Below are 72,089 nucleotides of genomic sequence, written 5' to 3'. Positions count from 1 at the left end.
ATAATACCAACACCCTTTTGAATTTATACTAGTTCATTAATCTGAGAATATCCATATAATTGAATACAGGTATTGATAGTGCTTTTACAGTAAAGTAAAAAAAAAAAGAAAAAGTTATTGTGTGCCTTCCACAGGTAAATGAAACATACATAGAACTGGGGCTGACAGTGTTTAGAGGTACAGGTGAATAAATATAGAACAGGGTTGTATTTCTCTTATGTTTTCATCCTTTCTCACTCAAGACTAGGGGGATTGCAGCCATTTGATTGAGATTTATTTGCAACACAGGAACACGAGGGAAATAAAAAGTTTGTTTGGAATGACCTTTTAGTTTCACAGTTTAATCTATTGCTGTTTAAAAGGTGCGTTTTCTCTAGCTCATGACATGCCCTTCCAGGTCCTAAAGTAGGACTCCCAGGGAAAATCAAAGTTAAAGAAGACAGATATCCATGTTCATATTTGCAAATGGGTTAAATTCCCCCAGGGAGAAAGGAAGATATACCAATTTTCAACAGTCTAGAGCAGTGTGCTAACATTATAGTGCGACAGTCGTACTGATACTACACTTTGAAAGCTAATAGCCACTAGAATTCTATTCATTTTAAGGATAAGCTTTCTCCCATAATACAACATAATGTAACATAACATAGCATCGCATAGCATAGTATACCAGTCTATGACCCTGTAATAGCCAAAGGAAGTAAAAGGTATATATGTATATATAGCTTTATGTAATATATGTATATAACATCTTTTTCCTAGAATTATTAAATAATTCAGCATTACTGAAAATTTCAAATAGTTCCTTCTGGTTTACAGCAGTTATTTTAAATATTATATTTAAGTCTGATTAAAAGTATACTTTATTTTCTTCTTGGCCATCACTCTAAAACCTACTTTTAAGCTCAAACTATGAAAAAAGATACTTAGAATATGAGAATAAAGATACTCAGAGGGCAGAGTAAAAAAATAAAGTTTCTTATATTCATATTTTTCCACATCTAGTTAATGTTTTGAGGTTAGAAACTGAAATATAATTTGTTATGAATTCTAAATTTAAATCATATATTTGTAGGAATAGATTATTAAACATTGTTTTCTTTCAATTCATTTGAGAGGGTTTTTGTTTTTTGTTTTGTCTTATTTTTTAGTACGTGATATGCCAGAATGTCCTGAGGCATGAATTTCTTTCAACGAACCTACAGTTTAGTGGGAAGATAAGCCACACACATAAACTCAAGTATAATGTGCAAAGCGAGAAATATCATGAAAGAGATACAGAGCACTTTGGAGTTCCGGGCAGGAGGGTGGAGTGGTGGGAGAGGGACTTGAAACCTTTGGTGGTGACAAGATAGGCTTGTCCAGTTCGATCAAGTGCATTTTCAAGTAACAAAGTTAGTTGAAATAGGGAGTATACAGGAAGAATATATGAAATAGGAAAATAGCGTAAAAAGCTATTTCTTGGTAAAACCAATCACTAGTAACTTTTAATTTCTAAAAATCCTTCTTATTTGCTTGAGAAAAAAGATTTAGATAATATGCATAATAAAAGATAGAAAAAATTATGTTGATAGGTGTAGAAATGTCTGTATCTTGAAGACCTTAAAATAGTTTTGTAAACTATCACATCCTTATTGTTTAATATACAGACATATTTTGAAAACTTAAAAACTCAGTATTCAAGATGATGACAATTAGACTGGCAAAACTTGAAACCTGTACTTTCCTTGTCCCTCCAAAGTGTCATTTAACTTCCTCTCTGATTAAGCTTGTGGCATCAGTATTCAGGTTTATCACCTGTGCCTCGTAAAAACAAACAGGAATTCTTAGAAAGGAACAGTTTGGTAGATGGTAATGTTCAGTCAGAGTAACACAAAGGAGGAGCGGAAATATATAATTAGGTGTCCTGAAACTCCATGGTTGACTGCTTAGCAAGGTTTTTTGTCCTCGGTAGAGTTAACTAATTAGAGAAAACTACAGATTTAGCAACAAACAAATGTGTGTGGCTTGCAAGGCAGGCTCTCCTCTGGCACTTGCCTCATCCCTCCCACTGCTTTTCCCTTTGTTGCTACCCTGATCTACACAGGCTCCCAGGAACAGCCCGTGCTGTTTCCCTCCATCCATCTTTGCTCCAATTGTTCCCCGTCCCTGGAAGATCCTCACTTACCCTCCACCTCCTTTGCACATTGAACTTCCCCTCAAGAGCCAGCTCCACTTGTTTCTTGTCCCCAACCCTACTCCCCTCCCGCTCTTTAATTAAACAAATAATTACATACTGAGTAGCAGCTAGATTCCAGGTAGTGTGCCCGGTGTGAGGCTCCAATTGCTAATAAGACGGGATTGCTCTCGGGAACCCAGGATCTAGCGGGGCATCCCTACGGTGGCCCACACCACCGTGAACTAACTCACCTGTTTCCAGGCATTCTTCTAGGAGATCTGACGTAAATTCACCTGTTCAATCCTCACAGCCACCACGAGGTGGGTCCCATTCTCCTCCACCTAGGATGCAGAAGATGTCATTGCAGACACAGCTCTGCCTGCCCCTTAAGAAGCCTGGCTTCTTCCATCTCCTAGGGACTTGACTCACATTTGCTGATTATCAGGTCCCTTGGATTCTTCTGTTTTTGCCTCTTGCCAAGCTTCTCCCTTCTGTTACTGTGAGCCTGTGAATTTGCTGCTCTGCTCCAGCTACCCTGCGCCTGTCCCAGTCAATGCAGGCTCTCAGGACTCTGGCCTTGGGCCTGAGACATCACTCTCCCTGCTGCACTTCACTTCAAGTAGGGGCCCGGCTGTTGCCTGTCTCCCTGTGGTGCTACTGAAACTAGGCAGTGATTTTTAATTAACTCTTCAAGGAGTATTTATGGAGTCCCTGCTTAAGGCCGGACATCATTCTCGGTGTCAGAGACGTAGTGGTGAAAAAGGCAAACAAGTCTTATTCCCTAGAATATATACTGGCGGGAGGATTAAAGTCAAACCCTTTTGTACCTTATTGCTCCAGGTGAAGTTTTGATTCCTGAGCCCAAAACAGAAGTTGCCTGGATTGTATCTATTATAGTAATACAAACTAGCATTTCTTTTATGTTTACCATGAACCAGTCTCTATGTCAAGATATTCATTTCATTAATTTAGTTGTCTAATAATCCCATAAGGTCGGCACTGTTGTTATCCTCTTTTATTATTATTTTTTCTTTTATTTGTCATCCCATTTTAAAGATGAGAGAACTGGGGTTCGGAGTGGTGTAAGGCCATGTGGCTAGTAGGAAGGGCAGGATTCAGTACTTTCTCTCAGGTATCTTCCCAGATCTGCTTGGTAAATATCTTCAAGGGCAACAAGAGAAGAGGTGAGATGTGGAGAATAAAGAGGAGGCCAGAATGATACCTTTCACAATGGGAAGAGGAGATAAGTTTGTTAGCAGAGAAGACCTATCCCTTGCTCTCTGGTGGTGCCCTGGGAAGTTGACAGGACCTCAGAAAGAATGTATGCCGAAGGAAATCAAACCCTGGACAGCTTTTCAGCATTGACTAAAATTCTCATTTGCCACACGTGGTACAGAGACAGAGACAGGCATCAGACTAGAAGGGTCCTTATGATCTTGAACCATGCCGTTACCAGCAGTGAACAATGAGGCTTAAGAATAAAGACCCCCTTCCCAATTTGGGGGTCACCACTGGGTTTGATCCTTTGAGGGAGTGAGATTCCTAATAATATTTGTACTTAAATTTCCTACCAGCCCAATAAAATGGAAGCTCAGAATGAGATTCACTTTTATTAAAGGAAATAAAGGCATGGCCATATCTTACACATCTGAGTTTATGGTTTGAGATTCATCACTACTACACACAGATCTTGATGGAGTACAGATCTTGTGTCAAAAGCTATGCTACGTGTAGGATGCACAGAGGTGAATAAAAAGTAATGATGTCTACAGTTAAGTGGACAAAACATATTAAATAAACAAATATGCAATTAAAAATACAAATTTTGAGAAGTGTAATAAATATCTAGGATGCTATGAGAGAGGATAACAGGGACGATCCACCAGAATTAGGGGTCAGTGACAGCCCCTCCTGAGGAGTTAGCCCCCAGACAATGAAGATGAGTTACTTGGGAGCATGGGGTGGGGAGGAAAAGATTCCGGGCACAGAGAATAACACAAGTAAAGAGTAGGAAATAGGGGACCAAAAGGTGACCTGGATGCCTGACCATAGCAAGGGAGGAGGAAGGTGCTGCATGAGTTTTAGAAGAAGGGGTAGCCAGTAGCCAGAAATGAAGAATCTCTTGTGTCACATTATAGATTGGCAGCTTAACCTCATCTGAAATGAGGAAACACTGATGACTTTGCAGAATGGGAAGAACACATTTAGATTTACTTTTTAAAAAGATCATTGGAATAAAGGGTAGAAATGGTGAGACTGATTGAGAAGCTGTTGCCGTAAGGATGGAAGGAGATGCGGGTGGCTTCACTGTGAGCAGTGTGGGTGGGGGTGGTAATGGAAAGAGCTGGATGTCCTTGAAATTTACTTAGGAGGTATACTTGATAGGACTCAGCAAGTGTAGGGTATAGGAGATGATGGAGAAGAAGGTATGAAAGAGATCCCGAGATGTGTGCTATAAACACCTGGAATGATGGGGATGGCTTTTACAAGGTGTAGTAGAGAAACAGGTTTCAGAAAAAGAGACAGAATTCAGAAGCGGGCATGCTAAGTTTAAAAATGTGTGAGGAATCCAAGAAGCATTTCATCATACTGAATATCTGGGTATTTTTCATTTGTCATGTAAAACCCACAGTTAACTTATATACATACTATAGCTCTTTTGCTCTTTGTCTAAAGCAGGAGGAATCTGAAGACCACGTCTGCTGATTCTATCTTGAGGTATTAATGTAAGCAACTGGGATAAATGCAAATCAAATCCACAAAGCATTTGGAAAATCCTATAAGGGCAGATCTGCATTTGCGGAGTCATGTTTATATTAGTCAGCAGAGTTTTAATTGTTTAATTGCCCTACTCATTAGCCCAAGATAGATTTTAAGTCTAAGTCTTAAAATAATTTACAATTGTGTATCGAGAAAGAAATAAAATAATCCACCATTTGATTATCTGCCCCTAATCTGCCTTATCTTCAAAGTCATAAAATAAAAGTGAAAGTGCGTAAATTAAGGAGGTTTTCAAATAAATATTCACAGAATGGTGATGTCTGCATAAATTTATTTGAACAGTAAAGCTACAAGCTGGTTTCATTTACAATATTTAAGGGCTAATGTTAGGAGCTAGGCAGTTCTCTTGTTCATAGCCAGTAATGTTTTTTTCCTATACTACAGTCTCAGATACCATCTTCATTTTGGTTGTAAGGACTCCCCTTCTTCTGTTTTATGTATTTGCTCTCCGGTTTCTATCTCCTAGATCTTAGACTGAATGTTGTGACCAGACGAGAACTCTAGTTTCCTGTCTTTTACTGTCCCACACCATTTCCGTAACCTAATCAAAATGTGGTATTTTTTCCCAAGGCATTGCCGTATTTTTCTCTCATCATGACACTTAATTTGAAGGTGGCAGACTGGAAGATGCACTGTTTTGTGACAAATTTGTAAGCCATGAATTGATGAATTGATCTCTGCTTTACACACAGCAATATGCAAGCGTGGTATCTTGCATCTTACCATAAGTCATGCTTTACTTCTTTGCTCATAGAGACTTTCTGAGAGCTGAGTGGAGATGGATGGCGGTCAGTTCTTCACTGTCATCCATTGCTGCTGGTAATTTATGGATAAGATATAACACCTGTGAGTTATGATGCCTCTTGTTTGCTTGAGTTGTCCTGTGCTGAGGAGTGCAATGCCTACATCACAACGTTTGAGTGTTTACGATCATGTACTGCAAAAAAAAAAGTCAGAGAAGCATGGCATCATATTCATGAACCATAAGATTCATCCAGTACAAAGCCACTTCCTCTTGGTACGATGCCGTACGGCTGATGCACAAGGATGCTGCAGGTGTAAGAATACAAGTAAGGCTGATTAAGTCAGTTTCTTCATTTCATGGTCATTAAGAAAACTGAGAAGGATTTCATCACAATGTCTTCCATAGATGGACTAGTTCCCCCTCTGCCCCCATCATCCCCCCAAAAATTAGAGAAAATATTGACAGGAGGTATTGTGTCCATGTTGTTATGATAATCCACTTTTTTAAAAAGTAACCATAAGCAATCTGTTAAAAGGGATGGAAGGAAAAAGTACCTTTGCTCTTTGAAAAATCTCAAGTGCAGTTTTATTCTCATCACATCATTTTAATTTGCAGAAGAAAGTACAATCTTAAGTGCACTGGCATTATTATCATTAATTAATATTAATTGGGCATACACACTCTCCCAAGTTTTCAAATTACACTCTGATCATAAGTTCAGCACTTCCTACGCTCTTTACAGTCATTAATGGTAACATGGCAATGTGTTATCACTGATCTAAGAAACTAAACACAAATCTGCAACATCAATTATGAAATGATAGATTATGTAGTAGTAGAGAGATCAGTTGTTCATGAATGACAAACATAAAGGAGCAGAGATAGGCCGTAAGCAAATGTTAGTCATTCTTCTTCCCACCCATCCAATCATCCCATCCTGGCAAATATAGCTAGTTTGGAAAGTGTTTTTTTTTTTTTTCAATCTTAGATTCTTTAGACTTTTCACAGAGTAGGCAGTCAATTTTTAAGAAAATAAATGAACAGATAAATGAATGCAATGGGAAAAAAAGGATAACAGAAATATATACTTCATAGGTCAAAGCATAGGTCTTTGAATATGATCATCAGTTTTCCCAGTTTAGTATCTAATATATTTGAAATAGAAACCACACAAGCTGGTACATGAATTATAAATATATATATATTTAGTATATATATTCTGTCTTCAAAGTCTGTATGTTACAAGCTATCAATGTTAAATAGGCTTTTAAAGTATAATCTCAAATAGGTGAATGTGCTAAAATGTGGGAAGAAAATGTACACAGTATTAATGCACATCTCATTGGAAACCCTTTATTGAAAAAAGGCCAAGTAATCCAACTATCCAAAATAAAATATTGTAAGTTCCCTGGAGAGGGGTTTATTTTTAGAAAAAGGCTTTCATAGCCTATGTAGAGTAAATATTGATGAGCCATATTTATATTTGTTTTTAATTCCTATATACTGTGATATCCAGGAAGACGTGTGGAGCATAAGTATACTAACTCTAACATTGCTTTCTTTCAACAGGTTTTTTCTCAATTACAATTACAACCGTGATAACAAAAAACTGTAAACAAGACTCTTTCTTCAGTCTTTAACTCACTTCACAATAGCTTGATATTTTAATTCCGTTATATAACTTATTATTCCAGTGTATATAATGGAAAATAAATGGGGGTGTGTAGATGGGATAGATTAGGCTAATATAAACTTTCAGGCTGTAAATCTTTGGAAATGTAGGCATTGTGATACTGTCTAAATCAGGGATCCCCAACTCCCAGGCCGTGGACTGACACCGGTCTGTGGCCTGTTAGGAACAGGGCCTCACAACAGGAGGTGAGTGGCGGGCTAGCGAAGCGAAGCTTCATCTGAGGCTCCCTATTGCTCACATTACTGCCTGAACCATCCCCCGACCCCGTCCGTGGAAAAATTGTCTTCCACGAAACCGGGCCCTGGTGCCAAAAAGGTTGAGGACCGCTGCTCTAAATGAATTCAATTAAAGTCTTAAAAGTAGCTTACAGAGCTGACTATATCTACCATAAAAATGTCAATACTTGGCAACCTTCTATTTCTTCTTTCTGTTTCTGGTCTGTTCAGGCCACTTCCCATTTTGGGAATTTCTGGGTCCCAAGATATAAACTTAGTAATTTCATTGAACTTTACCTATTGTAGTATATTTTCCTTTTTTTTTTTTCCCCCATAAAATCATGGAATTGGGGGAAATAAGAATTAGAATAAGAGAGGGCAGTAATTTTAAAAAGTAATGATAAATTCTACAAAATACAATAATGTTTCATGGAGTTGGAAGTTATGACAGAATCCTAAAGTGGATTTTTATAATATGGCTTATGAGCTTTTAGAAAGCCAATGGTAACCGTTAGGAAGTAGGATGAATGAACTAAGATTAAGTGATACCAAATTAATACTATTTTTTAATAGTGCTTTTGAACAGGAAGATTTGTAAAATGCTATAAGCATAGTATATCTGAAATTCAATAAACAATTTGACAAAGACTTGTATTGAATAAATGGTATGTTACTGTATAAATTTAAGGTATACAGTATGTTGTTTTGATACATTTATATATTGTAAGATAATTGCCATTTTAGTGATATTTGTCACATTATGTTATTACAGTATATTTTCTTAAATTGAAGTATAGTTGATTTACAATGTTGTGTTAGTTTCTGGTGTACAGCAAAGTGATTCAGTTTATATATATATATATATATATATATATACACACACATACATATACATACTCTTTTTCATATTTTTTCCATTATGGTTTATTACAGGATATTGAATATAGTTTCCTGTGCTATACAGTAGGACCAATAGTTGTTTACCTATTTTATATATAGTAGTTGTATCTGATAATCCCAAACTCCTAATTTATCCCTCCCCTGTCCCCTTTCCCCCTTGGTAACCACAAGTCTATTCTCTATGTCTGTGAGTCTGTTTTGTAAATAAGTTCATTTGTGTCATATTTTAGATTCCACATATAAGTGGTATCATATGGTATTTGTGTTTCTCTTTCTGGCTTACTTCACTTAGTATGATAATCTTTAGGTCCATCCATGTTGTTGCAAATGGCGTTATTTCATTCCTTTCTATGACCTAGTAATATTCCATTGTGTATATATACCACATCTTCTTTATCCATTCATCTGTCCATGTAATTACAGTATACTCTTATTGTCTATAGTCATCATACGTGCATTAGTTCGACATCTGTGGCTTATTTACTACTCATTACTAGTTTGTACACTTAAACACTATCAATCTTATCCCCTCACCACCCCACCATCCCTTGATGACCACCATTTTACTCTGTTTTTTACAGGTTTGATTTTTTTAGATTCCACAGATAAGTGATATCATACTGTTCTTGTCTTTGTCTGGCTTATCTCATTTAGTGTGCTCAGGGTCCATCCATGTTGTTGAAAATGACAGAAAATCCTCTTTTCTCATGGCTGGGTGATATTCCACTGTGTACCACATCTTTTTTTTTTTTTTGCGGTACGTGGGCCTCTCCCTGTTGTGGCCTCTCCCGTTGCGGAGCACAGGCTCCAGACGCGCAGGCTCAGCGGCCATGGCTCACGGGCCCAGCCACTCCGTGGCACGTGGGATCTTCCCGGACTGGGGCACGAACCCGTGTCCCCTGCATCGGCAGGCGGACTCTCAGCCACTGCGCCACCAGGGAAGCCCATGCAGCGAACCGTTTTTAATGGATGCTCATAGTTAATTTTATAGGAAGAAAATACTACCACATCTTAAATATATCTATCACAATTTAATGAGAAAGAGTAATATTTAAGAAAACTATAAAAGCAATGATGTGTAAAAACCAGGGTGTATAAAATTCTAAAACAGATTTTAAACTCCTTTTGGTGAAATGTAGTTAAAGAACCACCATATTAAATTGGTTTGACATTGTCTGCAGACTCTTCTTTCCTGAGTCCATGGTTAAGTAAAGAAATGTCTGGAGAATTTAAAGTGGAATCTAAAGACAAAAAGCTAATATCTCCCATTAGTATTGACATAGTTTGGTCGTGTGGACTGGCTGTAAGTGGATTTGACAAAAAGTAGTTGTCACTGTCCCAAAGCTTCTTGAATAATGCAGTAGAAGGTAATGCATAGGTTCCCAAACACTTCTGATGAATGAAGTTAGAAATGGGCAGAGTGTCTCAAAGTCTACATTTAAATGAATATGAAGTAAACATTGAATGTCTGTAGTGTGCCTGTATGTCCGTTAACTTTAATATAAAGTGAAAAGTTACACCATTAGTTATTCCTTTTGAAGGAACTGGTAGATCTTGGGCTGGCTCTAAAATAGAGCCATGGAGACTGACAGAGGCACTTAAATTAAAATAGAATTTGATTATACAATTGTTTAAAACCTTCAGAAATATATATCAAAGACAAAATGTTGAATGCTTAAATCAGACATCCTTTATTGTAAGTGAAATCTCTGTTCTTGCTACATTTCATTAACACAGTTATTATGGAAATTTGATTAAATGTGGATGGAAAAGGACAGTTGCATTTTAATAGGGCTAATTCCAGCTGCAGTATTTTAGATGAAGAATTGTGTAGAATCGAAATCTAAGTTTGTACACACTATGGGTGTACCTTCTTTCTCATCTCACGTGTGCTTGCTTAGCTTTTGTGAATTTAAAGCACATTTCTAATAAAAGCTCATAAATATTATCTATAAGTATATTTTCTTCCCTCCAAGACATTCTTGACAATGGATAATTTATTACCCAGCTTTGACACATTTTTAGCCATCTTTTTGACTATACTCCTGTGGATGGCATCCTTTAACCTCCTTTTAGTAAATTTGAACTAGGCCATTAGAAAACAGAAAAGAAAAACAAAAACAAAAAAACACTAAAGACTTGTATTAGAATTGGATATAGTCAAAAAAAATCTGTGGATTAACTTGTATGTTAACTTTACCTTTTATGTTGAATTAATTTTCTATTTCTGAATAATTCAATAAATTTGTATAAATTTCTTGAACCACTAAAACACAAGGTAAATACAAACACATTGGGGATTTAAGAAATAATTCAAAATTTGAATTGTAAATTAACTTTGTTGAATAGATTTATATAGAAAGAAATTTGATAAACACAGTGAAATAAGTCACCCAGATCAGAAGGTGAGAAGAAGCTGTAGGTGATCTAAGTGGTACATGAACACTTTGGCAGGAGATGTGCTTCTTTGTTTGCTCTGAGCTGTGCCTTATATACTTGCCTTGTATGTTTATGGACAGTTTCAGAGTTAGAATCACTTTTATAACAAGAATATTGAATGTTTATATGTTTCATCTCTGTAATTTCTTTACTCTCCAACCAGCTTGCACCTACAGACATAACTGTAGTGAAGGTGATCTCTCCAGGATGCCTGGAGCCAACATGGCAGGAGGGAGGGTCGTAACTGCTGAGAGAGACCCAAAGAACTGGTCTCATTAGGCTCTTGTAGTAGATCTCTAGAACTTATTCATCTTGCATTACTGAAACTTTATACCAGTTGATTAGCAACTCCCCATGTCCCCCTCTCCCTGACTCCTGGCAACTATTATTCTGCTATCTGCTTCTGTGAGTTTGACTGTTTTAGATACCTCATAGCAATCAAATCATGCAGTATTTGTCCTTCCTTGTCTGGCTTATTTCACTTAGCATAATGTCCTCAGGATTCATCTATGTTGTAGAATATTGCAGAATTTTCTTTTTTAAGGCTAAATAATATTCCATGTATATACTACGTTTTCTTTATCCATTCATCCATTGATGGATATTTAAGTTTTTTCTGTATCTTCTAGAATTTCCTAAGACTTGTTTTGTGACCTAACAATCTCTCTTTAGACCAAATGAACCTAACAGACCCATACAAAACATTCCACCCAACAACAAAATATACATTCTTCTTAATTGCACAGGGAACATTCTTTTTCCTGGGCCATAGGAAAGAAAGCCTTAAAGTGTAAAAGAGAGTGAAAACAATTCTAGGGGCTGTGATCATGAGGACACATTTCTTTCCATACTCTTATAGGAATCATGACTTCACTCATCTGAAGTGCCAAATACAACTGATTCCATATTGGGCTACTAGTTCCTATGATTAAACTTTACAAAATTAATCCATGTGTTTATGTATAGCTTTAACTCAGACACAGAATTGCTTTAGAATGTTGAAATTAATTTCTATAAAAAGCAATCTACTTGCTGAAGCTAGGAAAACAATGGTTGGAACCCATGATGTGCTACATAAAAGGGAGCTGCTGAAAATAGCCATCTCTAAATGAGGCTGGAAATTTGTTGATTGGTTTGTTGGAGTCTTTTTCTCTTTCATTTTCCAAAAGAAGGAGCAGACGCATATCTGGCAATTTTCTATTTTCTTCTTCCCAGATTTAGTTCATTGATTGCTTGATTTTCTCAGTGTTCATCTTTCAGGAAAGTTTATAGCAAGCAGGTATTCTCTGCCAGTCTGTATCAGAAGGCAGTGGTTAATGGGGGATGTGTCTCTTCCCCAGGGGCCAATCAAATCAACTTAGTTACATGGGCAAGTCAATTGAAAGAAGATAGTGCGATATACAGACATGAATTGATTCCCCACCCCCGGCCCCCCTTGTCCCATAGTGCTCAGGAAGCACCAAGGAATTCTAAACAGTCATCTGATTAGTCATTAGAGAGGTTCCACTCTGCAGACTTTCATACCACACTTCAAATGAAACTATTGAGTTATCTTAATGGAACATGGTTTAAACACTTATCATGCTTTATAGTAATGGCCTCTTTGTTCCAAGCACACCATTTGAAAATTAGTGCTAATGTTTAGTCATGCTGGTACCTAAGACATTCATGCATCAAGCATTTAGTTGTTTCCTAATGTGGACACTGAATTTTTTTGCCTCCAAAAAGAGACGTGTTTTCTGGAACCCTAATCTAGAAATGTGATCAGACGCACCATTTGGCCATGGATGAGAACTTGATATTTAATTTTTGGCAAGTAATAGAGAATGTATATGTGCCACACTTACATAACAAATCAAGTACACCTAAGTCAGGGACCACACAATCTAATGTTTGAGAGCTTAAAAATCTGAAATTCCCAAGGGATATTTCTAGGAAATCATGCAAGTTAAATGCAGTGGTAAAAATGTTAAGGTGGCAACCTTACAAGTCTTAACACTAGCATCATAAATTTCACTCTCTTTCCTGCCTTAAGATTTTTATCCTAGTTGCTAGAATTAGAAGTAAGAATGAAAAAATTGAAGGCAAATAAATGATAGTGTGTTTATTTATGACAGTTCCCAAATTTCAAAAAAATGAGTTGGTTACCTTTGAAACCATTACCAATCTGAAGGCAGCTGCTTTCTGATTTCCCTCAGAACTCTATGGAAGAGACTGACTTAGAGAAACACTTATATATCAATAGAATAAGTTTTCCTCTCACCTGTCACCTTCTTTTCATTTTTACAGCATTTATATTTGTTCATGCCTGTGTTCTTTCTCAAGTGGCTTTTCTGGATTCTAGAGCCTCCTCCTTCAATCCAGTTTTTTATGCAACCGCCAAATATAACCTTCTGGGGGCAAAGCTATAATCTTATTCTTGTTTTGCTCAAAAACCTTTAAACAAGTGAAACTATATGCATATGTATAATACAGATGTAAAAACAAACACATAATTGTAGGATAGTTAGGAGAAGAATTTATTAACTAGCAACTGAGATTAGGTGATGTGACTATTTGACTATCCTTTTTTATTTTTTGTATTTATCAAATATTCTGCAATGAACAATCATTAATTTAGTAATCTGATAGAGAATATTTAAAACATATTTATATCTATAATATAATTATGTGTTTTCTTTTTGGGGTTCTCTTTTATTTTGTATAATTGGTGCAGTAAGATGTAACTGTGGATTTCTTTTATGCCCTGGTCTTTGAAAGATAAAACAGGATATGAGAGGGAATGGGGGAAGGAAACCTGCACAGAGTAGTTTAGAAACTTAGCATAGAGTAAGTGAGGTGCTTATGGTTTCTGTATTATTCATTCCAACTCATGACATAAGCACCTACATAAAAAAAAGTTAGAACAGAAGGACATACTAGTAAGGACAGGTATTCTTTTGCCTGGAATGTCCTTTGGGGACAGATCCTTAGAGAACCCGTGTTGTGCTGGTGATAGGGAGCTGGTCAGAGATTGGAGCTCTTGGCCATTTCTTCATAAGAACCACTGCTAACAAGAGTGGTTGATCAGCCATAGGGAAGAGAAACTCATTCCAGGGGAAAAGGGCATGAAAAAGAACTAGGAGCAAGTGAGGGTCCAAAATGATGGATCAACATCCAAGAAAATAATTTCAGTCCTTAAGGTGGAGTGGATGGAGGGCTAGGACAGTAAGCAGGGAACTCAACTGTGATTAACAAAGGGTCTTGTAAGGTAAACCTAGTCCCAGGGCTACTATGTTGTACAGCCCTGGTGGTGCCATTCACATTGTAGTTTATGTGACTGGTGCCTCCAAAGTTGTGGAGTGCAGTGGCCATATAGAGGGTCCTGTCAGGTGTCATAAACAGGGTCCCTGCTTAGCAGAGTGACTTGAAGGGAGCATAGAAATTAGTAATAACTGGTGAATAGTGTAGGCACAAGGACTTTGCAGTGATGGCAGAGGCAGTAGATCCTGGGTCTGTAAGAATGGTTTAATTCAATGTAGAGAAAGAAACATAGATATAATATGGTTGAAAAGAATGTTGGCTCTGGTCCCAAATTGCTTGGGATGGTTTTCTGGCTCCATGACATGCCAGACCTTGTGCAATTTACTTAACATTTCAGTGCCTCATTTTTCTCATAGGGTTGTTCTTAAATGAATAAATGCGTACAAAGCACTTAGAGCAAAGCCTGGTCCAAGGTAAGCAATCAATAAATGTTGGCAACTGCCTTTAGTACTGCCCATCTCTCAGAGCAGAGTTATGAACCTGTGACCGGGCAGTCTTAGGAAATCCAGCTTGGAGGCAAAAGGGTGAGGAAATAAACCAGGATTAAAATATGAAAACCCTGCTTTAACACTTCCCCAGGTTCCTGAAGCAGGTTGTTGGGTCCATTTTCAGGTTTAGAAAGGAATCTTTTTCCAATGGTCCTCCTCTACTACCTAATGCCTTTCTGTGAAGAGAGTAGAACCTATCTTAAAACTTGACCCATTCCCTCTTCTTTAGATCTGGTAGGTTGATGTTCCCATTTTATCAGTTTGCTGAAAGCAAAAAGAACTATCACAATCACCTTTTACTTCAAGGTAGTTTTGATAGTTAATCAGTGATGGTTTGTAGTTAATTGAAAGAATGGAATATTGGGAACAAAATCATCATATGAACCAGGCATTTATTGGGATACTATGGATTCTGCCCCAAGGACTCCCTCTTCAATCACTGATCAGCAAGCTTTCTGGGTCTGGCACCTGACTTCTGGAATGCAGGTACACTAGAGATGGGTTCTCTGCTATTGATGGGTCACTATGCATTGTGACCTAGCACCCCCAAATGATGACTGCTCAATTGCCAAATGGCACTTGGCCCCTTAACGATTGGTGTATTAAAACATGTAATCCCCTTGTTGCTAGCCTTCCAGAGGGAGGTAACCTAGTCCTCTGCTGGCTAGATTTCAGGTGCTAGAAAAGCCTGTGATTGACTGCTACAATTGCAGTATTAGATGATATTCAGTTAGTGGGAATTAGAAAGATACCACATAGTTAGAATTACATTCATTACCTTACAAGCAGAAGGGCTAGAGGAATAATATATTTTAGTACTTACTATTTTGTTGAAGCATATTGCCTGTAGTTCTTTTGTTTGAGAATCAATTCATTTTCCTAGTTCAAAAGGTCAGCACCATGGCAAAGGACATGTAGACAAGGGAAATAAAGTTAGTTTGTCTGTGTATCTGTGTATTATGTAAGTGAATGAGAAAAGAATTATAAGCTATATGTCTCTTGGAGTCTCCCTTTGCTCTTAATATCTAGAGAAGATGAATTTAAAACTCCATTTCTGTATCTTCTGAAAAGTTCAATGCCCTCTCCAATAATTCTGTGAATTTGTGGTAATAATTGTGTGTGGGTGTGTGTGCACGTGCACATGTATGAGGTGATTATAATTAGTGTAATTTTCTGGATCCCAATTCTTGTCTCTGTTAGATTCTATGCTGCTGTTCTTTTACCTCCAACCTAGCATTCACACAAATGTTAAACTCATTCCTAACCTTGGTTTTCCAGCCGAAAACAATAAAACAAAGCAAAAAATAAAAACAAAAACAAAAAGAGCTTTCTTTATATACAGCTATAAGCTTTTTTGGAAGATCCGGTGAGACATAGGAAGATTTCTTTCACTGCAGTGTGAACAACTCAAAGCCTAGCAATAAGCATCCCTGTTCATAGAATAGAAGTTCTACCAATTTTTCATAGTGTGCTGTGCTCTCCTCCCTGTCCTGGTATATGTTAGGGCAATTAAATGTTTGTTTTTCTGGGAGAGACTGGCTACCTATTTACCAAATCTGTTTCTTCTTCTTGGAAATACATTTTCTAGATGACATTTCCCAGCTTTTTTGAAATTAAAGCATCACTGTCTTGTGCTGTTGTCCAGTGTTTTAAATTATTATGACTGAGAATATGATTATTGTCCAATGCCTTAAAATTATTTTCTCTGTATTTTGACTAATTTTCTAGTTATTTAAGGAGGGAAGGTAAATTCAGTCCCTATTACTCATTTTGACTGAAAGCTTAAGTCGTTTGGGATTGCTCAGATGGACCATCTTAGCTCCTGGCCTCCCTGTGGTATAGGTGAGGTATCTTGGCAACTGCATTGCAGTTCACTTTCTCCTTGACCAAATCTTCACTTGTAGGTCTGTCCATTGGGGAACCCACCCTAAAAAACTTATATATAATTCTGCAAAGTCCACTTGCTTGCTTTCGATGAAAATTTAGAAGACCGAGTAAGAGATGGTAGAGGCCAAATAGGAAGGAACATGGGAGCCTGAAGCAGAGCCAGTTCCTCAGCTACAAACATCTATTTCATTTTTAAAATTTTCTTTTTTTGGCCAGGCGGCATGTGGGATCTTAGTTCCCCGACCGGGGATCGAACCTGTGCCTCCTGTAGTGGAACCGCAGAGTCTTAACCTCTGTGCTGCCAGGGAAGTCCCACAAACATCTATTTGAAGTCGTTGTGAATAAGAAATAAACTACTCTTGTGTTTGGGTATATAGGAAATAAATTTGTTTGAAATATAGGAATATACACATGTACACACACATATATTTTGGACACATACTGGAATTTGTTAGAATGGCCAGCATTATTTTTATTAATATAGCTGTCAGCTACCTGGCAGGCACCTCTATTCTAGGTGAGTTAAGAACTGTCTCAGGGGCCTCAGTTCCATCACTTATTCAATGGCTGCCATCAAAGCTGAGCAGTGGGATCCGTTCCAGATTTTAAGGCATGTCCATTCCTTTCCCTTCCAAGATCCTGCCACCTTTCATGATGCTGCATGAACATGATGCACAGGTCTCAACACCTAGGAGAACTGTAGCTTGTCTGTCTTTTCACTTTCTGTCTCCTTGAGTTGGGCCACTCTTTTCTCCTCATAGAGCACCAGCCTCTCTGCTCCCTGTAGTCCTCAAACAAGGGCTTGATGTAATTTGACCACAGGCTTAAGCCTGACCCTTCCAATCAGACACAGCTACAGTTAGCTTCAAATCATGTTGTCATATGAATATGCAGATCGTAATTAGTTAAATCGAAATTCCTTTTACATAAAAGTAACATACATATTTAATGGGTTTTTTTGTTTGTTTTCAGCTAATTATTATTACTTTGGAATCGCCGTGTGAGGTAAAGAAAAGAGTATCTTCAGGTTGTAGGCAATGTACAGTCTCTGACTTAGATCCTCCTCTCATTGAACAAAAAATGTGTAACCCCAGTGTTTTGCAGGGTACTGTTCTAGGGGCTAAGGATATGGCATGGAACAAGGCAAAGAGATACCCACTGTTGCCAAGTTTGTATTTTAGACATTATAATACAATAACTTGAGTGTACTTAGGATGCCATGGAAAGATGGTGATGTTGAGTGACTGTTATCTTTTCATTCTTTCCAGGTTCCTACTCTAGCAGTAGGAGCAAGAAAAGTCCACAGGTAATCCTGTTATCTCTGACCACAAGGACCCTGCTAGAGTGGTAGAATTCCCATATGGCTTAGAAATAGCAGGAGAAAATGGAACTGGTTTGAGAAATAATATCTTCTAAAAACTAAATATGAGGGTGCAATTGTCACTAAAATTTATTGAGCATCTATTAGATGGCAGAGCTTTATATATACTCTCTAATAATAATAGCAACACTGACAAATAGGAATTATTATGCTAATTTTCCACATGATAAAATTAAGAGAGAGGGTTACCCAAGGCTAGGTGCTAGTAGACATAGAGCTTCAAGCTCTAAAACTCAGGTTCCTTTCTAGACATTGCTGCCTCAGCAAAGAAACTGAAGAATTTTACAAAAATTAAGTCTAAGTTCATGGGCAACATATCATGAGAGAAGCCCTCTCACATTTCCATGAAAATTCAGGAGTTCCAAAGGCATCCTTTTCCTACCATTAGGATGGGCCCAATGCATAATGACTAATAAGCCAGATTTTTTTCCGAGTTTTGATTACATTGTTTCTCTAGCTCAGTGATGGGCAAATTATGGCCATAGGTCAAATCCAGCCCACTGCCTATTTTCTTGTGGTCCATGAACTAAGACTGAGTTTTACAATTTTAAATGCTTGAAAAGAAATTTCCGAAGAATAAATTTTATGATACATGAAAACTATGTGAAATTCAAGTTTCAGTTCCATAAATATAGCTTTATTGGAACACAGCCATGCTTATTCACTTATGTATGCTCTGTGGTTGCTTTCATGCTACAAAACCAGAGCTGAATAGTTGTTACAGAGATCTTATGGCTCACAAGACTTAGAATATTTACTTTCTGTTTTTTTTAATAGAAAAAATTTGCTGACCCAAGCTTTATGAAAGTGGTCTTAAGGGCCACTCATCTCTACCAAGAATCTGTTCAGTCTCTTTTCCATTTGTTTACTTGTTTCTTCATTTATTTTACCATCAAAAATTTACTGAGTTCCTCCTTAGTATCAAGCATGGTGCTGGGCACTGGGGTTAGAAGGGCAAAAAAATTAGAGAATTACTAGAAGCACAACGGAAAGAGGAAAGGAGGAGGATATTACAGGAAGAAGGAACGTGTGAAGGCATGGGGTGATGAAATAATGATAATGACCACCCTGTAGTGAACAATTACTATAATCATTTCGAGTTTACATGCAACCAGAGGCAAGCATTGTGCTAAGCTCTTTAAATGATTACATCATTAAATGCTCAAAGCAACCCTTTCAGGCTGATTAATCATAATTAATCAAATTTTATAGATGAAGAAACTGAGATTTTAACTGGTTATGTAACTCATCCAAGGCACATAGCTAAACAGCACTGCCTTCAGGATTCAACTCAGGTCTTATTGAAAAGTCCCTCTGGCTACTGGGTAGGTGCTTTCATAAGCATTGTAATCACACAGCATCTAACAATATATGTATTATTATTTTTAAAATAGTATGCTAGTGGTCAAGTGTGATTTCAGTAGGTTAATTTTTGACATCTGTTTATGTTAAAAGAGATGCGGGGTTAATTTATTTTTGGATTAATTTATATTGACAGGGGTATAAGGGACCTGGGATGTTCTTTCCTTCCCAGTAAAACCGTAATTATGGCAGCAGAGCGCCCCTCCTTTGCTCCACAATTACCTGTCCACATTCAGCCCCCACAGGGTAGAGAAGATGAGGCAGACCCACTGGAAATGGATTTTGGAGTATGATTTGAATCCATATCCTAATTTTTCCATCTAAATGTTTATAATGATACTTCTTTGTTCATTATTTTTTAAATTTAATTTTTCACATGTTCTAAATAGCTATCAATAGATGTGAAATTTCTATTCTGTTACTTCCAAGTTAGGTATTATTGAATCCAGTTTTAGGTAAGTATTACAGGAAAATAAGACTTAGAGAATTATGAAAATTTGACTGATGTCATACAAAGTAGTAAGTGATAGAAAAGTGGATTTAAGATCAGGTTTGTCATCATAAAATAAATAAATAAAAATAAAAAACACAAAACACTTTGTGCCCCAGTACTATAATAGCTTGTATTAAAATTGTGGAATGGTGAGTGTTTTATTGTGACTGAGTAAAAGAAACATGGATAAGAATGGTAGAAAATGAAGCTGGAAAAGTAATGTGGGCACTCTATCATCAAGTTAAATTCCAGGCTATTCTGGGGTTTACCTGGCGCAGCTTGTAATTTCAACTCTCAAAGGAAACCAGCTCATTAGTGAATAGCTTTATGTGTATATCTCCATTTCTAATAGGTTTCTTTTTTCTTCGTCTTTATCTTTAGAATAAGGGATATTTTCTTTAATTTAAGAGTACAGCACTACTCGCCCCTTACGCTCTCCATCAACATTGTGGCTAACTGTTCCGTATATCCCCCTCTATCTTTAACAATGTTTAAGACATGTAATTTGCCATTAATTGGAGGGGTGGCGGAAGATTATGAATCCAATCCCCCTTCTATGCCGTGAAAGGGTTTAATATATAATGCTGCTTCTAGCCATTATGTAAAGATGAGTTAAGGTGTCTCCAGAATTTGGGGCTTCCCTGGTGGTGCAGTGGTTAAGAATCCGCCTGCTGGGCTTCCTTGGTGGCGCAGTGGTTGAGAGTCTGCCAGCTGATGCAGGGGACACGGGTTCGTGCCCTGGTCCGGGAAGATCCCACATGCCGTGGAGCGGTTGGGCCTGCGCGTCCGGAGCCTGTGCTCTGCAACGGGAGAGGCCACAACAGTGAGAGGCCCACGTACTGCAAAAAAAAAAAAAAAAAAAAAAAAAAAGAATCTGCCTGCCAATACAGGGGACACAGGTTCAAGCCCTGATCCGGGAAGATCCCACATGCCACGAAGCAACTAAGCCCATGCACCCCTGCTACTGAGCCTGTGCTCTAGAGCCCGCAAGCCACAACTACTGAAGCCTGCGAGCTACAACTACTGAGCCTGCGCTCTAGAGCTCACGAGCCACAGCTACTGAAGCCCGTGTGCCTAGAGCCCGTGCTCTGCAACAAGAGAAGCCACCACAATGAGAAGCCCACACACCACAATGAAGAGTAGCCCCTGCTCCCCACAACTAGAGAAAGCCCACGCACAGCAATGAAGACCCAATGCAGCCATAAAAAAAAAAGATGTCTCCAGAATTTGGAAGTTAAAACAGGAAGAAACAATATGAAATGGATGGGATTAGCATCTGAAGTGTGACTTATTTTAAAAGATCCATTCATCTTTGACTAATTGGAAATACCTAATTCCAATTAAGTTTTGTAAGGCAGTATCTCATGAAAATATGAGCAAACTTAAAAAAAATATTTTGTGACTCTGCCAAGTTCGTTGCAAACTTCCCAAAGAAGAAAGTTCAATCAAAGACACACTGTTAATGTGGAAAAGGAAAGATTAAAGCACAGATTTAGGAAGGATTAATTTATTTCTGTTCAGAATAGACATAGAATTCTTAGAAAACTGCATTATTTTCAGCAGAGCTGTATCCTTAATTGTGTGGAAAGATATTTTTAAATTGCAAATTTCACCATGCTATAAACTAAATATTCCTCAAGACTATCTTCCTTCATTTGCTTGGGGCCCCAGCTGACCAATTAAGTTTTTGAAGATTAATTCCATTTCCACGGTACATTGATTACAAGAGAGAGTGGACATCAATGTTGAAGTGGCTGAAAATAGATAAATGTGCATCCTAGTTTAACTCTAGTAGCTCATTAGAGTTAGCCTGTCTTACTGAGTTCACTCAGTGCTGTGCTCCATGAAAAGTATTTCGTTTTCAGACCAGCCCCTCGTCTGTGATGAGAAAGGAACATCCAGCCTGTAAGGGTGGAAGGCCCTGGCTGGATTGACAAGGAGATATTCCCTCCTTGACAACTTTGTGATCTCAATCATATACTTTTATGGTATTTTGCTTTCTTGTCCATGTAGCTCTTTTGTGTAACCATGTTTAAACATTGACAACCCTGCTGGCCAATTTATTTCTTAAAAGGCCCATATTCTAAATTCACTGAAGAATATTAAAAAATAAAAAAGGAACCTACCAATTAGTGCTTGTGGCACTACTGATGAAAACTTTAGCAGATAAATTGGTCTATGTTCCATTTGACTGTGGCCTTAGAGACAACAGAATCATATCTTAATGATAAAGAGAGAGCTAGGAAGAAAGTAAAAACAGTCAGCTTTCATATTGAATTTCCTACTGAGGTGAAACCAAGAGGTTAGAAGAGTTTTAGTAGTGTTGCTTACATCAGCAGATCAGCTATTTAAACAAAAATAACGCCTAATTCCATTTGTCTATTTGTTAAGATTTGACACCACTCCAAAGTTCAGTTCTTTAGATTATTCCATTTTGAACTGTCCACATAAACTTGTTTCTAATGACAGATGACCTCCCAAATCTCCCATACAGCCTTATAGGATGCGATTTTAGTCCGAGTTGAGATGCTCACATCAGTAAGAGCTATTAGTATACTTCATCAGTATTGTTAATGAGCTGACTATTGGCCTCTCTCTGGTGTGACATCCTGGCATCCTTGATCTTTTACAGAAAGGAATTAGTGCTGGCATTCAGTGGAAAGCTCCAAGTGGGCTTAATTGGAATTTTTCAGGGTAAGATAGAATGTTCAATTTTTAGCTTAATGATGATGCTGGGACTATTAACATACCAGATTTGAGTTCAGTTAAGGTAATTTTTGCCCAAAAATGAAAGTGCAGTTTGGCTATTCCAGCATCTACTAAGTACAATTATTGAGAACACTAACCTGGAGGAAATAGATTCATTCTTTAAATTTGTTCTTTAAATTTTAACATGCCTCACAGGTTTGCTTCTCTTATTTTCACCCACTGGGGGGCGGGGAGGAGGGAGGAGAGAGAAGTATCCAAGACACTCCAAACAATAATTTCAACTATTCTTTCCTTTATAGGGAATATAGTGTTAAAAAGTAGATCTAAAAATATATCTCAAAAATAAAGATAGCTCTTAAGAAAGTATCCTCTCTCTTTTATAAACAATGAAGTAAAAAACATGAGAGAAGTATATTGTTTTGTGCTATTTGTTGAACTGAAGGAATAGTCAGGATGTAGAAAAGAAAACGAATTACCCTAAAAGTTTGACCATTTTGGCCAGGTTGATTATTTCCAGGTTAATTACTGATCAATCAGTTGGTCACACAAAAAATTCCATCTAATTGTCAAACCATCCCCATTATCTGGACGACAAGATGGTTAGTCTAATCACTTTGATTCTTAGAATGATTGAATGAGGTTGAGTTTGTGATAAGCCCTGGACTGTGGCAATGACTGTAGAATACATAACATGGCAGTTTTAGTTCCTCTATGAAATACAAAATAATACCGATTTCTGAAATGTCAATTTGACAGAGTTGTTAGTTTAACAAAGTGAAAGTATACATTGTCAAGGAAATTTGCATTTGTTTAAAAGTTGATGATTGTAGTATCTTTCATGCCAGAGGATTAGTGTGTGAAGACGATATGGGTCCTCATACTAGTTCTCCTCCATGGACCAAACTGAGTCTTCTCAGGCGCTTTTTGTTATATTGGCTCAACCCACTATAAACATGCTATATCATGAACTGTCTCGTGAGTCCTTTTAATTACTATATACACATATACATACATGTATATACATTTTCCTCCAAATATTAAATTTGGTAACAGAAACTTATGGTACTTTTTTTTTCAATGAAGTATATATATGTGTAAGTATAGGAAATACGTCTGGGAAGCTAAATTATTACTTCTTCTAGACTGCATTCAAGAACTTAATTTTTCCAAACATTTTCATCTATTTTATTATTTTCCTGATGTTATGAAAGATTTTATCTACTGAATCAATTGCATTTATTAAGTAATGTAAATAATAGTTTTCTATTTACCATGTATGTTTAATTTTGTATTATTTAATCCATACAACAATCTCAGAAGGTAAATATCACTACTGTTTTCATTTTAAAAAGCAGAAAATGAAGGTTAATTAATTTGTCCAACATTGTGCAACTGTTAAGTGGCTGAAGCAATGAGAGTTTTTCTTTCTCAGTTAGTCGAAACATATGTATAGTTAACAGTTTGCATACAGGAGTAAGACACATTTAGATTTGAATTCTCATTCTATCACTTACTGGCTATGCGACCTTGGGCAAGATACTTAATTTACTTTTCTAACCCTTGGTGAATTCATTTCTAAAAGGGGATAATAATAGTATCACCCCCTGGGATGTATTCATGAGGTTTAAATAGGATAATGCATGCGATTTTTTTAGTGCCATGCCTGGAAAATTTTAAATTCTCAAAATGTGTTTATATTATTACAGGTATCAATTAGTAGAAATTTAGCTCAGGGAAAGTACCTGATGTTTTGAATTGGATTGTGCATTTTTAACATGGGTGTGTGTATGTGAACCTTAGCTTTTTGACATACAAAACATAATCTTAGAACTCCTGGAATCTTGAGAGCCAGGCTGGAAACTTTTTCTAAGAGCATCATTTATCAGTTATTTTTTATTTCATGGCCTCTTAAATATTACTAAACTAACTTCAGAACAGGCAAGAATAAGTGAGCTAATGATGGAGTGAGTAATAGCAGAGTATGCTGCTGAAAAGATGCGCACATAGGTAAACATTTAAAAATCCCACTTTTATACTTTTAACCTATGTCTAGTATGAATTATGAGTAGAAATCCTTGAGATGTTTCAGATTAAATGATAGATTCGAAAGTACATTCAATAGCATTCGTTTGCTAAGTCTGACATGACAAAGTGCCACCAAATATGTGACAAACAACAGGAATTTATTTTCTCACAATTCTGAACGCTGGACATCTGAGGTCAAGGCGCTGGCAGGGTAGTGGGGAAGAATCTGTTCCATGCCTCTCCCTTAGATTTTGGTGTTTTTTTGGCCATTTTGGCATTTTTTTGGTTTGTAGAAGCATCACTTCAATCTCTGCCTTTATCTTCACACAGCATTTTTTCTGTTTATTCTCTGCATCCAAATTTCCCCTTTTTATAAGCACACCATTCATATTGAATTAGGGGCCCACCCTATTCTAGTATGACCTCATTTTAACTTTAATTATATCTACAATGACCCTCTTCCCACATAAGGTCACATTCTAAGGTACTGGGAGCTAGGTCTTCAACGTATAAATATTGGGGGAACATAGTTCAATCCATAATAGCGGTCATCACAGAAGGATATGATAAGTAAATTTTAAAAAGAAAAAGTTAACATAACAGGAAAAATCATAGTTTTGTGCTTATTTAAGTTAAAAGTTGCTTTCAGAAAAAAGAGACTAATGTGTTTTTTTTTTGGGGGGGGTGCGTTGGGTTTTTGTTGCTGTGCGCGGGCTTTCTCTAGTGGCGAGCAGGGGCTACTCTTTATTGCAGTGCGCGGGCTTCTCGTTGTGGTGGCTTCTCTTGTTGCGGAGCACGGACTCTAGGCACGCGGGCTTCAGTTATGGCGTGCGGGCTCTAGAGTGCAGGCTCAGTAGCTGTGGCGCACGGGCTTAGTTGTTCCGCAGCATGTGGGATCTTCCCATAACAGGGCTTGAACCCGTGTCCCTTGCTTTGGCAGGTGGATTCTTAACCACTGCACCACCACAAACTAATGTTTAAATGGCAAGAATGCATCTGGAAAGGATCTGAGGGGTTTAATTAACCAGAACTTTAAAAATAAAAAAGCTGACAGATGGATGTGATTAATAAAAAGTATTAAAGCAAATAGAGTTTGCATTATAAGAATTACAGTGTCTAAAGTAAGGAAAAATGATAATCACCAATAAAATGTGTTCCAGAAGAAACAAATAACGCTAATTGATGAGAGTTAGATAAACTTAAAGAATATTCTAATACATTTTTCTGTTCAATTGTAGAACAAGTACAGAATTCGTCTTCAATGGAAGCATTTAAGCAGAGTTAGGTAGCCATCTGTCAGAAACCAGAAGAGGAATTTGGAAAAGTTTCCTAAGAGAGCTAACACATCTGCTCCTTTGTTAATAGGGATTAAATGGCACCTGTAGGTCTTGACTTCCCTAGGGCTCCCTGGCTTTACTGTACATTTTTAAGCCTGTCTGTTTCTCCCTTCTTCCTCTCTCAAGTGCAAGAAGTAATACACACCAATCATGTCTTTGGATCACCCACCGAGTGTATTTAAAATGGTATATTGCTATCTTTTGGACCCTTAAGCTTTTGAAAACTGCCACACACTTGATTTGATAGACTTCTTTATTGCAAAATGATGACCACCATAGTGTTGACTAACATCTCTATCATGTCACTTAATTATCATTTCTTATCAGATCTAGTCTTTTAACAACTTTCAGGTGTATAATATGGTATTGTTAACTGTAATCACAATGCTGTACATTAGATCTCCAGGACTTATTCATCTGCACATTTTTACGCTTTGACCAATATCTCCCCAAACCCCCACTCCTGAGGCACTTTACTTTGAGGCCAGGAATTAAAGAACAGGTCTTTAGTCTCTGGTAAAAATGACGAAAGCAAAGCAAGACTTAGGCTGGTAAGAATTTGTACCATAAAGTTTATACAAAGATTGAGACAGGGGACTAGGACTAGTTTTTGTAAATAGGAGGGTATCTTGGTCCATTCAGGCCGCTATAACAAAAGCAGTAGGTGCTTAAACAACAAGCATTTATTTCTCACAGTTATGGAGGATGGGAAGTACAAGATTGTGGTGCTGGCAGATTAGGTATCTGATGAGAACCTTCTTCCTAGACTGCTCTCTTTTTGCTGTAACCTCACATGGCAGAAAGGGGCAAAGGAGCTTTCTCAGGCTGCTTTCATAAGGGCACTTATCCCAGGCCCCACCGCCTAATAACATTACACTGGGTAGTAAGTTTCAATAAATGAATCTGGTAGGGAGGGGGAGGAGGGAACAGAATTGCAGTCCATAACAGAGGGTCATTTAAGGAAATAAACTAGATTCCATGTGGTACAGTTTTGTCATGAAATTAGGAAAATTTATTGTTGTCTGTTGAAGGAGCAGAATAAATCTTTCCTAAATTGTATCACTTGAACTGCTTTAATTTCTCTGATACCAGGGGCAAGATTGTCCTAGAGTCTTGAGGGAAGCTGAGCTAATTAAAGGAGACTAAGTAATTATTTATTAGGGAGGAGAGTGTAAATAAGGCAAGGGCACAGAAGCCAAGGCCCTCATAAATGCCTGTGAAAACTTGACTGCCCTATGTTATCCTACAAGTTGACTTGAGAACTTAATGAAAATAAAAGAGAGTCACTCAAATACCTTTGAGCAAGGAAGAGTCAACTCTACACTTAAACCCATGAAGGGATTCAGGTTTATAGTGAGCTGCAAAGTGGACAGTGGCTGAGCTGGAATAAAGCCAAGTGATCTATAGGTTGACAGGTGTGGATGCCAAGAAGGTCTTTTTTTTTTTTAACAACTTTATTGGAGTATAATTGCTTTACAATGGCGTGTTAGTTTCTGCTTTATAACAAAGTGAATCAGTTATACATATACATATACATATGTTCCCATATCTCTTCCCTCTTGCATCTCCCTCCCTCCCACCCTCCCTATCCTACCCCTGTAGGTGGTCACAAACCACCTAGCTGATCTCTCTGTGCTATGCGTCTACTTCCCACTAACTGTCTGTTTTACGTTTGGTAGTGTATATATGTCCATGCCACTCTCCCACTTTGTCACAGCTTACCCTTCCCCCTCCCCATATCCTCAAGTCCTTGCTCTAGTAGGTCTGTGTCTTTATTCCCGTCTTACCCCTAGGTTCTTCATGACCTTTTTTTTTTTCTTAGATTCCATATATATGTGTTAGCATACAGTATTTGTTTTTCTCTTTCTGACTTACTTCACTCTGTATGACAGACTCTAGGTCCATCCACCTCACTACAAATAACTCAATTTCGTTTCTTTTTATGGCTGAGTAATATTCCATTGTATATATGTGCCACATCTTTATCCACTCATCTGTAGATGGACACTTAGGTTGCTTCCATGTCCTGGCTATTGTAAATAGAGCTGCAATGAACATTTTGGTACATGACTCTTTTTGAATTATGGTTTTCTCAGGGTATATGCCCAGTAGTGGGATTGCTGGGTCGTATGGTAGTTCTATTTGTAGTTTTTTAAGGAACCTCCATACTGTTCTCCATAGTGGCTGTATCAATTTACATTCCCACCAACAGTGCAAGAGGGTTCCCTTTTCTCCACACCCTCTCCAGCATTTATTGTTTCTAGATTTTTTGATGATGACCATTCTGACCGGTGTGAGATGATATCTCATTGTAGTTTTGATTTGCATTTCTCTAATGATTAATGTTGAGCATTCTTTCAAGTGTTTGTTGGCAATCTGTGTATCTTCTTTGGAGAAATGTCTATTTAGGTCTTTTGACCATTTTTGGATTGGGTTGTTTGTTTTTTTGTTATTGAGCTGCATGAGCTGCTTGTAAATTTTGGAGATTAATCCTTTGTCAGTTGTTTCATTTGCAAATATTTTCTCCCATTCTGAGAGTGGTCTTTTCGTCTTCTTTATGGTTTCCTTTGCTGTGCAAAAGCTTTTAAGTTTCATTAGGTCCCATTTGTTTATTTTTGTTTTTATTTCCATTTCTCTAGGAGGTGGGTCAAAAAGGATCTTGCTGTGATTTATGTCATAGAGTGTTCTGCCTATGTTTTCCTCTAAGGGTTTGCTAGTGTCTGGCCTTACATCTAGGTCTTTAATCCATTTTGAGTTTATTTTTGTGTATGGTGTTAGGGAGTGTTCTAATTTCATACTTTTGCATGTAGCTGTCCAGTTTTCCCAGCACCACTTATTGAAGAGGCTGTCTTTTCTCCATTGTATATTCTTGCCTCCTTTATCAAGGATAAGATGACCGTATGTGCGTGGGTTTATCTCTGGGCTTTCTATCCTCTTCCATTGATCTATATTACTGTTTCTGTGCCAGTACCATACTGTCTCGATTACTGTAGCTTTGTAGTATAGTCTGAGGTCAGGGAGCCTGATTCCTCCAGCTCCGTTTTTTGTTCTCAAGATAGCTTTGGCTATTTGGGGTCTTTTGTGTTTCCATACAAATTGTGAAATTTTTTTTTCTAGTTTTGTGAAAAATGCCAGTGGTAGTTTGATAGGGATTGCATTGAATCTTTAGATTGCTTTGGGTAGTAGAGTCATTTTCACAATGTTGATTCTTCCAATCCAAGAACATGGTATATCTCTCCATCTATTTGTATCATCATTACTTTCTTTCATCAGTGTCTTATAATTTTCTGCATACAGGTCTTTTGTCTCCTTAGGTAGGTTTATTCCTAGATATTTTATTCTTTTTGTTGCAGTGGTAAATGGGAGTGTTTTCTTAATTTCACTTTCAGATTTTTCATCATTAGTGTATAGGAATGCTAGAGATTTCTGTGCGTTAATTTTGTATCCTGCAACTTTACCAAATTCATTGATTAGCTCTAGTAGTTTTCTGGTAGCATCTTTAGGATTCTCTATGTAGAGTATCATGTCATCTGCAAACAGTGACAGCTTTACTTCTTCTTTTCCAATTTGGATTCCTTTTATTTCTTTTTCTTCTCTGATTGCTGTGGCTAAAACTTCCAAAACCATGTTGAATAATAGCGGTGAGAGTGTGAAACCTTGTTTTGTTCCTGATCTTAGTGGAAATGGTTTCAGTTTTTCACCATTGAGGATGATGTTGGCTGTGGGTTTGTCAAATATGGCCTTTAGCCAAGAAGGTCTTTAATTGATTATAATATCCATATGTTTCCTAATCTCTCCAGTAGTCTATATTTTCAGACAAAAGTGCCTGTAGGAAGTTCATGGGTGCACTTAGTTATTTTATTTTGTAAGGAGAGATGCCTTTGGCACTAGAGATAGTTTAACTTGTTGATTTGCAAAGCATAATGTTGTCAACAGTCCATATCTCTACAGAAATGCTTAGAAAAGATTAGAAACAAAACGTCTTCCAAATATACCAAATTTGCTTCAATACTTCATTCGACCCAAAGAATGGAGTGAAGCCCACTTTGGACAAAACTGAAGAGGACCTTATACCTGCTTTTCTCCCCCTTTCGGCTACCTTCTCCTGTGCATTTGGTAAGCAAAGCTGAGGGCCTGGACAAACTCTCTAGAGCTTCAGATTTATGCCTCTAAACATCTCCCTATGAAATTGCATCATTTTATGTTTTTTTCCCAACCTGGAAAAAAAAAGATTTTCTTCTTCAGGCCACAGGGTGAGGTCTTTCTGGTTATCCTTCGTTTCAACACATAGGCAGCTGTCTATTTTATTTATGCATTGTTTGCTATGTATTTTCTAAAGTTGCAAGGAGATGAAATTGAACTTACTTTTTATACTACTTTTGCTGAAATACTGTATTTATGTAGGTCAGTAGAGCTTATTGACCTATTGATGCCTCAAGATACAATGGGCATATATACCTGATTATATGGTTGGTTCTTTGAAATTTTTATAGAAAAAAACACTGAAATACTTCTTTGCAAAGTTAAATATTAGGCTTCTAGAGACAACTGTACAACTTTGTTTATGTGTACCTCTTTAAAACTTCCTATACGTAATATTTTATTTATAACACTAGCAAGATTTTTTAGCAGAAATATTTGAGAACAACAAAAAATAAAATGGCAATTTGATTTTGAGGCACTTAATATTTACATGGAGAAGTAGGAAGAATTTTTCTATTTTATGATATAGAATTCAATTTAAGGAAGGTAATAAATTTGGGATTCATAGTCAGGAACAAGACTGACAAAAATGTATTGTACAGCTCAATTCTAACTTAGCAAATGTTAATTTTATGTTGCTCTTTCCTCTGATTTTTATTCTCTTTAAAATAATTTCTATCAAGGTATTATATTCACAATTTAATATATGCCTGTTTATTATGTAACACTATTCTGTATACTCATTTTTCACCTATACATCCAACAGAACCTACTATCCTACTATATACACACCACTGTGTCAAGAACTGTGAGGCATTGAACAGGTCTGACATATGATTCTACCAAGTGAGGCACTACATAAAAGATTGTAGTGCTCTAAGGTACAAGATGATTGGTGGCCCTCATCCAGTCTAGGAGACAGGCTTCCTGGAAGAAGTGACACTGATACTGAGAAAATGAGGGATGAAAGGGAAATAGTAAAAAAAAGATGTTTTGGGGTGGGGTTGGAAGAAAGCATTTCAGGCAGACAGAATAGCATAGGCAAAGAAAGATCTAGAGCCTTGCAGATATGTTAGGCTTCCAGCCTTTAGCTTGGGGAAAAAAGGAAGCCATTGAAACCTTTTATAATGTAAGTGACATACCAGGCTGCTGTGTATTGTACGTGTGATTGTACGTATGATGCAGTGAATAAGATTACCACTTTTTTTTTTTGCGGTACGCGGGCCTCTCACTGTTGTGGCCTCTCCCGTTGCGGAGCACAGGCTCCGGATGCGCACGCTCAGCGGCCATGGCTCACGGGCCCAGCCGCTCCGCGGCATGTGGGATCTTCCCAGACCGGGGCACGAACTCGTGTCCCCTGCATCGGCAGGCGGACTCTCAACTAGTGCGCCACCAGGGAAGCCCAAGATTACCCCTTTTTTAATTGAAGTATAATTGACATACAATATTATATTAGTTTTAAGTGTACATCATAGTGGTTTGATATCTATATACATTTCTAAATCATCACCATGATGTCTAGTTACCAACTGCCACCATACAAAGTTGTTACAATATTATTGACTATATTTCCTATGCTAGAAGAGAACCACATTTAAGTTAGTGCTAGTCACCCTGTAGACAGCCTGTATGTATATATTTATTTATTTTGGTGATTTTGTGGTAGACAGTGATAAAATGTTCTTACAAAATAAGTGTCTTATGACAGTGTTTTGACAGATGGAAGTAAACTGTCTTGAGAAAAGTGCCCTTTAAAGATTCACACAAAGGCAATGCATTCTGGTTAGCAGCAGGCTCTGGATGTACCTGTCTGCATTTTACAATACCCCTCTGTAGTGAACATTTGGAGAAGCAATAGGAGGAAGACGAAAGTAAATAGTAAATAGAATCGACAGCCCTTGATATTTGAAAACTGTAGATTGGAGACTCCCAGATTACTGACACTTAATTTATCAACTTCACTTGTGATTTTAATAGAAATTTATCATCTAGCTTCCAGACTTTCAGCTTCTATTGATATTTCCCAACCCTTGACTTCTTTATTTGTAGTTGAAATACATCTCTTAGTATTCTGCTTCAGTCAGGTTTGACTTTTTTTTTTTTTGCCTGCCAAAACTGCTGTGGTTGGTGTCTGTTATGATTCTGAGTTCCCATTTCACCATCTTGTTTTTCACATTTCTCCAGATTCTGAATAGCTAGGTTTCTGCTGTTACATCCTCTCCCTCCCTTGTGCTCCTAGATGCTTAAGCTCCTGATTTTCCTTGGAATTCATTTAGTACTTTCCTCTCAGTTATCATAAACTCTTCAGTACCTTTTGAATTTTTTTCTGTTTTCTGATTAGAGTTTCTCTGCTTTCTAACCTGGTTCTGGCTGAAAATATGATTAACCTGCTGCCGTTTTCTATCTTTATCATTACTAACAGTGTTGGCTATTTGGTGATTTGATACCCACCCTAAGGAGCAAGGCAGCCCCTTTGGCCCCCAGTTAACCACCTCACTCACTCTCTCTCTCTCACACACACACACAGACATACAGACACACACAGACACACACAGACACACAGACACACACACACACACACACAGACATACAGACACACACAGACACACACAGACACACAGACACACACACACACACACACACAGATACACACACAGACACACAGACACACACACACACACACACACACACACACACACACACACACACACACACACACACACACACACACACACACTCCAGCTCCCAAGCTTTGCAACTGGAAACTCTGCTCTTCTTTAGGCCTTTGTAAAAGTTGTTTATCTTAAGTGCTGATGGTGACCCAATTCTGACTAAAAAGGTTTTATTTCAAAAAAGAAACATCTCATGTACATTCAAATGTCACATATGAATTCCTTCCTTAATAAGCTATGTAATTGAGCAAAAAGTTACTTTGTCTAAAATGTTTAAAGCCTACACATTTTACTGTTTCTTTTGAAGTCAGTTGAATATAACCATTTCTCTGTTTAATAATTTCTAATTAATCAGAAATTATAAAATTGGGGCTCTTATTTGATTTATGCAAAAGAGGAAAAATGATGTCATAATAAATTCTAACCGGGGACTTATTAACGAACAGAAACTATTTACAAATTCCATTGAGGCATTTTAGAATTTTATTTTTATTTTATTTCTATTTATTTATTTTGGCTGTGCTGGGTCTTAGTTGCGGTTTGTGGGATCTTTAGTTGTGGCATGTGGACTCTTAGTTGTGGCATGCATGTGTGATCTAGTTCCCCAACCAGGGATCAAACCTAGGCCCCCCTGCATTGGGAGCTCCGAGTCTTACCCACTGGACCACCAGTGAAGTCCCTCCATTGAGGTATTTGATGGGGGTCATATTTGCCACCTGACATGTTGACTTCTGATGGCCAAACTATGACCTAAGGCATAGTTAGTCATTGACTGTTTTAGATTTAGTGTGTTCTTCACTTCCTAGAAAGCACGTTAGCAATAAGGACTATGGGAGATATCTTTTAATAATAAATTTATATAATAAAATTAATTATAATATAAAATAATAATATAAAAATATAATAAAATTATAAATAAAACAGAGCGGGGGTCTCTGGTTAACACATAGTTAAAAGACTGTTCAAAAAAGAAGAAGATATAAAAGCATAACTAAAGTATTTCATGTAATTGAGCTTTTAACTGCACTCAATTCTCCATTCCGAACTCTGCTTTAGAAAATATTTTCTCATTACAGGTGATCACAGCTTTTTAACATTCTTCCTCCTATTTTCTTTGATGCTACTTTTTGTACATTTAGTCGGGAAAGTATGTCAAACGATCGGATTGGGAAAAATAGAAGCAAATGACACACAAAACAGTCTCATTTATTGTGTGGCATTCGCTAAAAGGAAATATGGAGGTAGGGGAATAATTGTCTCAAATTATTTGGGGATTATATGTAGATTTCTATTGTGAATTGCTGTCTAATTTCTATTTGCATGCATTGCTAACTCAATTGTATTTTAACCACACAAATGAGTATACTTCCTAAAAAATTACTTAGCTCTGTCTCTCCTTTCAGTTAAGATATTTGTATAACGGAGACCTCTGCATATATTGGTTTGTAAGAAAATGTTATCATGTTGAGGCATTGATTAGAATTCATCAAGAATTCTAGAATCAGTGGTTCCTAGAAAGCAGGAACAAGCTCGTTACAGAGAAGCTTCAGAGGTAAACGGGAATCCAGGGTCAGGACTTTCAGGAAGAGTGTTTAGGAAAGCTAGTTTAGAAGCCAGTTGAGAGCTGAAGAGCGGGAGGGACAGAGGGACATCACCAGCGGATGGAAGGACACAGCAAGGTAGCCAGAGGTATCCCGGCCAATAGCAGGGGCTTTTGAAGGTTTAAGAGCAGAGACAGGTAACCGAAGCCCAGGTTTGAAAAATCAAAGTCACTGAAAGGTATTTAAGAAAGAGATTTTGAAAAGTTCTTTCGAAATTTTGTTGAGTACTTCTGGTTGGGGAGTTCATCAGTGAGCTTCAGGAGATTTTGTGAACCTACTAAATAGGCATGCAAAATGGCCTGTGTGTATGTGGGCGGGAGTGGGGGCTGGGAGGAAGGGAACTTTTCTTTTTCTGGGTAGAAATTATATCACTTTCATTAGATTTTCAAAGGCGTCTCTGACATCCCAAACAGCTAAAACCACAGTGTTTTAAAGGATCTCTGAGAAGCCAAGGATACCTGGGAGAGAAATATGTATAAGAAAGGAAGATGTACAATCATACATTGATGAAGACCAATACCAGCCTCAACTGAAGACATTTAACTGTCAGTGAAACAAATGTGACACCGATTTTCTGTGTGTGGTGAAAATGTATATTTTGCTCACAGTTCACCTACATTTCTGAGCGCTTCTGCATTCTATCGAAGGCAGTTAAATTAGAGCAAATTATCTAAATGTTGGAAGAGAGACTGGGTACCATAAAATATTATGTGCTACACAAATACTTACGTTAAAAAATACAAGAAGGTATTTCAGTCAACTTAGTTAGAAATAAAGCAGCAGCAAAACTCCAATGCAACCAACTGCTGTTAGGTGATTGAACGAAATGTGTTATACTAGGGAATACTGTTAAATTTACAAATTTCCATTATAAGGAGACATTTAATATTTCTATCTTACAGATTTAGTTCGTTTAACAGCACTGCAAAATGTCCATACTTCTTAGAACGTCAGCTAAATTTTCCTCCAAAGTAATACATTCAAATTGAGGTTTCAGCAAAATTGACATATTTGACATATAATTAATCCTCGTACCTAATTATGTTACTAGAGTTTTTCACTGGAAATTGGCCCAGTATATGTGGAAGTTATTTCTAAGACATGCATTATATATTTTAAGTCATTAAATGTTGCTTCAAGTTATTAAAGTAGTTAACAATATCAGAAACAACAGATTAAATTAAATATTTTGTTTACAGAAAAAATCAAAAAGAAAAGTAAAAATGTACACAGAAGACATTTAATTGTACATGTAACCATTAATTTACAATAGAAACTCAGATTTGTAGATGCCAAGCTGAATATGTGGGTTGCATATATATTATTATGATGGTACTCTAATGGTTTAAGAGAGGGATTCTTTTTTTCACAAAGGGTAACTTCACATCTATAACATAACTGGCCTGAATTGGAATTACACTAGGAAGATGGCAAAACACAAAACAATTTAGACTATTTTTTTAATTATTCTAAAGGCCCATGAGGTTAGATAAAATAAACATTTCCAATTAGAACACAGTGATGATTTAAGGTTTTTTTTATTCCCTATCTTTCCCATTGTGTCCCACTAAGGTATATACCTTTCCAACTATTTGGAAATAAGTAGAAATAATACTGAATAGATTTTTATTTAAATGCCAGCAAAATTCTTTTATTATTATTTTAGTTTAAAGTTCTATCACAACAAGATTTAAATGAAGGGAAAATTGAAAAAAAAAAGATAATTGACGTAAATAGCAGAGAAGGGTAGAAAACAAGAAGACTGCTTTAGGCTACTAATTAAAAGAGACAAGATAATTTGCAATGGGTGTGGATTCAAGAATAAAGAGAAAAGAATACAATAAATTATTCTTGATGGAAATTAAGACTGCTTTTAGTAGTAATTCTTATATTAGAGTGTAAATATGACTCTAATTAAAATAGTACCCACAGTTGTCAAGTAGAAATATGCCTGTGAAATTAGCATATTGACAAGACTCATCTTTTTCCCAAAATGTACTTGTACCATTATTCTCTGAACAGTCTAACACATTTAATAGTATTTGAATCCTATTAGAAATGGTGTATCTCATTCCAAAGGATACTTAAAGCCTTATCACAAGAGCATATGATTTCCATAAGACTAGATAAAAAACTTTTCTTATTGTTACTGATGTTCATTACCTCAGTTTCAAGCACATGCAATTTACTGCCCCATGCAGTGCTGTTGGTGTTTTTTCCAATTTAAACGAAAAGGCTATGGTAGGCAGCTGAAGTGCAGAATATGATGGTTGTTTGTGCTATCAGATGCTGGAGAGATATACTTGCAGGAAGAAAATAACTAACATTTTTAATCTCAGTATTATCTTTGTTATCTTCTGAAATAACTCATAAAATCCCTGTGAAGTCACTGTTATTATTTCTACCATTTTACAAATGGGAAAACTGAGGCTCAGAAAGGCTATCTATGTATGTAACATTTCCAAGTTGGCATAATTGGTACATGGCAAAAATAGCAAACATAATTTGAACGGCAAACTTGGCAAACTACAGAAACAATTACAAGAATGTTTTAGCTTTCTCTCAGATATTAGAATAATTAATCTTGAGTGAAATATTAAACAGCTAAATATTTAACTTCATGAATCATTTAAAGACACTATAGTAATTAATTTGGGTAAGAATTTGATAATTTTAAAATTATATTTTCCCATTATATATGTTATAGGAGATAATTAGAGCAAATGTAAAAAAAAACAGAGGAGAAAAACACAATATTCAAAGAATCCAAAGAAAGCCTCTCAATATTTTTTTTGTTAGATTTTTTGATAGATTTAGTCAAATTGCTTTTTTAAAAGCTTAGCCAACCTATGATAAATAGATATACATTAAAATGTCTGTATTGCCTTAGCCTGGGGATGTATTCACATTAAAAGTAATATTTCATTTGCATTTCTTTGATCACTAGAGACATTGAATATTTCACAAGTTTGTTAGTCTGTTTCAGTTCATCTTTTGAATTATCGATGTGTTTTTTTGTTTATGTTCCCTAAACTCACAATTTGGCAAGTTGTCCAGTTGGTTAGATGCTAGGGATTCAACCTACAAGTGCATTTGAATTCACCAACTTCTTAGGTGTGACCACTTCTTAAGCCGCGCTCAGTGGTCCTCTTTTTCCCCGTATATAATACAATTAAATTGTCAATGTTTGTCTATTATGTGTCTGGTCCCACGCTAAGTGTGAGAGTTTAAAGGTAAATAAGTCTGAGTCTCAGCTGATGACATATATCTTAAAGCAGAAGGAGGACGCAGATTCTTAAAGAGACAACTATCATCATGTCTATATAAATATCCCCTGAAGGCAGGTTTGAAACAGTTACTCAGGGAATCCTCATAGAGGTACTTTCTATTTGCTTTCTTTTTCTTTTTCTCCCATTAATGCTGCCAGGAGAGAATACTGAAAGAAAACGTAGGAAATAACAGAGTTCAGGCTTCTCAGTCAGTGATAAATTTTTTATATGATGTTTAGTATAGGCAAACAAATATTCCATTTAGGTCAGCAGGTGGCATTTACAGAAATGCAGAAGAATTATACTTATGCGCTTGTTAAAAGTTGTGCAGTTACCAGTGAAGACAGAAATAGTCAGGGCTGTTTATCTTATAATTAAAACAATCATTTCTTTTGCCCAAATCTGAATTTCCAACTGCAGACAGAGAGGAGTCTGTGATTGCCCTATGAGCCCTCCAGCTAAGAAGCGAGTGCTTCCTACCTCAACAGATACGCTTTAGAGTGGGGATCCATCTAGCACAGGATGCAAATAAAGATCAGTGATAACAGAGACTAGAATGATGGTGGAAAGTGAAGATTTAGAGTGAACTCTCACAAATAGATATTTAATATAGCTAAGGAATGAATGGTGGTTAATGCCAAAACAATAATTTACATAATCTCTCTTTCTCTTCAGCACATATATATGAAAAGAACTTTAGAAAACATTAGAAAAGTTCATTAGAAAGAACATATTCAGCATTAACGTAGTTACAGAAAAATTCTAGGACAGGGCAGACACTTTAAGACGTTTGCTCTTAAAACTGGTTCCACAGCGTGCATACCAGAATCCCAGAATGGTATACGAAAAAGGCTCACTCTTTCTTCTGTTTTTTCTTTATTCCTTTTTTTTTGCGGTAGGCAGGCCTCTCACTGTTGTGGCCTCTCCTGCTGCAGAGCACAGGCTCCAGATGCACAGGCTAAGCGGCCATGGCTTATGGGCCCAGCCGCTCTGCGGCATGTGGGATCTTCCTGGACCGGGGCACGAACCCGTGTCCCCTGCATCGGCAGGCGGACTCTCAACCACTGCGCCACCAGGGAAGCCCTCTTTATTCCTTTTTAGATAGTGGTAGCATATATATAACATAAAACTTATTATTTTAACCATTCAAGGATGTATGAACTCAGTGGCATTACTCACTCTTTGAGTGTGTCAGTTTGACATATTTTTAAAAAAGACACACATAAATTGTTATAAGAATGTATATAGAGAGCCATAATTTCTGCTTAAGGAGATCAAGGAAAGCTTCTGAGATGATATGATATCAAATTGGGCTTTACAGAATAAGCAGGAGTTTTCCAGACAAACAAGGCAGGAAGAAATGACGTTCCAGACAGTTGGAAGAGCATGAGCAGTGGTGTAATCATAAAAATGCATGACACGTTTTCAGGGGCAGCGAATAATTGGTCTGAGCAGACAAGAGCTTAGACTGCTACTGAATTAATAGGAAAAAGAGGTTTCACTTTAATCTTTTATTTTTGAGGCTCTAACCTATGAGATAAGAGATGTGGGATCTATTTCTTGCTTTACCCTCTTAACCTCTCCTGAACTCAGTATCTACACATACAAAATGAGAGGAGTTGGATTAAATCAGTGGTTAGCAAACATTTTATGCAAAGATTCAGGGAGTAAATATTTTCAGCTCTGCGCACCATACAAGCTTTGTTTTTGTTGCCACTACTCGGCTCAGTCTTTACAGTGCAAAAGCAGCCAATCATCTGCAAACAAATGGACAAGGCTCAGTTTTACCTGCAGGCTGCACTTGGTCAACCCCAGATTAGATACTGTCTAAAACACCTTCCTGCATTAACACTTAACAGTTCTGTTGTTCTATCTCTATTTTCCAAGTTCTGTTGTTTCAGATAATCTTAATCACAGAGAAGCATATTTATGGATCAGGGCATTTTGGATCAAGGGCGGAACTGAATATAATTCCTCAGTTGCTGCGAACAATTGATGTGAATACTTACCTTTCTACATTGAAAGGTCTGAATCCTAAACTCTTATACAGGAAGACAGAAACAAGAGTCACCAAGTAGCTAAAGCCAATGCTTACGTAGAGGAATAAAGTAAAACAGAATATGCCACCCCAAATATGTCTTTGGTATATTGGTTATTTTGAGTTAAAATTATTTAAGAAATAGCTGGTGCAAGAAAGTCACTCTGACCTTCCTTTGTCCCCATCAAAGCTAAAAATAAATATCCCATGTGGAAGATAGTTTCCCTGTACCAGGAGAGTAGAGATCCTTACCACCAGAGTCAGGGAGTTTAGTGCCAAGAAGGCTGTATACACAAACCATGTTACTTCTTCACTAGTTTACTATCTAGTTGTCTTGTCAGTTCTTCACAAATTTATTGTTTCCTTGTCTAAAAGGCACAAAAGCTGCCTGCTTTGGTCACTCCTTTGAGTCTCATATTTTATATGGGGCTCCTAGACATATGAAATTAAATTTTTCTCCTGTTAATCTGTATTATGTAAATTATTGGGTTAGTCAAAGAATGTGGAAGGGAAAAAGGGAAAAATTTTCTGCCCCTACAGGAATACGGCTACTCTTTTTCTGGGAAAATCTAGATAATATAAAATATAAGTTAATAATAATTTAACCTTGATTATAGCTATAGGGTTTATTTTAATGGTAAATGTGTTCTCAGTTATTTTGATCTTGTATAGATCAGCAGCAAGGGAATGCGACTTTCTGATGTACTATTCCATTTAGTGTCTTTATTAAGCCAAACTAAACAGGTGTTTGAGTAGTGCATAACTAATGAGATTTATCAAGAAAAAATAAGATTATTAATATTTCCAGTGCAGTGTTACCTAAAGCAGCCCTGGAGGTGGAATAAAGACAGTGAACCCAGTTCTTATCCTAATATTCTATGGAGGCAGAAACTCATTAAAATAGTGTTGCTTTAATAATCTTTGTGTGTCTTTCTATAGAGTGAACACATATTGAAGAGTTGCATGGAAGCAATTGAGGGAGGGAGGAAAGTTCTGGACTGATGAAAAACCTTGGCCTATCAGTAAATAGTATCAAAACAAAGAAAATGTCATTTTAAGAACTAGTCTCTTCAGCTTCTGAATGCAGATTATAAGGTACATTGGTCTCAGTTTGCCTCACAAGAGTGTTTTAAAGAAAGATGCAATAATATTTGAAAACAAAACACATTTTTGTATTTTAAATTACATGTCTCTTTTCATCCCATGTTTTGTGAGAATAAAAATTCAAAAGTATGGAGACAGAAGTTCAAGGTCAGAATTGAGAATAAGGATGCACTAGAAGGTCAATATAAAGAGCTACAGTTTCACTTTTCTTCTATCAGAAATAGAGTTTAAATTGGGCACATGGCCTCCCAACTAGAGACCACATTCGTCTCTGTCCCTTGCAGCAAGGTTCACTCAATGAATAAATATAAGTAACTGTGCCATGTCCACTCTTCCTGCCAGCTGGCAACCCTGATGGCCAGCAAGCTTAGTTTAAGCTTGTTTAAGTTGGCGATGCTGCCCCTGGCAGCTAGAGTCCCTGGATGACTTCACAGGGTAGAGCTGCTCTATCATCCTGAACTCATTAGACCAAAAGTCAGTAGACGTTTCCTGTTAAGGGTCAGAGAGTAGATATTTCAGGCTTCATGGGTCTCTGTTACAACTACTCAGCACTTCCATAGACATACATAAATGCAGGAACATGGCTGTGTTCCAATAAAACTTTATTTGTGAACACTGACATCTGAAGTTCATATAATTTTCAGGTATCACAAAGTACCAGTATTCTTTTGATTTTTTCCAATATTTTAAAAATATAAAAATCATTTTAGCTTGCAGATCATACAAAAACAGGCAGTGGGCCAAGTTTGGCCCGTGGGCTCTAGTTTATCAGATTCTGGACTAGACGCTTTTGGGAGAAAGAAATAAACTTCATTTTTTAAAAGTCATTCTGTTTTGAGCCTTTTGGTTATTAAAAGAGCTTAGCCTAAACTCTAGCTTTAAAACTATTACTGTGTTACATTGCTATCCATTCATTCAGAAGTATCTTCTCTTCTCTCCATTTGGACTAGGACACAGAGAAGATGAGCTGCCCTATTTCTTCTTCTTTAATCTCTCCCTACTCCTTTCCTTAACAACTGGCAGGGGATGAACCTGCCAAGACATCTTTAAGAGCATGCTAGAGATGCCTCCAGCTGTCCTTAAATCACTGCAATGAGTCAGAATGCTTCCTCCTTAAAGAAATATGATTAATTCCTCACAAATGATTTTGGACAGTAAATTTAAGTAAGTCATGACCCATTGTATAGACTGAATTGTGTCCCTCCCAAAATTCATATGTTGAAGCTCTAACCCCCAATATGATTGTACTTGAAGATAAAACCTCTAAGGAAGTAATTAAGGTTAAATGAGTTCATAAAGGTGAGGAAGAGACCCCAGAGGGCTCTCTCTGTTTCTCTGTGTGTGCACAGAGGAAAGGCCACGTGAGGACATGGCGAGAAAGGCCCCTGCTATGAGCGAGAAAGAAAGGCCCTACCAGAACTAACACTGATGATATCTTGATCTTGGACTTCTAACTTTAAGAATTATAAGAAAACAATTTTTTGTTGTTTAAGCCACTCAGTCTGTGGTATTTTGTTATGGCAGCCTGAGCAGACTAATCCATCCATATATGGGTCATGATACCAATATATGGTTATGATAATAGTTTGCTAGTAAACTACATTATTTTCTGTACCTTTTCCTCTATCCTTAAGCCCATTAGTCACACAGTGTCAATAGTTTTCTGTATATTCTTTCCTTGGAAGAAAAGAAAATTCAATAAGAACACATACATCATTGCCCAGCTTTGACTTTCAAAATAAACTTTGAAAAGGAACAGAGAAGAAATAATAGTCTTGAAGGCTTTCAGTTGCAAGAGAAAATGGAGTTTTCTAAATCCCAAATTTCCCTTTAAACAAGAGCTATATTCAGGAAGTCTAAAAATATCAGTTTCTTGTTATATGTCAGAGATTATGGAAGGGTACAGGTTATGATATAAGGACAGATTTCCATGACAGAACAAAGAAAATAATAGGTTTTCCTGGGTTGGGAGAGGGAACTTTGGGTGGATTTAGTGGATGTGTTAAAGGAGGAAACCTCCAACCAAGTGAGTTTAGACATCTCAGGGGGTCAACAAGTACTGAGACCAGAATCCCCTTCCCCAGTATGCCTGTCTTCTTACAATCCTTTTGCCCTTGGATGAATTCTAAGAAGGAGGAGGAGGAGAGTGTCTTTAAGAGTGGGAAACAATCCAGATACAAACTTAAATTTTTAATTGTGAGAGACTGAAATCTTAAATTTGTTTAAATATTTACCTAAGAGTCTAAATTTTAAAGCAAAAATGACTGAATTACCTTGAAGTAGCAAGATTCAGGTCTTTTCAACATTAGCAGAAGCTAAATTGTGTGGAACCAGAGTAAATTGAGTTCAGTTATGAAAAAATTAAAATTTTATGTCTGCATGACTAAATTTGATTTATACCTTTGGTCCAGCTGCAGTTATGGCTAATATCTATTAAATAAAAAAATTCCTGTCGACATTTATTTAAACTACTTTATGAAACAGTCCTGATAAACTTATAAACAACTACTATTCATAATAGTGACTCAGAAATGCCACAAGTTTCTGAAATTCTTTCCGAATCATAAAAAAGTCACATTGTATTCCATGAGTTTGCTATGTTAAATGAGTATTTCTATATTATAATCATTATAAGTTGGTGATATGCATATCCTGCTAAGCAAGATATTTGGTCAAATGTAATATTATATTTTCTAACAAGTACAATAATGAATCTGTTCTAATGGAACATTGTTAAAATTTTTTGTACTATAATGAATCTTTTCTCATATTGGTATTCATTTTAAGAGGCTGATTGATAAATTTTGATCATGCCACTCTTCTGTTCTAACACCTTCATTGGCTATCACTGCCTATCAATTTTATGAAGTCCTTGCCCATGCACACTTGACTCTCCATAACATCGCTCCAATGACCATTCTTGCTGTTTGCTGTTATTTTATTTTAATATTTACTCAGAATTGGTTATTTGTTGTCCCCCAATATCCCTGTATATTCCTGATTTGTTGTCATTGCTCTTACTTTCTCCCTGGAATGCCTTCCCCAACCTTTCTCAGTCTCTCTCTCTCTCTTTCTCCCCTTCTCTCTTCTTTACTATTTATTTCATCAATCTCCAATACATCCTCTTTCTGAAGAACATTTTGATTCACTTTATTGAATATGTCTTCTTAATATCCCACAGACCCCTTTTAGACCACTCCTGAGGTTTATCCTATTCTGTTTATATCTATTGTTATATTTTCTTATCTGCACCCCATATGGTAGGTACCTTGTATGTAATTATTATTTCCTGTTCATTTTAATCTCTTTGCCTCATATTACTATATTGAGCATCATCTGTGATCAGTCAGTGCATTTTTTTTTAAAGTAATCAAACAGTGACCCTTAAGGTGCTACCATGTCTTAAATTTAAAAAATCTGTTTGTTCCATGAAGGAATGCTTTGGGGGAAAAAAGAAAAATCACATGAATTTGCATGTGATTAATCACATGTAACTCCCTGTTTTCAAATTTCTTCCTAGGTAGAAAAAAAAAAGGTGCAGTGTAGAAGTTTGAGGACTCTGTAGGGCTACCCAAGTACACAGAAAATGAAGGAAAGTGATTAAAGGGAAAGCTTCTAGGGATAGAATAGATCCAGGGAAGGAGGAGTTACGACTGATGGCTAAGACTGTGAGAACAGATTGTGAATAGGAGGGAGTGCTTGTATTTGGGGGGAATGAAAGAGGACAGAATTTAGAATATAGACATCTCAAGGCCACAACCCACCTGAAAAATGGAGGGAAGAAAGTGATACTCATATCCTAAAGATACAGTGCAGAAATACAGTATGTGAAGTTAAATAGATGCATTTAGCTTCTTTGATAAAGGAAGTTGTAATTGAACACTGTGATAGGCTGGACATATGGTGGAAACAGTGTAGAGTTCTTAAATATAAGCCACGGCTATCGCAGTGTTAGAAGTAAAGCAGATTGCTGTCCAAAATTCTAAGTAGGCTAGTTGTCAGGTTTATATATGTCTTTAGTAGCTTCTCATTTCTTCACCTGTGGGAGAGCTAATCAAAGAGTAAATTGGTATAAGAAACTAACACTTTTTATACCATATCTTGATAAATCACCCAAGATTTTCAGTGAACTGAACTGAACTGAAAGGAGCTACTATAGACAGGATATAGACCACCTGGAAATCATGATGCCTAGTGATACTGCTATCAGAGGGCTATTTCTTGTGCCAGAAGAGGGCTGGGATCTTAGAGTATTCTTATAATTAGGACAGTTATCAAGTACAGAATTCAGCCTCCTCAAAAATATTCTTCATGTGGGAACTACAAGGCCATCAGTGGAGAGAACCATGCAGAGAAACTCCATTTGGCCCTTCCCTTTGGAGATGAATTCTTCCTACCCACATTCCCAGATGCTTGCTTTTATCCTCGGCAAGTGAGGATTTCCCTTGGGTTTCTCCAAGAGGCTCTTTCTGGTCACTCCATGTTTATTTTAAGAGTGGATTAGATAATATATGAGAATGTAATTTGCAAGTTGTAAATGAAATTTTAAAAGGCAAGTTTTAAAAAATCATCTTTCAGGCTAATGGGACTTAGAATATTTTCAGTGAGTATCAATAATCAGCTCTTCATCTTTTCTTGAGAAAAAGTTTGGACAGTTGGGATAATTTTCTTTATCTATAAAACATCCATTTAGAATTGACCTCCTCAACTCATCTCAACTACATATTCCCTCTTTTCAACTTCGGACTTTGTTTTCATCCTGCACTGTCCACCATCAAATCACTAATGAATCATTTTCCTCTGTGACCCAGTTTTCAGGTTTTCTCCAGCTACTTCTACTGTTACTGTACTTCAACTTTACTAGGAGCTCTACTCTCTTTAATATGCATTTTGTCTCGTTAATTAGCCCTCTCCTCTAAGGAACAAATATTGCAAAATAACACTGTGTCCGGGAAAGGAAGAATAACTGTTGATGAAAAAGGTTGTAAGTTATGTACCTCAACTAATGCAATTTTCCTTCCATATAATTACTTGACTCCTCTCAACTCCCCCCCTGCCCCCACCATCCTGACAGGTGACCCTTTTGAATGGGATTTTATCAGTCCGTGTGCTCCAGAGAAACAACCAATAGGATCTCTCCCTCCCTCTCTCTCTCTCCCCCTCTTTATATATATATATAGAGAGAGAGAGAGAGAGAGAGGGAGAGAGAGAGTTAGTTTATTATAAGAAATCGGCAGCGTGTGATTATAGAAACTAAGTCTCATGATCTGCCACCTGCAAACTGAAGACCAGGAACACCAGTGGTGTAATTCAGTATATGAGTCAGAGTCGGAAGGCTTGAGAACCAGGGGAGATGATAACGTAATTCCCAGCCTGAGGGTAGGAGAAGACTGATGTTCCAGCTCAACAGTCAGACAGAACATTCTCCCTCTTCTGTTTTTTTCATTCTACTAGGCCTTCAGTGGATTGGATGATACCCACCCACACTGCAGAGGGTCACCTGCTTTACTCAGTCTACTGATTCAAATGCTGATCTCATCCAGAAACGCTCTCACAGACACACCCAGAAATAGGCCAAGTTGACTGGCCTTTGTTTTGACTAGTATCTGTCCGCTCCACTGTGCTGTAACTCCATGAGGGTAGTGCAGTTACTATCACACCTCTGTACTATCGTATCTCTGAAGTCTTACACAGTGTCTCACATGTGGCATTTTTGAATTAATAATTGGATGAACTAATGACTAATCAAAAATCTATGTGTATTCATTTGTTTCTACTCACTGTCTTTCACTGAAAAAAATTATTGTATGTTGCATGTAAGTAACAGTTGTCTTTTTAAGAACTTGCATGCAAACATCCTATAGCCTGTCAATTTTAATTATAATTCTGAAAGCTTTTCTTAGTGGTCATTTTTGAGGAGTAAATAAAATATAAATTATTCATGCATTCATTTGCTCAGCAAAATAGTCCTCAAGCACTGGGATTATGAAGATGATAAAACAGTTGATTGCTTTCAAGTATGTACAGTGGCATGGGTGAAATAGACAAGCAATCAATTATAATAAAATGTCATCTAAAACCATAATTCAAAAAGAGACGTGTACCACAGTGTTCATTGCATTACTATTTACAATAGCCAGGACATGGAAGCAACCTAAGTGTCCATCAGCAGATGAGTGGATAAAGATATATATACAATGGTATATTACTCAGCCATAAAAAGAAACGAAATTGAGTTATTTGTAGTGAGGTGGATGGACCTTGAGTCTGTCATACAGAGTGAAGTAAGTCAGAAAGAGAAAGACAAATACCGTATGCTAACACATATGTATGGAATCTAAGAAAAAACAATGTCATGAAGAACCTAGGGGTAAGACAGGAATAAAGACACAGACCTACTAGAGAATGGACTTGAGGATATGGGGAGGGGGAAGGGTAAGCTGTGACAAAGTGAGAGAGTAGCATTGACACATATACACTACCAAATGTAAAACAGATAGCTAGTGGGAAGCAGCTGCATAGCACAGGGAGATCAGCTCAGTGCTTTGTGACTACCTAGAGGGGTGGGACAGGGAGGGTGGGAGGGAGGCTCAAGAGGGAGGGGATATGGCGATATATGTATATGTAGAGCTGATTTACTTTGTTATACAGCAGAAACTCACACAACATTGTAAAGCAATTATACTCCAATAAAGATGTTAAAATTAAAAATGTCATCTGTTAAGATACAGTTATGTATATGTGAGGTAACATTTTTTGAATACCTGTGATGTTCCAGGCTTTCTGCTCACATATAATATCTTAAGTGATTTTTCACTACTGCCCCCTGAGTTATGCTTTATTATCCCCCTTTTCCTTGTGAGAAAACTGAGTCTCGGTGAATTTAAACCTCTTGAAAAATTAAAATATTGTTCAGGTTTAAGTCTTTCTGATTTCAACGCAAACACTCTTTTGTTTATGGTACATTGTGAAGAACCACTGATTTTAACTCTGTGTATGGAGAGCACTCCTAAACTGGTGAAGATACATAAGTGAGAACCTTAATGGTAATAATAATAATAACGGTATCTACTATTCATTGAGCATGTACACTGTGCCAAACATTATGCTAGCTTTTTTTTACAAAAGTAAACTTATTTTAGCTTAAAAATAACTCTATAAGATATTGGTTTTCATGTTCTTATTTCCCATAATAAGACATTGAGTCTCATCAAGTTTAAGTAACTTGTCCAAGTCCTATATATATGTAAGAAGAAGAGCTAGGATTTGAAATCAGATATGATTACAAGCCTATACTTTTAACAAATTTTTAAGAAAATGTTTCTTCTGGGACCTTTTTTGGCATTGACATGGTCCGGATGAATATAACCTGGTTGATGACAAGTAGACAACAGCCTGCAGGATTTTAAAACCATACTGCGTTTCAACACCAAAGTCTGAAAAAATTCTTTTTCCTGGCTCCATATGGACTCCTGGGCTTTCAGTGTCCCTAAAGATATGTTTTACATCCTATACATTGTCAGGATAATTCAGACAATATTTACCACTAATCAACTGGTGTGGAAAAATCCAACTGCTCCCTATGGGAAACTATGGAACATTGGTTAGTATGAATATTACCAGCAAGGGCCTCAAAGGCCCCTCATGTTCCTCTTTCTTCAACCAAAATTCATTCATCCATGGGCCAATCTGCTCCGAAATTTGTAAACAGCTGTCCAGCAATAAACTCACTAAAATGAATAATATTCTCAAGCAATTGCATGCAGTTTCACAAATGTTCTTATTGTCATCCTTCCCGTCTCAGTGGTATTTATGGGCTGTAAAGGCAATGAAAAGGGGAGAATAACATTTTTTTAATAAATGTGAATATGGTAACTTACACTTCAAGGTTCTAATCACCCTTTGAGCTCTTAAAACATCTATTTGTCTTTCTAATTTAGATAGTGTGTCTCTTCAGCCCTGAGCACACATTCTTTATGCCTGGTAAGGTGCCAGATCCATCAGTGTTAAAACAAATAGTTAATCTTCATAATGAGTGCTTGCAGGGGTGGTCCCACAGTTATTGAAGGGCATTGACATCCCAGGGAAGTCTGCTTTGAAAAAATACTTGTGTGTGTCAGATAACAATTGTATATTAAGGCAAATCAGTTTAGTTGTTAGATCCTCAGATCCCTGTTATAGAAAATAAGGGTTGTTGCATTAGACACTTCAGATGTTGGACTAGAAATTCATGTAGCTAGTTCATATATAGTCTTTTACAATCTAAAAATATGTTTAAGTTTTAGATACTCTATTTTTCCAGGTTCCATTCACTTTCCATTCAGGTGTGTGCTATCCACTGGAATCTGATTAGATCTCAATATATAATATTTGAGTATCTTTATCTTTCACCCCATCATCTTAATCGATTATATATTGAAGAACAAATATACTTTTTAATAAAATGGTATAGTATACACTGGCCTGGTATGCAGGGTTGCAAGAGTCGCACATAATTTTTGTTCTTATTTTCTAATAGCACACATAGCACCATTTATATATTTAGGAGGCTGTGGTGGAAGGACAAGGGACTTGGGTTCCACATTTGGCCATCATCACTTATAAGGTACATATAGTGCACCTAAATTTACCAAGTTTGTTAAAGTGTACTGTTAAAGTGTAAAGTATACACATAACTGTATTGTTTAATGAGCTTGAGGGGAAATATTTAACCTCCTTAAGCTCAATTCTTTTACCTACATAATAAGGGTACTAATAATGACCTCTAGGATTTTGTGAGAATAAATGTATGTAAACTGCCTGATATACAGTAAGTGCTCAGTAAAGGTTAATTTCCTTTTCTCCTCTTTCTCTTTATTTTTGTGTTCTCTCGTTCTAGTGGTCTTTTTTAATCTGTGCAAATTTCCATATTATTTAAAACAACCGCCCACAGATTAGACCTGATTGAGTGGTTCTGTTGTCATAAATCTGAAAGTGCTGGAATGAAAGTGTTATGTCTGTAGAAAACTCATTTTTGAAGAAATATTTCTACTCCACCCTTATATGCTGCAATAAGCTTACCATATTGCCTGAAGTCATCTGTGGATGAAGGAATTAAATACCTTTGCCAAAATGTAATGGTGATACCAGGAGTGGGGGAACCAGTGAGTCTAAACAGGTGGGGATAGCCTTTCTCCTTGGAGAAATGTCCAGTTGGGGGAAAAATGTTTTCAAACTTCATACTTACGTTGGATTTCTGATATAATCCTGGTCAGAAATACTGTCTGAGTGGGCCATCATTGCTAAAAAGGTGCCTTATTGATAAGTAGTGTTAGACAGTGAGACAAAAAGAAAGAGTAACATTATAATAAGCCATAATCAAAACAGCTCATATTTGTTTTTATAATTTCCTTATGAGATAGTAATATGTTCCAAGTCCTTTCCACCTATACCTAAGTGTGCCTACTGTGTCTAATGCACTGGAATTCGTGTTCCGTAACCAGGACTAATTCGGTCTGAATAGCACTGAAGGGATGCAGAATTAAGAGGAGAATTTCTGGGGCCCAGGTTAGAAGGCATAGGAATAGCCTTGCAATGGACAACCTATTCAGCCAGGGCCAACATGAGGACAGAATTCTAGGAGGAAGGTAGAATTTGAAGATGAGGAGAGGTCTACACATAAAGAATAAGAGTAAACTGAAGATAGGGGCTTCCCTGGTGGCGCAGTGGTTGAGAGTCCGCCTGCCGATGCCGGGGACGCGGGTTCGTGCCCCGGTCCGTGAAGATCCCACATGCCGCGGAGCGGCTGGGCCTGTGAGCCATGGCCGCTAAGCCTGTGCATCCAGAGCCTGTGCTCCGCAACGGGAGAGGCCACAACAGTGAGAGGCCTGCGTACCACAAAAAAAAAAAAAAAAAAAAAGAGTAAACTGAAGATAAACTTCACTAATTCTTAATATTATTCAGTGCAACCTTGATATGGATTTATGGTAAGCATTATCCTTTTTTAGAGATAGACAAGATAATATAGTAGAAGGATCACAGGATCAGAAATAAAGAATATCTTTGATAAATCCTAACTCAACCACTTGCAAGGTGTGTGGCCTTGTGCTAGCCTCTTGACCTGTCTGAGCATTAGTTTTCTTAGCTGTAAAATGGAATGAATAATTCTTACTCCGTTTCACAAAGGGGTTAGTTAAAATGCTTTGAAAATGAGAGACTATTTAAATGCCAGCCATTATTGCAGATGTGCTTAAGATAATATCCACGACATCTCTCTGGATCCCTATGGATAGTTAAAAGTGACATTTTCCCTCTTTACCCTCAGATGTAGAAGAAATAATAAAGGATTATTTTAGGTTTGCTTTTTATTGAGGCATTTATTCACAAGTGTTTGAGCATTTAAAAGAAAGGAAGGGTAAGATGCTGGTGAACACTTGGATATTATTTTCCGTATCACTGAATGTTAGAAATGATTATTGATGATCCTTTTTAATGAAAATTGTTACCTGAACTTTCTACAGGGGAGTTGGCAGAAAAAATTTTTTTTTAACTTTTTATTTTATATTGGGGTAGAGTTGATTAACAATGTTGTGTTAGTTTCAGGTGTACAGCAAAGTGATTCAGTTATACATATACATGTATTTATTCTTTTTCAAATTATTTTCCCATGTAGCCTGTTACAGAATATTGAGCGGAGTTCCCTAGCAGAAAATGTTTTTGACTTTTTTTGCCAGTGAAGCATATATCCTTTATGGATTGGCTTTAATCAATACTTTGTGCATTCAACAGAGGTAACATAGACCTTCTGATATGATATTTATTGAGTAGTCCTTGTAAAAACTGCACTGACTTAGGCACTGTGTAGAAGGGAGAGGAAAAAAAGAACGTTGTGGGTAAACAGGATGTTTATGAACATTCTAGTATTTCAATTAAGTACTTTCTATTTCCAAGCAAGATGTTTCCTATGTTATACAGATGTTGTCTTAGGTTCTGGAAGAAGTTGTCCTCCATAAAGATAGCTGCCACCCTAATTGTGTTAAGTCATCCAAATAGCTTTTATCAGAATTATTTCTGCCAGTAACCGGGTGAGGAATCAGGGACTCTGGTGTTTTAGTAGAGTCAAGAAGCCAAGGAAGGTGAGGCATCTTTCTCACTAGTAGCATAAGAGAATATATGAGCTGCATACCCAGGGATACATATCCTCACTTCTTTTTTTTTCCTGTTTTCCTGTCAACATTAGAATGTTGTGCTGTTTCCTTCCCTTTCCTCTTTTGTCTACACCAGACAGGAGAAGGGAATTTAAGGAAATGCACAACAAAGTGGTTAGAGGGAAGATGGAAAAAGATACATGTTGAGTTTGAGTGTGCTCAAACACTGATGGGATGTGCTAGGGAATATATGGAGGGAGGAGTGGGTAGAGACAATAAGAAGGGACTCTGAGGACACCAAGTACAGAGGACAGAGAAAAAGGATGCAGATGAGATAGAAAGACTAGGGCCCGGAATGATAAGGACCAAACATGGACCATTTTGTTTGGTAATTGAGCTCATTAGTGCCTGAAGCCAACTAATTTTATTCTCCTGCTAATCAGGTTCAGATCTCTGATTATGTTTTCTCTGAAAGGAAGTAATGGGACTCTAATTTATAGAAGAGCTTCTATAGGGAAGGTTTGCATAGGCAAAACTGTGAAGTATTTAGTTTGTATTTTGGGGAACTGGTCCTCTTTTTTTCTGCATTTTTAACGTACTTCAAAAGCATCTCAATTCCCTCATGCTCTTTCTCTATCACATCTCTCTTTAATAGAATCTATCCTGAAGAGGGGTCTGTTATAGTCACTTACTTTGTGGTAAGCGTGATGATTGGTAATTGTTTTCTAAGGTTTTTTGTTTTTTCCCCAAGGTTGGGGTGGGGAGTGCCGGGAGACAGATGAATACATCTCATGTTAGAATTCCACACATCAAAACTATTGGCAAAGTAAGTTTAAAGTAACTCTCTTATCTTCTAAGAGAATATCTGATTGAGAGGGAAGGTTGTGTAGTAGTTAAGGAGATGAGTTTCAAATTTGCCTTTGGGCAACTTGACTTCCCTGAGGCTGTTTTTTTGTGTAGAAAGTTGAAGTAATAATGATCCCCATCTCATAGACGTATTTTAAAAATTTCATAAAAGAAGTTTTTTTACACTAGAAATTGTTCAATATATTGTATTATTATCATCATTATTATTCTCCAGCTCCTTTTGGCTGTGGGCACTAAACCATAAACTGGATATTCACTGTTCCCCAGTTTCTGAGACAATTTGGCCTAAAATGGTTTCTGACTTAATGGTGTAGAATGTGGAATTGTTACCAGATGAATCTCTGTTACGTCTGAAGGGAGCAGGTTGAAACACAGCCATCCCCTAACGTGACCTCTGATTTTACCTTTTGGAGAATAGATAGGGGCAGGGGGTGTGTCCTAAATCCTGCCATTCACCTCTTCTTTCCTCTGAGGTTTCCTGTTAAGGGAGTTGTACATACAGAGAGTAATACACAGTGAGATATCAACCACCAATTTATTTCTGGCCGAACAAATACTCAGTAGACTCTTTGGAAGGCTTTTTGGTTAAAGCTGCTTTTGAGAACCTGGCTTTGGCCAGAAGACGCAAGTGAGGACTCTTGCTTAATCTTCCTTCCCCTTAAGTCTAAGATGCTGGGTTGAGAAGGTCAATTTCTGCCCTCCCAGCCTCAGGCAGAGATGATGGGAAAGAATGGAGGAGAAGGAGCATTTCCAGGTTGGTCTTTAAAGAGCAGCCCCTACTTGACAGCTCACCACTGAGAGTCAGTGGCAGAGTGTCAGGTCTGATAACCACACAGACTCATGAGCTAGGAAGAGGGCAGGCGAGACCTGGGATCTCCTTTAGCACCCAGTTACACCATCTGTCTGCAAAAGAGGCTCAACGAACAACCAAACTGAATATGAATTCTTTCTGTGGGTAAGAGGAAAGATAGAATATGGCAGAAACACGGTGGCAGGCACTGTCTCCTTTATAAAACAGTATAAGATTTGAAATATTATATCCATCTCAAAAGCTGAGTGGATCATTCACAAAGAACTGAGTCAGGGTCTATACAAAAATTATTTTAGTACTTCTATCAGTCTGGCCCCCATCGCCCAGACAAGTATTTTCCTGAGTCCCCACTAATTCTAAAAAAAATAAACAATTTCTATAAAAAAATAGATCTGAACAAAATTAAGGAAATAAGGAATAGAAACCACATATGTGAGGAGTTACCAATAATGAAGAATGAATAGCAATCCATTTCTCTGAGCTAGACGGCATAATGGCACACTTACAAAAATTAATAACAGTACAAAATAAACAGAAACAATGAGTTAAAGCTATGGAGAGAATCTCATTATATTATCATTTTGTATATATAATTCAGTGTTGTTTACAAAAATATAATAGATAACATTCTGGTATAATACATTTCAAATTAGTATTGCATTAATAAATAGTACTCACAATAATCTGTAATTTTAGAGTCACTAACATATTCTTTTATTTGCACCTGTTACTTTAAAGAAAATCACTGTCAATTTCCTCAGAGATCTGTCCATGCAATTAGTATTTTCATGTTGACTTTGAGCCTTTATAAGGTCATATGTTCATTTTTCAAAGGAAAAAAGTATTTCCACTGTATAGAAAGATGTCTGTGGAGAAAATAAATCTCCCATAGGCACAGTTTTAATTTCAAAACACTAAAATACCCAGACCCAGCTAGTATTAGGAAAAATCACATCATATAAGGATGTGAGTACCAGCAAAAGAGTAAGGATTCTGAAAGCCATTTCCAAGGCACCAGCAAAAGAGTAAGGATTCTGAAAGCCATTTCCAAGGCAAAAGCAGCATTGTTGAGGGTAATCTCAAAGGATGACTGATTTCAAAGAGCAGTGAAGTTTTTCTGCTTCGAGTACAGGACAGAGCACAGAGCAAGATTGATTGCCATGTTTAAGTGTAATCAGGGTGAGAGAAAAAGTAAAAGAGCTTTTTAAGAGTTGTAGAAAAAGACCTTAAGACAAAATCAATGGAGATTAGAGCTTTTGTTCATAGCAGTATCTGCTTTCATTTATACACATTCCTGATTAATACAAATGACATGGTTACTTAGCGACATGAAAGTGGCTAATTTTCCTGTTAGTAGAAAATACTGTCAAGTGTGCAAATATGAAAACATCCACTGCTTGACTCTTAATTTACTCAGCTAACACATCAGGTTTTTGTTTTTTAAATTTTATTATCAGTGTGAGCAACTAGCCTCCAGGCATCTGGGTCAGCTCTGTTTAATTATTATTCCAATTAATTCATTCGATAAATATTCATTGAATGCTCCTCATATATGGGACACTAAGATATTTGTTAATGACACAGCAGTGAATCAACAGATAAGGTCTGTGTCTTCCTGATGCTTATGCACTAGCAGATAAGATGAAATAAATCAAAGAGTGATACACATCCACATGCTATTAGAACATATAGAATGGGGTTCCTAATGTCTGGAAAGAGGACTGGTCTTTCTGAGACTGAAGTATCAGAGTTAAGTATGGCAGGAAGGGGGAGGTAATGTAATTAACTTGGTACAGGACATTGAATTAAACACTACAGTAGATAGTTATAAATACTGTAATCCTGCACTTATGGAGCTTACAATTTAGTAATATTAATATCTAAATTTATTGAATATTTATTATATGCTAGGTATTGTGTTAGAAACTTCTTTGTATTTCTTTAATCCTCATAACTTTAAAAACCGTTTATAGATAGGAAGCAAAGGAACAGAGATGTTAAGTAACTTATGCAGATCTCTGGAGTAGCAAGTGGCAGGCCTAGGATATGAACATAAATTGTGTGGCTCTAAATCTTGTACTCTTAATAAGTACATAATTCTAAGAGCAGCTCAACACATATAATTGCAAATATGCAATTAACGTCAACGCAAGGAGTGACAGGTATTATAAGAGAATCCTACATGGGAGTTCAGAAGAACATCTAGGGTGTGGTTTGGCCCAGGTGGAGAACCATTGCCTTGGTCTTTTCTTTCTAGCCTCTCTCTCTGATGCACTTTCTATAGGCGTGTTAGATAATGCGCCATCTTCCCTTGAAGTGAGGTTGTTCTCTTTGATTGAAAGAAGACCCATGACCTCTGGGTGCCTACCATATAGTCTGCAAATATAAAAAAAGTTAAATTTGAAAACTTATGTTTCTCTTAATGGAAGTCCATTCCACTTCCTACACAAGAGTGGGTTGCTGAAGCTCCTGCTAGCCGTACCAAAACTGTTCTCAAAAAGCATTTCTCAATCTGTGGAAAAGCTTGAGCACTACTGGTTGACATCTCAAAGTGATGCTCTAGAGGACCCTGTGTTGCATAAATTTCAGCACACGTGCATCATAAAGACTAAAAATTTAACTTTGACTACCAAGGACAATGGGGGGATCTTCTAATATTATTTTCAATTATATTGAAATGTTTCACCAGTCACTATCCTTAAACACTTTATGTATCTAGAAATACAGGTTATTTGGTGAAACCTAATCTCACTGGAAAGCTTTGATGCTCTGTAACAAATTAGAAGTAATTTAACTAAACCGTCTATGCTGTACATTAATATTAAGTAATTACATTAAATGGAAGCACTGTGAATATGTTAATTGCTTTCATTAAAAAACTGATGTCCTTAATTACTTTCTAAGCAAATATTCTCTCCTAAGCTATTTATCTGCAATACTCAAATTCAGTAGGTAATGAGGGTGTCAATATTTATTAAATACATATTATTAAAAATCTGTTTTACTTTGCAAGTTTAAAAATGTATTTACAAATCCAGAATTGAATATGATTTTAGGAGACTATTTTGATTTGAATAATGCTATAAATTTTATTGGGTGAAATAGTATCTCTCATTTTTTATCCTTTAGTATCTAAGGCTTCTGAGAACACCCACTTTCTCTCTTCTAAAGAAAAGGTCTCTCGTCTCAACATCAGTGTTGACTGCTGTTCAGATCTTCATGGTTTCAGTCTTGCTAAGAGCTAAGGTAGCCCTTCAAGTTCACAGAGAAGGAAGGCTTAGGAGATACATAGGGGGTGCATGAATAAAGAAGATGTGATACATATATATAACATATATATATATATATATATATATATATATATGTTTGTGTGAAAATGAGAGGGGTTTCTCTAATGCTCAGAACATCGGTCTGATCAAGGAGTACCAAGAATGAGCTAGAATTTCATACCAGCTTTGCAGTATGGAGACTTTGAGTCAAATCAAATTAATTTAAAGAATATGAGAAAATGCAGTATCCCTTGTACTTGTGAGTTTCAGGACTGAAACTGATATACAGTATGTTATATGAATTAATTGCAAGTTTTGTAGTTTCTCTATATTGTTCTTTCTGGAATAGTGGTATACTTTAAACGAGCTATTTCTGCTAGACTGGGGACAGTGACCTGGAAAGCTGGCACTTTCAAATGGAATGTGATGTCCCAAAACATTTTCTATTCAGCTTTGCTAAGGACATGTCTTCACTTGGCTTTCAGTGTTCGTCCCTTTCAGGCAAGTGGTGAGCTGGGTTCACCGTGACCCTTAGTTTTGTGTGTGTGTATGTGTTGTGCGTGTGTAACTGTAGTAGTGTTTATTGCAGATTAATTGAATCTGGTAAGCAGTTTCAAAGCTGGTGACTATATATGTTTTTTCTTCTTCTCTCTGTTTCACCTGACAGTTTCTTTGAGTTAATTATTTTCACTACAGGAAAATTAAAATGGTGTATGCAAGCAATTCATTGTTGTATCAGCTTTCTAGTTTTGCCTTTGACCAAATTTCACTGTACGTATTTGATAAATATTCTGTATAATGTGCAAGGTTGGGATTGGTATATTTCAACTTCATTATAGATGGAAGTTTAGCCCCTAGTTTTTGTTCATTTAAATAGGTTTCCACAGTTTTTAAGAATATGTGTTTACTCTGCTACTATTTTACCAAAGTGTGTGTGTGTGTGTGTGTGTGTGTGTGTGTGTGTATGTGAATACCACCAAAGACTCAGTTTTATTTTAAAACAAGTATTTTTCACCCCCCACCAACACCATATTCCCTTTCCTGAGAGCAGCCAAAGCCAAAGGCAAAGTAACAATTTGAATACAATTTATAAAATCGTGCTTCTCTTATTTCTCATACTATGGTTTTTTTTCTCATATCTGGTTATTTGTTCTATGCATCCTTTTCTCCTGTTCTAAGTCTGAATCAATATCAGTTAGCAGTGCTTGGTCAACACTGCTAATTGGTTTTCTACTATATTTGAGCTCTACCTCACAGATTAGCAAAGCTCTGTCTCATTTACAGCAGTTGAATAGTGAATGAGATTAATGAGGTTGAGTTAGATTTCTACTGCATCTTAATTTTGGTACCTATAAAATAAAAAAGATGAAGTGTTTCTAAAAAGGGACCACAGACCACATCTTGAAGCTCTATGAGCTACTTATCCCTAAGGCTGACACTGTTTAATTCATTTCACTGAGATCAAACAGAAGGCTGTATTTTGAACCCAGGTCTCTCTTATTTCAAATACATTACATTAGATTCTGCATCAAGCATTTTCTTCTGTTATTATCATGGGATGTCAAGAACTATATTAATTGAGACTTACGGTGTGGGTGTAACTGAGTGTGGAATAATAATGTTACTGCTTCTCAATAACTGGATTAATTTGATACAAGAATGGTAGGTTCTCGATTTGGTTCAAGATGGTGGAGTAGAAGTACATGCTCTCACTCCCTCTTTCGAGAGCACCAGAATCACAACTAACTGCTGAACAGTCATTGACAGGAAGACACTGGAACTCACCAAAAAAGATACCCCACATGCAAATACAAAGGAGAAGCCACAATGAGACGGTAGGAGGAGCGCTATCATAATAAAATCACATCCCATAACTGCTGGGTGGGTCACTTACAAACTGGAGAACACTTATACCACAGAAGTCCACCCACTGGAGTGAAGGTTCTGAGCCACACATCAGGCTTCCCAACCTGGGGGTCTGGCAATGGGAGGAAGAATTCCTAGGCAATCAGACTTTGAAGGCTAGTGGGATTTGATTGCAGGACTTTGGCAGGACTGGGGGAAACAGAGACTCCACTCCTGGAGGGCACACACAAAGTATTGTGCACATTGGGACCCAGAGGAAGGAGCAGTGACCCCCTAGGAGACTGAACCAGACCTACCTTCTAGTGTTGGAGGGTCTCCTGCAGAGGCGGGAGGCAGCTGTGGCTCACCAAGGGACAAGGACACTGGCAGCAGAAGTTCTGGGAAGTACTCCTTGGCATGAGCCCTCCCAGAGTCGGCCATTAGCCCCACCAAAGAGCCCAGGTAGGCTCCAGTGTTGGGTCACCTCAGGCCAAACAATTAACAGGGAGGGAACCCAGCCACACCAATCAGCAGACAAGCAGATTAAAGTTTTACTGAGCTCCGCCCACCAGAGCAGCACTCAGCTCTACCCACCACCAGTCCCTCCCATCAGGGAACTTGCACAAGCCTGTTAGATAGACTCATCCACCAGAGGGCAGACAGCAGAAGGAAGAAATACAATCCTGCAGCCTGTGGAACAAAAACCACATTCACAGAAAGATAGACAAGATGAAAAGGCAGAGGGCTAAGATGAAGGAACAAGATAAAACCCCAGAAAACAACTAAATGAAGTGGAGATAGGCAACCTTCCAGAAAAAGAATTCAGAATAATGATAGTGAAGATGATCCAGGACCTCGGGAAAAAAAATGGAGGCAAAGACTGAGAAGATGCAAGAAATGTTTGACAAAGACCTAGAAGAATTAAAGAACAAACAAAGAGAGATGAACAGTACAATAACTGAAATGAAAACTACATTAGAAGGAATCAGTAGCAGAATAACTGAGGCAGAAGAACAGATAAGTGACGTGGAAGACAGAATGGTGGAATTCACTGCTGTGGAACAGAATAAAGGAAAAAGAATGAAAAGAAATGAAGACAGCCTAAGAGACCTCGGGGACAGCATTAAATGCAACAACATTTGCATTACAGGGGTCCCAGAAGGAGAAGAGAGAGAGAAAGGACCCGAGAAAATATTGGAAGAGATTATAGTCAAAAACTTCCCTAACATGGGAAAGGAAATAGCCACCCAAGTCCAGGAAGTGCAGAGAGTCCCATATAGGATAAACCCAAGGAGAAACACTCCGAGACACATAGTAATCAAATTGGCAAAAATTAAACACAAAGAAAAATTATTGAAAGCAGCAAGGGAAAAATGCCAAATAACATACAAGGGAATTCCCATAAGGTTAACAGCTGATGTCTCAGCAGAAACTCTAAAAGCCAGAAGGCAGTGGCATGATATACTTAAGGTGATGAAACGGAAGACCTACAACCAAGATTACTCTACCCGGCAAGTATCTCATTCAGATTCGATGGAGAAATCAAAAGCTTTACAGACAAGCTTTTACAGATAAGCTAACAGAATTCAGCACCACCAAACCAGGTCTACAACAAATGCTAAAGGAATTTCTCTAAGTGGGAAACACAAGAGAAGAAAAGAAACTACAAAAAAAAAAAACAAACCCAAAACAATTAAGAAAATGCTAATAGGAACATACATATCAATAATTACCTTAAACGTGAATGGATTAAATGCTCCAACCAAAAGACACAGGCTCGCTGAATGGATACAAAAACAAGACCCATATATATGTTGTCTACAAGAGACCCACTTCAGACATAGGGACACATACAGACTGCAAGTGAGGGGATGGAAAAAGATATTCCATGCAAATGGAAATCAAAGGAAAGCTGGAGTAGCAATACTCATATCAGATAAAATAGACTTTAAAATAAAGAATGTTACAAGACACAAGGAAGGACACTATGTAATGATCAGGGGATCAATCCAAGAAGAAGATATAACAATTATAAATATATATGCACCCAACATAGGAGCACCTCAATACATAAGGCAACTGCTAACAGCTCTAAAAGAGGAAATCGACAGTAACCCAATAATAGTGGGGGACTTTTAACACTGCACTTACACCAATGGACAGATCATCCAAACAGAAAATTAATAAGGAAGCACAAGCTTTAAATGACACAATAGACCAGATAGATTTAATTGATATTTATAGGACATTCCATCCAAAGACAGCAGATTACACTTTCTTCTCAAGTACAAACGGAACATTCTCCAGGATAGATCACATCTTGGGTCACAAATCAAGCCTCAGTAAATCTAAGAAAATTGAAATTATATCAAGCATCTTTTCTGACCACAGTGCTATGAGATTAGAAATCAATTGCAGGGAAAAAAAGCATAAAAAACACAAACACATGGAGGCTAAACAATACGTTACTAAATAACCAAGAGATCACTGAGGAAATCAAAGAGGAAATCAGAAAATACCTAGAGACAAATGACAGTGAAAACACGACGATCCAAAACCTATGGGCTGCAGCAAAAGCAGTTCTAAGAGGGAGGTTTATAGCTATACAAGCCTACCTCAAGAAACAAGAAAAATCTCAAATAAACAATCTAACCTTACACCTAAAGAACTAGAGAAAGAAGAACAAACAAAACCCAAAGTTAGCAGAAGGAAAGAAATTATAAAGGTCAGAGCAGAAATAGATGAAATAGAAACAAAGAAAAGAATAGCAAAGATCACTAAAACTAAAAGCTGATTCTTTGAGAAGATAAACAAAATTGATAAACCATTAGCCAGACTCATCAAGAAAAATAGGGAGAGGACTCAAATCAATAAAATTAGAGATGAGAAAAGGAAGTTACAAGAGACACTGCAGAAATACAAAGCATCCTAAGAGACTACTAAAAGCAAGTCTATGCCAATAAAATGGACAACCTGGAAGAAATGGACAAAACTTAGAAAGGTATAACCTTCCAAGACTGAACCAGAAAGAAATAGAAAATATGAACAGACCAATCATAAGCACTGAAATTGAGACTGTGATTAAAAATCTTTCAAGAAACAAAAGTCCAGGACCAGATGGCTTCACAGGTGAATTCTATCAGACATTTAATAGAGAAGAGCTAACACCCATCCTTCTCAAACTCTTGCAAAAAATTTCAGAGGGAGGAAAACTCCCAAACTCATTCTGTGAGGCCACCATCGCCCTGATATCAAAACCAGACAAAGATACTGCAAAAAAAGAAAATTGCAGATGAATATCACTGATGAATATAGATGCAAAAATCCTCAACAAAATAATAGCAAACGGAATCCAACAACACATTAAAAGGATCATACACCATGATCAAGTGGGATTTATCCCAGGCATGCAAGGATTCTTCAATATAGGCAAATCAATCAGCGTGATACATCATATTAACAAATTGAAGAATAAAAACCATATGATCATCTCAATACATGCAGAAAAAGCTTTTGACACAATTCAACACCCATTTATGATAAAAACTCTCCAGAAAGTGGGCACAGAGGGAACCTACTTCAACATAATAAAGGCCATATACGACAAACCCACAGCAAACATCATTCTCAGTGGTGAAAAACTGAAAGCATTTCCTCTAAGAACAGGAGCAAGACAAGGATGTACACTCTCACCACTATTATTCAACATGGTTTTGGAAGTCCTAGCCATGGCACTCAGAGAGGAAAAAGAAATAAAGGGAATACAAATTGGAAAAGAAGAAGTAAAACTGTCACTGTTTGTAGATGACATGATACTCTGCATAGAGATTCCTAAAGATGCCACCAGAAAACTAGTAGAGCTAATCAATGAATTTGGTAAAGTTGCAGGATACAAAATTAATACACAGAAATCTCTTGCATTCCTATACACTAATGATGAAAAATTTGAAAGAGAAATTAAGGAAACACTCCCCATTGCAACACAAAGAGTAAAACACCTAGGAATACACCTACCTAGGGAGATAAAAGACCTGTATGCAGAAAATTATAAGACACTGATGAAAGAAATTAAAGATGATACAAACAGATGGAGAGATATACCATGTTCTTGGATTGGAAGAATCAATATTGTGAAAATGACTATACCACCCAAAGCAATCTACAGATTCAATGCAATCCCTATCAAATTACCAATGGCATTTTTTAAAGAACTAGAACAAAAAATCGTAAAATCTGTATGGAGACACAAAAGACCCCGAATAGCCAAAGCAGTCTTGAGGGAAAAAAACGGAGCTGGAGGAATCAGACTCCCTGACTTCAGACTATACTACAAAGCTACAGTAATCAAGACAGTATGGTTCTGGCACAAAAACAGAAACATAGATCAATGGAACAAGATAGAAAGCCCAGAGATAAACCCCCACACCTATGGTCAACTGATCTATGACAGAGGAGGCAAGAATATACAATGGAGAAAGGACAGTCTCTTCAATAAGTGGTGCTGGGAAAACTGGACAGCTACAGGTAAAAGAATGAAATTAGAACACTCCCTAGCACCATACACAAAAATAAACTCAGAATGGATTAGAGACCTAAATGTAAGACCAGGCACTATAAAACTCTTAGAGGAAAACATAGGAAGATCACTCTGTGACATAAATCACAGTAAGATATTTTTTCACCCACCTCCTAGAGAAATGGAAATAAAAACAAAAATAAACACATGGGACCTAATGAAACTGAAAGCTTTTGTACAGCAAAGGAAACTATAAAGAAGACGAAAAGACAATCCCAGAATGGGAGAAAATATTTGCAAATGAGTCATTGGACAAACGATTAATCTCCAAAATATATAAACAGCTCATGCAGCTCAATATTGAAAAAACAAACAACCCAATCCAAAAATGGGCAGAAGACCTAAATAGACATTTCTCTAAAGAAGACATACAGATGACCAAGAAGCACATGAAAAGCTGCTCAACATCACTAATTATTAGAGAAATGCAAATCAGAACTACAGTGAGGTATCACCTCACACCAGGTAGAATGGGCATCATCAGAAAATCTACAAACAACAAATGCTGGAGAGGGTGGGGAGAAAAGGGAACCTTCTTGTACTGTTGGTGGGAATGTAAATTGATACAGTCACTGAGGAGAACAGTATGGAGGTTCCTTAAAGAACTAAAAATATAATACCCATATGACCCAGCAATCCCACTACTGGGCATATACCCAGAGAAAACCATCATTCAAAAAGACCCATGCACCGCAATATTCACTGCAGCACTATTTACAATAGCCAGGTCATGGAAGCTACCTAAATGCCCATCGACAGACGAATGGATAAAAAAGATATGGTGCACATATACAATAGCATATTACTCAGCCATAAAAGGAACAAAATTGGGTCATTTGTAGAGACGTGGATGCATCTAGAGACTGTCATGCAGAGTGAAGTAAGTCAGAAAGAGAAAAAAAGAAATATCGTATATTAAGTCATATATGTGGAACCTTGGATATGGTAGAGACGAACCAGTTTGCCGAGCAGAAATTGAGACACAGATGTAGAGAACAAATGTAGGGACACCAAGGGGGGAACGCCGCAGGGGGTGGGGGGGTGATGTGATGAATTCGGAGATTGGGATTGACGTGTATATACTGATGTGTATAAAGTTTGTTGACTAAGAAGAAAAAATAAATAAAAAATAAACTTAAAAAAATAAAAAGGATAAATTCTCACAATTTAGCCATTTTTTAACCGAAATTACAAGAAATTATCTTGCAAGAAATTCTGTCTTAAACTTTGATTTAAACAAGTATAATGAAATAGATTTTATACAAATAAAACTCAAGGCTCAAAAAGAATGACACATTGCCAACTACATATGAACTTTCTGTTAGCTACTTTAGTACATATATCCACATTTTTCCTTTTACAAGAAACCCACCTCCTTTTCCCCAATTAACATTGGGGCGTATTGAATAATGCTAACCAGATGTAACTTAGTGATTCTCCATAACTATTCCTCCAACATCTGCTTGAATACAGGGTAAAATCAAGTACAAAATTCAGATTCACTTCAATTACTTACCAATTTTTTTAATGACAGGTGACTGGAAAGATCAAAATATAGAGACATTTTTAAGACCTTTGAATAACTTATAAATGTTGTTAGCAATACTTTATTAAGAGGGGACTATGTTTTTTCCTAGGTAATGAGTTGAGCTGGTATTCTAATCATCTCAACTGGAACATTGAGATACTTATAAATATTTTTCTTGGTCTAAATGTAAAGACTTTAAAAAACTTCCAAATTATATTGGTTACAACTTTTTTTGTACAAATATGACTTTATTAGATACATTTTTATAGACTTGTGTGTTATAAACCAGAATAAAAAGAGAAATCAACCGTATGTTGACTTGAATATCAATCTAAGGCTTTTAAAGTTCTGAATAGTTAAACCTGAGATGCATTCCTGTAACTGATGGACTGTCCTCATGGACTAGAGCTCATTCAAATCATGCTCCTAGATAAGCTTCCAGTTATAACAGAGGCACATGCAAAAGAGAAGGGATTTCACATTCAGTCAGGGTACAGGAGGAGAAAGTTCTTCCTGTGTAATGGAAATGATAACCTTGAAATACTTGAGCACTCATCCTTGAGAAAAGCAGAAAGACCCAATCCTATAATATGATGAGTCTGTGAAGCCCAAAATCATAGAGGAGATTTAATTTCATGGCATCTGGCAGAAGAGCATCAAACGGTCACTCTAGACTCTAGTAGCCTGTTAACTGTCCTCATTTTATATTTAAATTCATACATAAGGCTTCTTTACATGCGTGGACCTTAAATATAGGTAATCTGTAGGCACAATTCTTTACAAAATATTTAAACAAAAGTTCTAAAATTTTTCATGGTTTTATCCTATTGCACAGTTAGATTCCATTTCAATTACAAAATACATGTCAAGCTGAAAGATGTGAAATTCTTTTTTAAGCCACTACTATAAATTATATGCCAGAAATATAGGGTCACTTTTCCTGGTCATAGCAATAGGTACCAAGTTAACTTTTTGAAAGCACATTTTTAGAGGATACATGGACATCAGCTATCACACTGCAGCAAGACCAAAGCAGCCTATAGTATTGTTGCATTCCTGATATAGTCAGTAATTTCCATATAGGGCAGGGTAATACGGTAGAACCCAAACTACACATGGAGTCAGATCCAGATCTGAGTCCTAGCTTTGCTAATTTTTAATTTTTAAAGAACACTGGGCAATATTCAGTATATGGGAAGGTTTCCTTTTTATCTGCAACATAAAGAAAATACACATCATAAAGGGTTGTACTACGAATGCACTGAGGTGAGGTATAATATACAACTGTAGGGCAGGCAAGACTTTTTCCCCCTTTACTTCACCCCAGAAAAGAGAAGCCCTCTTAGCATTGATTGAATTTGAGGACACAGACTGGATCACATCTGCCACTGAGAAACTCTGTGTTAAAATGCCTGTACATAGGTGTGACCTTTCCCATCTCTGCAATGCAGTGACAAAAGCCCAATCACCCGATGTTTTTATCCTATGTGACAGCAGGGGATATAGAGCTTTTGGCTTTGCTAGGACTCAGGCCAGTTTTTACTGTCGTGGGCTCAAATGTGTTCCTTTTAGTTGGAAGATCACATCTCCTTTTAAGTATGGAGGCTGACTGGACTGTTCTGTTTTAGTTAAAAATAAATTAGACCTAGAGTTGAGGATAAAGAGTTGTGACCACCCCAGGTTATTAAAGTTCTCCCAAGCCCAGCTAAAAATAGCCTGTGTCGCTTGGTCTATTAGGCATTTTCCATTGTTTTTTGCACATAAATATGCTTTGTGGATGCTGTAGAGAGAGGCAATTTTGGTATTCCTGGATCCTCCCCTACTGACTGAATACCATAATATTATATTGAATAAAGTCTTAATTCTTCCATTAATACCAACACATGTCATGGTGGGTTGCTTTATGTATTTCTGGTCATAATTACCACTAATATTTGTTATTAATATGACCATTTTATCCCTGATTTCCTAATATGCTGGAGAAACGTATGTTATCCAATTAACTTTACGCTAAACTATAGGACATTTAGCTCTTATTAGTCCTTTGCCTGCTCCCTAAGTGTTAAAGTTCCTTAATGTTCCTTCCAGGTCTTCTCTTTTCACTTTCCAGCATCATCTCATCCACTTTTATGACATTATCATCTCTTCACTGTTTACTTCCAAATTTGTATTAATCTATTATTCTATCTTAATCTCCTCTTTGAGATTCAATTTTATATTTCTCTCTGACTGTTGATGTATCTACTGGATTTCCCATAGGCATCTTAACATGGCTAAAACCAAATTGCTTTTTTATTATGATCGATATGTATTTATCTTCCTGTTTTAATGATATCAGTTAATAATCACCTTTCCAACATTCCATCCCATTCCATTCCATCCTCTCCCAATCCATTCCACTCCATTCTGTTTCATTCCATTCATTTCTCATCTGTTCTATTCCCTCTTCTTCACTTTCACATTCATCCAGTTGTAAAATTTCACTTTATTCTGATTCTGAATAGAGCCACTACTCTGTTTGACTATCACTGCCTTACTTTAGATTTTCATCAAATGTGGTCTTGTCTATTTCAGGAAACTATTTCCTGCCTCTAGTCTCATCCCATTCCAATTTTTCCTCCATTTTCTCCCAGTTATTTTCCTAGTGAAGGAGGCAGAACTGTTAATGCCTTGCTTAATGTCTCTGTTTGCTTCCCATAACCTACTCAATAAAATCTCAGTTATTTATCATCTTATACATGGTGTGTAATTATCTGTTGCCTACCTAGTCCTCTGGCCTCATTGCCACAATATTTATCTCATTGACTGATGACTCAGAACATGCCATTCCCAAAAGCTAGTAAATTTTCACAGATGATTCCTTTCCATCTGGAAAGGAATTCCTCTCTTTTCCTGGCAGTTTCTGTTCATCATTTAAGATTCAGCTTAATTTCCTCCATTGTGAAGTTCTTCCTTATTATTCCCTAGTCAGTCACTCACTAGGCACTTTAAACCTGTATTACACCACTGCGATATTGATCAAGTACATAGCCAAAGAAAAAGAAATATTTATTTGTTGGTGGATTGGTCAAGTAGCAAAGAATTTTGCCAGTTCTCCTCAATAATTTTTACAGAGCTACTTCTAAAATCCCTACTTTTATCCCCAGCCCCCCTCCCCTCATCTCAGCTCCCTAGCTACCCTGCAGATCCAACACTTTATAAGGCAGCATTTTCAAAAGGTCACATAGGTCACATGTAGATATATTTTAAACACTGAAAATGAAGATAAAAAGTATTTGAATGGATAAAAATAATTCAAGAGAATTTATTTTCTTCAGCATTAGTTCAATATGTCAGTTTAAAAAAAATCCATATATCTTTTCTTCAGCTGCATTGAGATATAATTGACATGTAAGTTTAAGGTGTACAGCATGATGACTTGACAAATGTATCTCTTGTGAAATGGTTATCAAAATAAGGTCATCTCACATAATTACCACGTTTTGTGTGTGTGTGCGTGTGTGTGTGCATATGTTAAGAATGTTTTAAGATTTACTCTCTTAGCAATTTTCAAGTGTATAATATAGGACTGTTAACTATAGTCACCATGCTATAACTGGAAGTTTGTACTCTTTACCAGTATCTCCCCATTTCCCCCAACCCCTAGCCCCTGGCAGCCACCATTCTACTCTCTGTTTCTATGAGTTCAGCTTTTTTAGATTTCACATATGACATCAATGATATTTGTCTTTCTCTGACTTATTTCACTTAGCATAATGACCCCTTGTATGTTTCTCATGTCGTAATTTACCTATTTTTATGCTGTGTAACAAATTATTGTAGCTATAGTTATTTTTAATACTTTTGTCCTTTAAACATTTTACTAGAGATAACTGGTTAACACAGCACCACACTGTAGCATTAGAGTATTCTGAATTTGACTATATACTGACCTTTATCAGTGTGTTGTCCTTTTTCATATGTTTTCATGTTACTAATTAGAATCCTTTTATTTCAGCTTGAAGAACTCCTTTCAGCCTTTCCTGATGATTTCCCTCGGCTTTTGTTTGTTTGGGACAGTCTTTGTTTCTCCTTCAGTTTTGAAGGACGGCTTTGCTGCTGAGGATTTTCTTGTTTGGCTTTTTTTTTTCTTTCAGCACTTCAAATTCTGTATTAGATAAATTGAAGATCTCCATGTCTTTGGGGTCAGTTACTGGAAAATTTTTTTTTCCTTTGTTGGTGTCACGTTTCATTGACTTTTCTTGTTTCTTGAAGTCTGGCATTGCTGTCTTCACATTGCAAATAGCAATCGTCTCTTCTGGTCTTTACTGCCTGACTTCAGGAGAGAAATACCTTTCATCAACCCCGTTAGTGATTCCAAGGCCTTCTCAGTCTTTCTGTGGACACACCTGCTCGTACTTCTTGCTCCCTCTTGTGGCAGAATCCTTAAGTTTGTATGCTCTCTCTCTCCATCCTGTGGAGCCTGGTCCTGTGCTGGACAACCTCCCTTTCGCTTCCCCAAGGGTGGTCTCTCCCGGGACCACCGAGTCAGGCCAGCTTTCTGCGCATGCTCAGCTGGTGTGGGATGCAAAGCCCACTGGGGCCGCCCTTGGGAGCGCACACAGGGAGAGCCGGCCACCGGGTGGAGGGGTGTGTGGGCGAGGCCTGTGAAGCGCTGGCGGTGCCCCTGGGCCTACACAGGTGAAGTGTCCCCAGTGGCTCTTGGCCGGGCCTCCCAGTGGAGTCCCTGACACGGTTAGTAGGATCCCTGTCCTCTTAATACGTTTCACTCTGAGCCGCAGCTGCTCTTCTCCCAGCTGCCATGGCTCCCCAGTTGTGTAGCTCATGACTCAGTACCCTGACGAAGTGAGAGAGAAATGGGCTTCTTTGGCAGCATCCTGCACAGCTGGGGAGAATGGGCGTGCGCTCACAGGCTCTCACTTTTCCCCACGTGAGAAACCGTGGGCCCAGAAGTCCCCTCCTGGCACTGAGCTTTGCCGCCTGCGGGTAGGAATGAGGCTGTGGAGTCTAACTGTGCCTCTTAGCCTCTCCAATGCAGCCTGTCTGGATTTTAAAAATTTTTTTCCCTTAACATTGTGGTGGAACGTCTCAGCTGGACTCCTGGACATCCACAGAGGCTCTTTGGTCCGTGGGTGATTGTCTAATTCAGGGTTCTCCCAGGGTGCTTGGGCCACAGCTGAGGAGCTGGAGGGCGTTCATGGGCCACATCTAGGTCCACGCTGGAACTGAGGTTTGTGTGCCCTTCACCCACAGCACACGTGGGTGAGAATCCTCCCGGTTACCCTGGTGTGTGGTGCTGTAGTGAGTCCTCAGAAGTATAGAGCTGTTTCCAGATCTGTAGTCAAGACCGTGGACACTGACTCCACCACCTGGGTGCTGCTGGGTGCCTTTCCCAAATGGCTCTCCTCCTGCTTGGACTGCACCAATTTCCTATGTGGTTCCCACAAAGGCTCTTTTGTCCATGGATGGATGCCAGATTTTTGTTGGTTGAGGGGGGACATCTTTTTCAGTTGTTTCGTTGACATCTCTCCCCTAATATGTCATTTTTATGTACTGTGTTTGTGAAATGACTATTTAATAAGTATTGCTATTATATTAATGGGAAGCCATGTAATCAATTTAGTATATAAAGATAAAGTAATGTAACCTCAAAATAAGAGATTTTTAAATTCTAAACTGTGATTATTTCCACAATTTGAGTTCATATTTTTGATGCTTCACTGTAAATTATTGCTGAGTAACACTACATAGATTTAAAGCCAGAAGCCATAAGTTTATTTTGTAAATTGGTGTCCTTATGAAGTTTTCTCCAAAACTCTTCAATAACATATTGAAATGGACAGAAAGTGCTCAATGACTATTTTTAATGTATGTGTGAATGAATGAAAAATTAAATGGATGAATGGATCCCTAGGATCTGTCTTGGGAGGTAAAAGACTAAGGGTAACTAAGTTGAATTTCTCCTATTTTGACAAAGGCTAACTAAACAACTGGTATATTGCCAGAAAGTAATTTAAACTAAGGTCATGCTGCAACAAGCATCTGTTTTATAAACAAACAAAAATATCTTGTTCAGATGGCTAAGAGGTTATCTTCAGTTCAGAAATGATCAGTCTTTGGTGAAATACTCCTAATTAATCTAATTGATTAATTAAATCCATGCTTGAGGGACATTTTTCAACCAAATCCTCCGAATTGTTTATCACTGGGTGTGATTCACATTCTGCTTTATCTTTGAGTGTCTTCTTGAGCTCCTTAAAGATAGCCAAAGAGAGAGGAAAAAGTATTTTAGAAACACTTTAGAATGGACTTCAGTCAATGGTAGAACAACAGCTGGTAAGTCACAGCACTTTGTAGAATAGAATGCAGATTTTTTATTTTTTTATTTTTTTGGTCAGGGAACATAGTGCCTCATTCATATATAATTAAGAAAGACCTTTTGATCATCCTAGCTGTCCCTGTAACTCTCTTTTGTGTGTTTGTCCCACTCTTGCTATTCATCTCATGTACTCTCTTTTACATCCTCAAAAATACCTTCTCCCTTTCCATATTCTCATCATATATTTTTCAAATTAGCAATTTATATTTTTGAAATTGAAAATAACAAACACTTGGTAAATAGTATATCATGTTAGAACTATTGCATTCAAATACACCACTGGAATGTAGTTACTAAAGCTCTCTTTGCAACTGGAAATTGAGGTGATTTTTGTTTTTTTAATAATTTATTTATTTATTTTTGGCCACGTTGGGTCTTCATCGGTGTGTGGGCTTTCTCTAGTTGTGGCGAGCTGGGGCTACTCTTCGTTGTGGTGCCCGGGCTTCTCATTGCGGTGGCTTCTCTTGTTGCAGAGCACAGGCTCTAGGCGCACAGGCTTCAGTAGTTGTGGCACGCAGTCTCAGTAGTTGTGGTGCACAGGCTTAGTTGCTCTGCGGCATGTGGGATCTTCCTGGGCCAGGGCTCGAACCCATGTCCCCTGCATTGGCAGGTGGATTCTTAACCACTGCGCCACCAGGGAAGTCCAACTGAGGTGATTATACATATGAATATACTTGATATGTCATTATAAGAAATATTATGTTGCTGAAAGATAGCCCAACATAGACTTTGGCTTTTTGAACATAACATAGCAGACAGTTCCTTCAATATCCAGTTTGTGAATCAAAGCACCACAGGGTCTTGCTTCTTGGACCAGTGGAGAATCAGGTGTGGATTGGATTCTAATTTAATGGGCTTATCAGGAGTGGTAGTGATTTAAATGTA

The sequence above is a fragment of the Delphinus delphis genome, chromosome 21 (genome assembly GCF_949987515.2).
Source record: "Delphinus delphis chromosome 21, mDelDel1.2, whole genome shotgun sequence".
NCBI lineage: Eukaryota > Metazoa > Chordata > Mammalia > Artiodactyla > Delphinidae > Delphinus > Delphinus delphis.
Note: the sequence above shows the minus strand (reverse complement) of the source record.